The sequence below is a fragment of the Myotis daubentonii genome, chromosome 11 (genome assembly GCF_963259705.1).
Source record: "Myotis daubentonii chromosome 11, mMyoDau2.1, whole genome shotgun sequence".
NCBI classification, from domain to species: Eukaryota; Metazoa; Chordata; class Mammalia; order Chiroptera; family Vespertilionidae; genus Myotis; species Myotis daubentonii.
In genome coordinates, this window is record NC_081850.1 from 2,438,456 (window position 1) to 2,510,544 (window position 72,089).

The window sequence follows — 72,089 nt, forward strand, 5'->3', positions numbered from 1 at the left end:
GGCTTCCACAGCTCCTGTGACAGCTTCTGTGACTGAGCCCTCATTCAATCAGTCCTCTGCTTTCTCAGGAGTCCCTCCAGGAGAACCCATACCAACTCCACTTCCTGAACCTGCCCAACCATCTCCCTCCATTCTCCCCTCTAACTCAATGACAACCTTGGGTAATTTTCTGTCACCCTCACCACAGGGTCAAACTGGGCCTCCACAGCCAGTGCACCAGTCCTCACCTCAACCCAAAGACTTGTGCTCTTCGACCTTGACCAAATATGATTTACATAAAGGGTTTCTCGCCCTCCGTTCTACAAAGATCTCTTTGGGGGCAGACCCTGAAGCCAAACTTATAGATCCTAGTCATCTCTTATTTCTCAGCCCTGATGAGCATGACTCAGCACAGGAGTACATATATCCTAAGACCTGGGAAGGCAACATGAAGAAAAATCTTGCCCAGCTATTCTGGGGTCTCCCAAATCTGCACAGCGAGTCCTTGCCCTCTGCTATCCATGCCTCAGGTGCATATTCCATCTTCTTCAATAGCATCTCAAATTCATTCACAGACCAAGAATCCCCAGGACTTTCTGATTTACAATCTCCATCCTTGGCAGAGGTCCAACCTCAACCCTTGCCTCAAACCCTGCCTCAGTCCCAGCACTTACATCTCACTCAGATCCAAACCCAGGCCCACCTTCAATCCCCACTCCCAATCCTACCATCCAGTCCCATTACCCAGAATAAGGTCTGTGAAATGAATGTCCACATACCCAATAATGAATCAGAATGTCACACCTCATCTGAAATGGAACACCTGGAATGCAGTGTGTTGCTGAAAGAACAGGAAAGTTTGTGGGGTTTAACCTCTGTGGCTCAAAGCTCTAAGGCCCATGATGCAATCTCCATCGATCCTGTAGAGTTTCCTCTTAGCAGTGAATTTCAAGATAAATTTGAGCATCACCTTAGAAAGAGGCTCATCCAACACCACCAGGGCCAGCCCTGCATGATCAATGGGTCTCTGTCACTAATGAGGCCTCTGAGCAATTGCTCAGGCATACTTGAGTCAAAGAGCAGTTCTGGCCTCTCACGGATCTCTTTGCAGAAGGGCAAGAGAAGTGAAAATCCAAATGTTGGATTTAGCCAACAAGGGAACTTCTATGAGAGGAGCTCAGAAATGTTTCAAATAGAGGAGAATGAGGGGAAGGAGGAGGGACACAGCCAAGAGAATGATCCAAAAGTTCATCTGCTGAGTGATTCAAAGACCTCCTCACATAAACCCGTTGATATCCAAGGCATACTTGTGGAGGAAATCCAAAAAATTCTGAAAGCCAAACTGCCTCTTACAAACACCATTAGTGGCAAAAAAAGTCAGATACATTCTCTGATAGCCAATATTCAACCCCCGAAGTTGCCTGCAAGTCGAGCAGGGACCCCACAGGAGACAAATAATAACGGTGTGAACTCTAATGAAAGAGCAGAAATACGACAGGGCGCAAATAGGGAGAAATCAGAACCTGCTTCCAGTCCCAGCATGTCTAGGGAGATAGTCAGGGCTGAGAGGCTCAAAACTCTTCAACCCCAAACTAGTGGCGTCTTGACAACCAGCAAGCCAGGAATCTCCCAAAAGTAGAGAGACACACCACTGTGACCACTGAAAACCCACCATCTAAAATATCAGATCTAGCTCCTACCTTATCAGAACTTAGAAAGCAACTAATTGCTGAGATGAACTTGAAGAGGAGAGCAGCAAGCATAGCCAGGCCCAAGGCCAACCCCCGGACATGTCCAGTGACTCGGACATCTTGACTTACAAAGGCCCCCTGACTCCTGATAAGTGTGTGTCCAGTGTGGACACGGAGGTTCACCAGGTGCTGCATGTCCAATCGGAGGACAGCGGAGTCAGTCTGGAGAAGCAGCAGGAACCATGGCTTCCTAAGCAGGCATTAAGGTCCTGCCAGGATTAGAATTAGACACCAGCTGTAAAGAAAAATATCGTGTGCCCTCCCCCAGAGCCTACAGGCCCCAAATATGAGGAGCTTGGTGCAGTAGGTGCACGACTGAGAATTTCTCGACCTGGAGGGAAGAGATTTCCTTGTCAGGACACGGCTTTAGAGGGCATGCTTGGGAGCAAGACTTTCCACAGCCTAACACAGACGGCTACTTCGGATAGCCTTTTGCTACATCAAATGAAGAGACTTTTTCAAAGGCTTTGTCCTTCAATCCAATGTAAAATGGAAGAAACCACCCGGGAAAAGGGAAGGCACATATCATCTGCACAGAGTAGAGGCCCACTTCAAAGCAGAGCTCCCTTTCCCGGAACTACCCAAGTTGATAGACGCCGGCCTGCAGTAGTTACCACCTGCCCCCAAGAGCCCCTTCCCTCCGCAGCGCAGTCGGGGAAGCCTGTGCAGAAGGGAGCAGTGCAGGCCCAGGCAGAGCCAGTGCAGAGGCGTCATTTCCAGCGCAGGGCTCCCTCCTATGACGTGACAAATGCCATGTTTGGCCGCCACACATCTATCTCGGCTGGCCAGGGCTCTACCAATACTACACATACCAGAAATGAGGACAGACCCCCCCCAAAACGCTGTGGCATCAAAGGGTCAGCAAATATGTCAGAAGCACCCTCAATCTGTGCCCCTCAGGAGGACTCTGCCCCATCCTAGCCCCAACTGCAGGCCTCAACCTGCCAACGGGCCTCCTGCTGTTCTCACCACTGCTGGAGGCACTGCCTTCAAGATTTAGACACACAATGCTTCTCTATAATTTCCAGGGGCAAACATTTCCAACCCCCAAGTTATTCCCTCCTTGTGGGGGAATATTGACTTGCCTAATAAATGTTTCTGTAATAATAGTGATGTCTTCTCCGTGTCCTGAGTTGGGGGCAAGAGTTTCTCAGGGCTTGTGCTTAAGGAAAGAAAGGAGTAAGTTCAGCTCCTACTGATTGCTTCCTTTGGCTTCCAAAAGTGACCCTTTCCTGGAGCTCTTGTTAAGGACTAGATACCATGTGCCCTCCCCCTAAGCCCACTTCCTCCCTGATGAGGTTTGAGGAGATGGGCTCTGTCTCCTTCCTCACAGCTTAGCCTGAAGGAACATGGATAGCAGCCCACACCTTTCCATTCAGGGAATGCTGTGTATCCTTGAAGGCAGCAGGGAAGACAGGCCTTCCACATCTGAAGAAGATCAAGGACGGGTATATTTTTCAGAAAGTGTTAGTGAAGAAGAGACAGTGGCTTAATCATTATTTAGAAGTCAGTGATCAGAGGATCCCACAGGTGGGTGAACCCTGAATAGGAGTGTTTGGGGGGTATTGTTTTTCCCCTGACAAATGTGCACTCTCACCCACCCTTTCTACAGTGGTCTAGAGGGAAGGCAAATCCACTTGTACAGACTGAAACACAAAAATGGAATGAGCGTCCTCATGAGCACTTAAGATAGCTTTTCCAGTAAACCTTGTGAAGCCTGAGTGTAAATAGAAAAAAACCAAACCAAACAAAAACCAAACAGAGCCTCTTTTCACTACCACACTACCATCTTCCTTTCTAGAGTTATGCCATTGGCCATGCAATGTCCAAAGCTAGAGATCAGAGAAAAAATGCAGAACAAAAAGGAACTAAAGGTGGAATGGGGCCCAAGGCTGGGGCCACGAAGAGGTGAGCAGGCAGAGGAGGGTTGTAACATCCATCTGGACAGGCAGCCAATAATGCAGCCTCCCAGTTCCTACACCATCTCTTCTTGGGGTCCTGTACTGCCACGCCAGTGCAGTAATGGCCACACTGCAGACCTTACTACCAGGAACATCTCTGCCTCAGGAGTAATATAGCCTGACCTTTGACCCTTTGGCCTCATCCCCTATCCTTCCAGCATAAATGCCCATAGTTCACATTTTTTAATTCCAGGTCATTCATTTATCCACTCACTCCCTGGCAATCCACAAAGCTCTTGGCTTCCTCCCTTACTAAGGTAGACTTGATGGCTCATCTAGTGACTAACATTTCAAAAGCTCCACTACAATGGGCCCCCCTTCCAGTTCCCTTTAACCCTTCCTATAAATTTCAACTCTGTGTTTTTCTAGAAACGGCTTCCTATAAGTAACTGACCACTACTGGATTCGATCTCACAATGGGTTCTACTGGTTCCATGGAACTATCTGGAACTCATTCATTCTACAGATAATGCTCCAATGCTCACTGACATGTGAAGAAAACAAATGGAACTCAGTTCCCTCTTTCCTTTGTCTATTCTCTGTACAAAGCTCCTCAAATCCATGGCAAATGTCACTTTCCTCAAACTGAGGGCAACACCACTTGCTCAACAGATGTGCTGGACCACTGTTCAGAGAGCAGCAAGAAGCCATGAGATGGGGACTTTTCAGCAAAATATTAAAAACAACAACACTGTGTTTTCAAATATTTAGAATTTTTCCTGTTATGCATGCAAATGGCTTATATGCAGATCAGATACACTTGTTTACTCTTTCTTTCCAAAAATGCCATGAAAAGTAAAATATTAGATGAAAAGATGCTCAATGTCACTAGCCATCAGAAAAAAATGCAAATCACAAGCAGTGTGAGATAACAACAAACACACACACAAAAAGGCTAGAAGCAGTCTCGCTGAGAATGTCGAGAAGGCGGAACGCTCACACATAGCTGGCGGGAATGACAAATGGTACAGCCACTTTGACAAAGAGTCTGGCCCTTCCTCAAAATGTCAAACAGAGTTTCCATAGGACCCAGCAACTCCACCTCTAAGTACACACTCATGAGAAATGAAAACACATGTCCACACCAAACTTGTAAACACATGCTCACAGCTGTAGCATCCAGTATTCATAATACTCAAAAGGTGGACACAACCCACATGTCCATCAGCTGATGAATGGTAAATAAAATGCAGTATATCCATGCAATGTCATATCTTTTGGCAATACAAACTGTTAATACATGCTATAACCTGGATGAACCCTGAAAGCATTATGCTAAGTGAATAAAGCCAGTCACAAAGGATCACATGTGATTCCATTCATATGAAATGTTCAAAACAGACAAAACTAGAGAAATATAAACTACATTAGTGGTTGCTTAGGGCTGGGGGTGGGGGAAGAAAGGGGAAGAGAGATGACAACCAAAGATTGTAAGTTTTCTTTTTGAAGTCATGAAAATGTTTTAAAATTGACTGTGGGGATGTACATATCTGAAAATCCTAAAATCATAAAAATATACACTTTAAATGGGGGAATTGTATGGTATGCTAACTATATGTAAACAAAGGATTGAAAGAGAGTAAGTACTTGAGAAGGACAAATAGGGGAAAGGATAAGACAAAAGATGCCAACACATTTCCGGACTCAGAGAGGAAATGCAGGCAAGAAATGTAAGGAAATGACACGGCTTCATTTTAGCACTTTATAATCTAAGAACAGGAGCTGTAGTGGTTGTAACTATTCAAGGATTAGCTGGCATGGGGAGAGGAAGTAAATACCTATACAACATCAACAAAAACTACATTATTTAAAAAACTATACAGATGCCAATAGGAACTTCAGTAAAAACTTAGTAGGTTTTCAAAAACAATCATTAATGTTTAATAGAAGGAAACATCAGTGTGAGTAAAACAAACAAACAAACAAACAAAAAACCACACACACACACACACACAGCCCAAAATGTACTGCTAAATATAATCACAATCGTGCTCAGAAGTTATGCTAAAGAGAAGCCCACTCCCGAATCAAAATGTGTTTGGCCTGTGTTGTGGACTGTATTGTGACAATTGCTATGTAAACTAAAGAATTAAAAATGTTGTGGAACGAGAAGGAAGTTGGCAGAAGAAAGAGGGATCAGCAGGGCTAGATCCTGTATTGGTGAAGGGAACTGGATGCGGTGGTTCTCAACCTGTGGGTCGCAACCATGCGAAAACACACATAGCATACCAGAAATTTACATTATGATTCATCACAGTAGCAAAAGTACAGTTCTGAAGTAGCAACGAAAATAATTTTATGGTTGGGGGGTCACCACAACATGAGGAACTGTATTAAAGGGTTGCAGCATTAGAAAAGTTGAGGACCATTGATAGAGGCTAGCCAGGCTATTTGGGGCCTATAGCCTTAAAGGGATCTTGCCAGTAAAAAAGATTACTAAAGAATTGAGAGATGTTTGCCATTGGTGCATGGGTGGGTGTGCCATGGCCTCATCGCCCTCTCTGTCTTGCTTTCTGTTCATTGGTACAGTCTGATCTGCTCCCCCATGCTTTTGTAAAATTTCACTTTTCAAACTGAGGCCATCTCCACTTGCAGATGAGAATTGCTGGGACTCTCATGACAAAAACATTTGTGCTCAGATAAGACAACACTTCCCATCCTCCTGGTAACTTTGCAGGGCACTTTGTTCTTCTATTAGTGTTTTTTTTTTTTTTTTCCTTCTGAGGAAAAGTATCTGTGACCATGAATTGGAAGAATTAACATCAACATCATTAAATTGTCTATACTACCCAAAGAAGTCTATAGAATCAACACAATCCCCTTTAAAATACCAATGGCATATTTCATAAATCTATGAAAAATATTCCAAAAATTATATGGCACCAGAAAAGACCCCAAATAGCCTCAGCAATCTTTTAAAAGAAGAAAAAAGTTGGAGGGAGCACAATACTGGATATTAGACTATACCACAAAGCCATTATAGTCAAAACAGCCTGGTACTGGCATAGAAACAGACATATAGATCAATGGAACAGAACAGAGGGCCCAAAACTTCTCAAAACCACCATCACTGCAACTATGTTTGGTGATGGATTATTGCAGACCAATTAATTTTGTACACTGTTGGACAGAATAGTTAAGAACATAAAGAAATGAGAAAATATTTCCTTTAAAGACTTTTGCATGGTTAAAATTTATCCCATCTATAAATAAAGATCTCCAGAAAACACCTTTTGGTAGAGTATTACCACCTCCCACTCTGCATATATCATGTGCTTTTTCCCCTTCTTCTGCCCCAGCAGATATGTTAGCTGAACACATGATCTCTTAGCTAAAGACCCCAGTCTGAGGTTCCCAACCTCCTTTCCATATCAATATTACACATGCTGTAAGGTCTTGAAAACAAGATGAGAGAGCGATGTAAGTTAACAGAATGGTCCTTAAAAGAAATGGACATAGGCATACATTCTCTTCTCCGTGTTCCACTGGCCAGAATAAAGATGTGTGGTAAGCCATCTGATTCTCCACTTTTGGCTGAAGATAACACCTTGGGAGAGCACAAGTGTAAAAGAGAAGGACGGTGCCTCACCAAGTCCATTGTCACCAAATATGCTGCTCTGAAGGAGAGAAAAATGAAGTAAATAAACCTCGCTCTTGTTTAATCCAATTTTTTAAAGCAGTCTAGACTGAATTCTAAATAATATATTCAAACTAATCCTTACAACTCTAAAAGAAAGAAAAGTCCCAATATTGAAGTTTGGGACAGTTTCTCACTGGTTAGAGCGTCGGTCAGTGCACTGAAGGGCATGTCCCTGGGTTGCAGGTTCCACCCCAGGACCCTGTCAAGGAGTGTGTGGGAGGCAACCAATGAATGTGTCTCTTTCACATCTCTCTCTCTCTCTCTCTCTCTCTCTCTCTCTCTCTCTCTCTCTCTCTCTATATATATATATATATATATATATATATATGTAAATACACACACAAATATAGAGTTATATATATATATATATATATTCATTTACATATTGTTTTCACATATTCATCTCATTATATACTCTCTCCCTGCCCACACCGGGACATTCTGCAGAAACTCTGAGGCTCATGGAAAAAATCCTCTCACCTCCCATTTGTAACAAAAAACCATTTTAAAATTTAAAAGCACAAAAATTCCTCCCAGGTCGTCTTGTTTTTCATTGTTGAGAGCATTAGAATCCAGTAACCACTGAAATAAGTCATTGGAGTACTGAGGGTGTGGGGTGTCCTTTGTAACTCTGGAGAACTTAATATCTGGAAGCAGGTCCCAGAAGTGGCTGAAAACTTGCCATGCAGGGCCTCTGTGAGGCTTGTCCCATCACAGTCCAGCTCCAGGTATAGGAGACAACAGTCAGGCCAATTATGAGGACATTGATGTAAATACTCAAAACTGTCTTCCTCAAGTAGTCAGAATAGAATGCTTTGTGTTCAAAAATCAACACGCAAAAGAAAGAGACCCACATGCTAAGAAGAAAACACTTCCCCCTTCCCCCACCCCCGAATATGCTGACTTTCAGGAAAGGTAGGGAATATCTGATTTAGATACAAGCAAGATTATATATAGTTCCTGTATTAAATAAGAGGAGCCCAAAGTAATAAATGGGTAATAACACTAAGTCACAGTAACAGAAAGACTCTGGGATGAAAGCATATATAACCTGAGATGAATGAGGACGTGAAGGGGAAGAAATGAAAGAGCACATTCAGTGGCAGATGATAGTAATGCAGATTGATAAAGGGAGAGACAATCTACAAGGAATAGGCATTCTGCTTAGAAAGGGAGCAATAATGAAAGTCGAATAGAGAAAACTCCCAATTGGAGGAAAACACTTCAAATTCAAAACTGAGAGGGATCACACTAGCTAAGAAAGATCAGTGAATAGAGATGAATTCCAACATGATGTAATGAAATTTTACATTTTGAAGATTAAGAATACATACCCAGCCCTGGCTGAGTAGCTTAGTATGTTAGAGCATCGTTGTCCCAATACACCAAGGTTGTGGGTTCAATCCCTGGTCAGGGCACATACAAGAATCAACCAATGGATGCATAAATATATGGAACAACAAACCGATGTTTCTCCCTCTCTAAATAAATGAATAAAAAGAGTTTTCAAGAATACATACTGAAGTCACAAAATTTGAAAATCGGATACATACAGAGGGACATTCAAAATGATACCAGACAGTTTTTCACGAACAGATGAAAAACTATATTCAAGCAAACATAGATATATTGTTATCAAAGTAAAATTAGAGCACAAAAGTCTACACCAAGGAAAAAGTGTTGTTTTATATTGATAAACTCAGAATTAATAGTATAGTGATATTGAAACTTTAAGCAAGGGGAAATAAATAGAAATACAAGAGAAAGTAAAATTTTAAAATAACATCAGCTCATGGTAAGTCACATAGGTAAATATATATAGACTATCAGGATACTTAAATAATGTAGTATATCAAATTGTTTACTTGGAGAGAACATTTACGGACATATTCATGCATCATCCACAAAATGATTATTTAAGATTCCATGAACTATATTTAAAAACTTATCCTCAAATAGTTATCCATATTCTCATATCACAAGCAATGAAGATCTAGGTTAGGTTTTTTTTGGTTGTTGTTGTTGTTGTTAATCCTCACCCAAGGTTACTTTTTCTTTTGATTTTCAGAGAGCGCGGATGGGAGGGAGCGAAGTCCAGAATGTAAACTGAGGCGAGAAAGAAAGCTGCAGAGCAGGTCGAGGACGACAACCTGTGCTGTCACTCAGGGGACACTCAGGAGCACTCAGTGCTGGGTTTAATGCTCCATTGTCACCATTTTGTGATTCTTAATAATTTTACCTTAAAACTCAGCTTTGTAAGTCAAGTTTATGGAGACAATGGAGCATGCGCATGAGGGGATGTGTGCAATCTGAGTACCTGCTTTTCCCTTCACAAACAGCATTGGGGAAGCCCCATGGCACAGAATTTCCATGGACCCATGATGGTGGGAGTTCAGTGAGACTCAACATGAGTACTGGGAAGCTTGCTCTGTCTCCCACTAAGTAAGGGGGGTGCTGACAGCCCTGAGAGGCTCCATCCTTTTCATTTGAACCAGCTGCCTTTTGGGGACCCTGAAAACAGCTGTCTGCATGCGGCTCCGCCCAGGGATAGTAATAGGGATGGGAGTGAGAGAGCACTGAGGACTGTCCCTAGGAAACTGAAAACTTATGAGACTCCTAAACGAATGACTTATAGCCAATGATCCTCCTCAAATAGAAGCACGTTATTCTAGTCAAGATTCTGGAAAACACTCCTCCTTGTAGACAATATAACCAAGTGCAATCTGATATGTGGACCCGGACTTCTGTGTGGGGATGTACCTCACCTGAGAACTTGTCGTGGGGTGTATGGGGATCACACACTGACACACACCAACTCGGCCACCTCCATGTCTGCTTGAAATGTCCTGCGGAGAGCTTTATTACAGAACTTAGGGGTTGGATATATGTAACCTATGTGAAATGTATTCCTGGGGGGTGGGGGAGGGATGATATTTTAGACTTTATTATTCAATTATAACTTACTAAAACAAAATTTCTACTTAACATTCACAAAACTATGGAAGCCGAAAAGACCTTCAAGTTCTTTACCCAAAATTATGTAAGTTGGATTTGAGGACATATATGATCCTGAGTGTAAACATCTGGGCACAAGCAAAATTTCCAGGGAGTATTTCAGACTTGTAAGGTAGTGGACCTGGTGAGACCAAAGTCAAAGTGTCCAACATGAAAGGAGACCCAGCTAATATCTGGGTTACAGATGACACACGCAGAGCATTCATTACGGTAAATAAATATATGCTATGCTAAAAGGCAAATTGGAAAACAGGCTAGGAGAGTAGGGCAGAAGGACCTAGAGGCCCAGAAGAGATGGAGGGAATCTGCTGGGCTTGTTGGGGGGCGGGGCAGTGGACAGACCCTCTTGAAGGTGGACCCACCCCCACTCTCAGAAACCCTCTGTGACTCCACAGTGCTCTGTGATGCAGGCCTGGCTATAAAGCCAAGAGTCGGAGCTCTCAGAGCTCAGTTGCTTTAAGCAGCGTTGTTGTTCGGAAAATGGGACTCAGTCTATTTCTTTTTTTTTTTTTTATTGCTTAAAGTATTACAAAGGGTATTACATATGTATCCATTTTATCCCCCACCCTAGACAGTCCCCTAGCCTCCCCTATCACCCAGTGTCTTATGTCCATTGGTTATGCTTATATGCATGCATACAAGTCCTTTAGTTGATCTCTTACCCCCCTACCTCCTGCCCCCCAACCCTCCCCGGCCTTCCCGCTGCAGTTTGACAATCTGTTTGAGGCAGCTCTGCCTCTGTATCTATTATTGTTCAAAAGTTTATAATGGTCTCTATTGTCCATGAATGAGTGAGATCATGTGGTATTTTTCCTTTATTGACTGGCTTATTTCACTTAGCATAATGCTCTCCAGTTCCATCCATGACGTTGCAAATGGTAAGAGTTCCTTCCTTTTTACAGCAGCATAGTATTCCATCGTGTAGATGTACCACAGTTTTCTAATCCATTCTTCTACTGATGGGCACTTAGGCTGTTTCCAGATCTTAGATATGGTGAATTGTGCTGCTATGAACATAGGGGTGCATATATCCTTTCTGATTGGTGTTTCTGGTTTCTTGGGATATATCCCTAGAAGTGGGATCACAGGGTCAAATGGGAGTTCCATTTTCAGTTTTTTGAGGAAACTCCATACTGTCTTCCATAGTGGCTGCACCAGTCTGCATTCCCACCAGCAGTGCACAAGTGTTCCTTTTTCTCCACATCCTCTCCAGCACTTGTCGTTTGTTGATTTGTTGATGATAGCCAGTCTGACAGGTGTGAGATGGTACCTCATTGTTGTTTTGATTTGCATCTCTCGGATGATTAGTGACTTTGAGCATGTTTTCATATGTCTCTTGGCTTTCTGGATGTCCTCTTTTGAAAGGTGTCTATTTAGGTCCTTTGCCCATTTTTTGATTGGATTGTTTATCTTCCTTTTGTTAAGTTGTATGAGTTCCCTATAAATTTTGGAGAATAGGCCCTTATCAGATATGTCATTGGCAAAAATGTTTTCCCACACAGTGGGTTTTCTTGTTGATGGTTTCTTTTGCTGTGCAGAAGCTTTTTATTTTGATGTAGTCCCATTTGTTCATTTTTTCTTTAGTTTCAAGTGCCGTAGGAGCTGTATCAGTGAAGAAATTGCTTCGGCATATGTCTGAGATTTTGTTGCCTTTGGATTCTTCTAGAATTTTTATGGTTTCCCATCGTACATTTAAGTCCTTTATCCATTTTGAGTTTATTTTTGTGTATGGTGTAAGTTGGTGGTCTAGTTTCATTTTCTTGCATATATCTGTCCAATTTTCCCAACACCATTTATTGAAGAGACTATCTTGGCTCCATTGTATGTTCTTGCCTCCTTTGTCAAATATTAATTGAGCATATTGGTTCGGGCCGATTTCTGGGGTCTCTATTCTATTCCATTGATCTATATGCCTATTCTTGTGCCAGTACCAGGCAGTTTTGAGAACAGTGGCTTTGTAATACAACTTGATATCTGGTATTGAGATCCCACCTACTTTGTTCTTTTTCAGGATTGCTGCAGCTATTCGGGGTCTTTTTTTATTCCAGATGAATTTTTGGAAGGTTCGTTCTAGATCTATGAAGTATGCTTTTGGTACTTTAATGGGAAGTGCGTTGAATTTATAGATTGCTTTGGGTAGTATGGACATTTTAATGATGTTGATTCTACCAATCCATGAACACGGTATGTTCTTCCATCTGTTTATGTCTTCCTCTATGTCTTTTTTCAACGTCCTGTAGTTTTCTGAGTAGAGGTCTTTTACCTCTTTAGTTAAGTTTATTCCTAGGTAGCTTAATTTTTTTGGTGCAATGGTAAACGGGATTGTTTTTATAATCTCTCTTTCTGAAAGTTCACTATTGGTGTATAGAAATGCCTCAGATTTCTTGGGGTTAATTTTGTATCCTGCTACATTGCCAAATTCATGTATTAAGTCTAGTAGCTTTTTGATGGAATCTCTAGGGTTTTGTATGTATAATATCATGTCGTCTGCAAATAAGGTCAGTTTTACTTCCTCTTTTCCAATTTGGATGCTTTTATTTCTTCTTCTTGCAGGATTGCAATGGCTAACACTTCCAGTACTATGTTGAACAGGAGTGGTGAGAGGGGGCATCCCTGTCTTGTTCCTGTTCTTAGGGGAAATGGTGTTAGTTTTTGTCCGTTGAGTATGATGTTGGCTGTGGGCTTGTCATATATGGCTTTTATTATGTTGAGGTATGATCTTTCTACTCCCACCTTGCTGAGAGTTTTTATCAAAAATGGGTGTTGAATTTTGTCAAATGCTTTTTCTGCATCAATTGATATGACCATGTGGTTTTTTTCTTTCAATTTGTTTATGTGATGTATCACGTTTATTGATTTGCGGATATTGTACCATCCTTGCATCCCTGGGATAAATCCTACTTGGTCATGGTGTATGATCTTTCTGATGTACTGCTGGATCTGATTTGCTAAGATTTTGTTGAGGATTTTGGCATCTATGTTCATGAGGGATATTGGCCTGTAATTCTCTTTAATTGTGTTGTCTTTACCTGGTTTTGGTATTAGGGTGATGCTGGCTTAATAGAATGAGCTTGGAAGTGTTCCTTCCTCTTGAATTTTTTGTAGTAGTCTGAGGAGGATAGGTTTTAGTTCTTCCTTGAATGTTTGGTAAAACTCCCCTGTGAAGCCGTCTGGTCCTGGGCTTTTGTTTGCTGGAAGCTTTTTGATGACTGCTTCAATTTGTTCCATAGTTATTGGCCTGTTGAGATTTTTAGATTCTTCCTGATTGAGTTTTGGAATGTTGTATTTTTCTAGGAATTTGTCCATTTCCTCCATGTTGTCTAGTTTGTTGGAGTAGAGCTGTCCATAGTATTTTTTAACAATCATTTGTATTTCTGTGGGGTCTGTTGTTATTTCGCCTCTATCGTTTCTGATTTTATTTATTTGGGTCCTCTCTCTCTGCTTCTTGGTGAGTCTGGCTAGAGGTTTGTCAATCTTGTTTATCCTTTCATAGAACCAGCTCTTGGTTTCATTGATTTTCTGTATTGTTTTTTTGGTCTCTATGTCATTTATTTCTGCTCTAATCTTTATTATCTCCTTCCTTCTGCTCACTCTGGGGTTTTCTTGTTGCTCTCTTTCTAATTCTTTGAGTTGTAGAGTTAGATGATTTACTACCATTTTTTCTTGTTTTTTGAGCTAGGCCTGTAGAGCTATAAACTTCCCTCTCAGGACTGCTTTCAATGTGTCCCATAGGTTTTGGATTGTTGTGTTTTCGTTGTTATTAGTTTCCAGGATGTTTTTAATTTCTTCTTTGATCTCATTGGTAACCCAATCAATATTTAATAACATGCTATTCAGCTTCCAGGTGTTTGAGTATTTTGGGTTGTTTTTATTGTAGTTTATTTCTAGTATTATGCCATCGTGGTCTGCGAAGATGCTTTTTATGATTTCAATCTTCTTGAATTTGGGGATACTTTGCTTGTGACCCAATATGTGGTCTATTTTTGAAGATGTACCATGAGCACTTGAGAAGAACGTATATTACCTGGCTTTGGGGTGAAGTGTTCTGAAGATGTCTATTAAGTCCATCTGATCTAGTGAGTCATTTAGGATTGCTGTATCTTTGCTGATTGTTTGTCTATAGGACTTATCCAGTGCTGTCAATGGTGTATTAAAGTCCCCTACTATGATTGTATTGTTGTCGATCTCTCCTTTGATATCTTCCAGGAGTTTTTTTATGAATTTGGGTGCTCCTGCATTGGGTGCATATATGTTTACCAGGGTTATATCTTCTTGTTGTATTGATCCCTTTAGTATTATGAAGTGGCCTTCCTTATCTCTTGTTATGGCCTTCACTTTGAGGTCTATTTTGTCCGATATAAGTATTGCTACCCCAGCTTTCTTTTCCTTTCCATTTGCCTGAAAGATATTTTTCCATCCTTTCACTTTCAGTCTGTGTGAGTCCCTTCTAATGAGGTGGGTTTCCTGTAGACAGCAGATGTATGGGTCATGTTTTTTTATTTATTCAGCCACTCGATGTCTTTTGGTTGGAGCATTTAGTCCGTTTACGTTTAAAGTTATTATTGAAAGGTACTTGTTTGTAGCCATTTCTTTTTGTGTGTGTGTGTGGCTGTTTTCTTTCTGAGCTTTTTATTTCTTCTTTTTATACCAGTCCCTTTAGCATTCCTTGCATTGCTGGCTTGGTGGTGACAAACTCCCTTAGCCTTTTTTTGTCTGTGAAGCTTCTTATTTCCCCTTCAAGTTTGAATGATAGCCTTGCTGGATAGAGTATTCTTGGATTCAGTCCTTTGCTTTGCATCACTTTGTAAATTTCAGTCCATTCTTTTCTGGCCTGATGTGTTTCTGTTGAGAAATCATTTGACAGTCTAATGGGAGATCCCTTGTATGTAACTTTCCGTCTCTCTCTTGCAGCCTGTAAGATTCTCTCTTTGTCCTGAACATTTGCCATGGTGATTATGATGTGTCTTGGTGTGGGTCTTTTCGGGTTCACCTTGTTTGGGACTCTCTGGGCTTGTGTGACTTTTTTCTTCCCCACCTCAGGAAAGTTTTCTGATATTATTTCTTCGAGTAGGTTTTCTAATCCTTGTTCATCCTTCTGTTGTTCTGGTATCCTATTATTCGTATGTTGTTTCGTTTCATGTTGTCCCAAAGCTCCCTTAGGCTCTCCTCCTGTCTTTTAATTTTTTTCTCCAATTGCAGTACATTTTGGGTGTGTTTTGCTTCCTTGTCTTCTAATTCACTAATTCGGTCCTCCGCTTCTCCTAGTCTACTGTTGATACTTTCAATGGAGTTTTTCATTGCAGCTATATCACTCTTCATTTCTTCTTGGGTCTTACTTAAGTTGTTGATTTTTTCATCTGTTTCTTCTAGCTTCTTCCATACGTTATCGATTTTTTCATCTGTTTCTTCTTGCTTCTTGAAGAGGTTGTCAATTTTTTCCTCCATCCGGTTTATGCACTCTAGGACCCTTATTCTGAATTCTTTATCTGTCATGTTGCATGCCTCTGTATTACTTAGCTGCTTTTCTGGAGAGTCCTCCTTCTCTTTCCTTTGGGGGTTTCTTTGTCTACCCATGTTTGATCTCACTGACATATCTAGATGTTGAGTCGTTCAGTGGTTGCTCCCTGGGTGGCAGTGACTCCTTGGTCTGTGGTTGCTCTCCGGGCGGTTGCGGTAGCTGCTGCTGTTCAGTTGGCAGCAGCTCCTCTGGTGGGTGCTGTTCACAGCTTTGGTGGCTCTTCTGGCTGGTGGGGCGAGGTTTCACATACTGCTGCTGTTCCTCAGCAGAGGATGTGGTGCTCAGGAGGTTGCTGTTGCTTGGATCTGCTGCATTGATTTAAAGGCACAAAATACAACACAACAAGGCACCACGTACCAGGCACTATACACAAATATATTCACGATATTAATAACTCCAAATAAAGGTGACCACCTGAATTAAGAGAATTAGGGGATAAGGAAGAAGGAAGAGAAAAAGATAAAAGAAAAAAAAGAAAAGTAGGGACCAAAAAAAGGAGTGCAAAAATGAAATCGGAAAAAAGGAGGGGTGAAAATAAAAGCGAGAAAAGAAAAGAAAAAAAAAAGAGCGAAAAGAGAGAATGAAGTGGAAGAGGGGAAGAGACTTTTTATATGAGGAGAATACTCCTATAGAACAGCCATTAATCCCAACAAATTCCAGCAACAGCTCCCTGGATATGAATGCAAACTAGAAACAACCAATAATATAACAATGAAAATAGAATGGAGAACACTAATCCCAAAATAAAATAAAGAGAAAATAAAATGGCACTTTAAAAAATGTTAAAATGGTAGCAGTAATAATACTGGTTAAAAAATAAGAAGGTAGTAATTAAAAGGTAAAATCAGGTGATGGAAAAAGAAAAAAAAAAGAACAGAAAAAATAAATTAAAAAAAATTGATTTCTTAGTTAAAAAGTGAAAAAAGAAAAAAAAAATGCAGTAGTGAAGGTCCTTCGGTTCTTCTATTCTTCAGTGTGGCTCGCCTTAGACCTTCCAGGTATTCAGGAGAGTGTTGAGTTTCCCTGCGATATACTGTTCCTCTGTGTTGTGAACCACAGTCCTTATTTTAAAGCAGGTCGCATTTATTTCCCAGATTGCCTTATTTTGTGTTTAGCAAAGAGTCAGTTTGTGGGTCAGCCTCTGGGTGGCAGTGTTCTGGGGTTGGCCTCTGGGGCTATAGGGCCTCTCTTTCCAGTGGAAGTTCACTGCCCAGAGCTGACTGCGTAATAGTTAGTTACCGGCGCTATGTTGTTGCTGGGATTGAAAATCCCCCTATAGGCCAGACCCTGTTAACTCCCAGGGACTGATAAGGTTATTTTAATCCTTGGTCTGGTACAGGGTGGAATCTGGGTGTGGCTGTGCTCCTTGCCTGGGGGCCAGGGGGAGGAGCCTCACTCTCTGGAGAGAGTGGCTGCCCCAGTTTTGGGCTCAGGGGTGTCTCAGCACTCAATTCGCTGCCACCTCTCCCGGCTCCCCCTGTCTCCCCAGTCTCTCCCCAGATTCCACTCCTCCGCACACTCTCCCTCTCTTCAGCACGGGTGAGTGTCTGTATCTGAAATGTCCCATGAACAGGATTCAGTGAAAACAGACAAACAAATGCCGGCCGGGGAAATGGGGAAGGCTTGGTTTCTGTAAGCTTCTTCTCTTACCGGGACTGTATGGTCAGGTCAGCTCTTCAGGCTGCCCCCTTTAGGCTCAGTCCTCCGTGGTCACAGAACCCAGCTCTCAATTTCCCTGGCGGCGCCAGGAATCCTGCGGTTCTCCTTTCCCCCGTCAGGGGATGTGCCTTTCCCAGGGGACTCAGCTGTCTGCCACAAGGTCTCCCTCCGACTCTCTGGGCTCAGAGGTCTGGCAAACTTTCCTGCCCAAATCCCTGGTTTTTTTTACCTTTCCAGGGGAGTTCTGCTCTTCCCGGCTGCAAACCCTCTCACCAGCTGAGCAATTTCGCCAATTCGGTGTGGGTGTTACTAGTTTCAGCTGTTCATTCCATTTGCTCCTGGACACGACCTGGGACGCGTCTGCCTATATCGCCGCCATCTTGGTTCTCGACTCAGTCTATTTCTGAGTAGCCTTCTAGAGTTTTATCTGAGCTTCTTCTTCTCAGAACGTTTATATGGTAACCTCAACATCATTTCCATCTTGGTGTTGAGCTTGTTCCTCCTCTTCTTCATTTTTTCGTGGGAATTTCATCCATCCCAGCTTTCTGGAAAAATGACCATACCCCAAAGGTAAGGAACCCTGAGTGAGTGAGCCTCCAAAGAGTCCTTCAATGTTGTTGCCATTTCGATTCCCACATTTCTCAATGAGTTTGGCTGAGTCAGAGAGATACTGAAGATGGGACATCTGAGGAGAGAACAGAACATCGCTTCTCTAGGGGAAGAGACCAGGCAGGGCTAGGGGTTCAGGGAGGACTCAGCCTTCCATCTGAATCGCACAGACCATCGGGGTGCGGTGACAGGTTTCTGGCTCCAAACACAGGGACTCCCTAGTCCTGGATCCAGTTATGCAGAGACGTGGCAGTCTTTGTAGGACATCAGAGTTAACCAGCACTTCATCCTGAGTCATGCTGCCCTGGCAGGCATCACTTAACCAAGCCTTTGTGTTGGGCTGCTAAGCAGGGAGTGCTGAGCCTCTGAGAGCCTCTGAGTGAGCAGAGACTGCAGCCTGAGCACCATCAGGTTACTGAGTCCTATCTGATGGGACAGCGATGGACTGTAGGCCTCAGATTATATGCCGACCTTGAGCAGAAGACCTCTGAGTATACCAAGTGTGGACCCCATAAACAAAGCCCTTCTTTTGAGTTTTTACAAAAGGAAAAATTAAAAACATTTTAAAGCTTTAAAAATGGTAAAAGGAACACAAAGTTCTATTAGTTAAAATGTACTTGGTTGGCTCAGGGAGACATTATTCTTAGATAGCAAATGTCTGAGTTTCCGAGGGGGAGGAGGAAAGAAATGAGGCCTAATCACCCATTCATTCCTTTTTGTTCTCAGCATCGGGTCAGAGCCAAGAGGAGAAGGAAAGGTGGGACACGGAAAGGTAAGGTTCTGCCTATTCCACCTGAGCTCCCCAAGGGTGACCCTTCTCTCTCCTTCCCATGAGGTACCAGGTCCACGGTCTCTGTCACTTTGTAGATACAGCCCCTCTCATGAAACAGAGCCCTCAGAGGAGAGGCTCATGGAAAGACTGGACCTGAGATACTGCTCAGATTCCCTGCTCTGCTGCCCCTGGGTAAGAAGCAGTGAGGGACCTGGGCCATGGGTGTTGCCCAGTAGATGTCGAGAGTCAGAAGTTCTGTCCCCTGACTTTGAGAAAGTACTCTGGCTTCAGGATGATCAGAATCTTCTTTGTTGTGACCTTGGCCCCTCTGCTTCAGAGTGGTTTTGAGCATCAAACGCAATCCTATCTCATACTAGAGAAACATGGTAATTAACCATAAATTCGCTACCCTTCCCATTGGCTAATCAGCGAGATATGCAAATTAACTGCCAATCAAGATGGCGGCCGGCAGCCGGGCAGCTGAAGGGAACAGGAACAGGAGGCTTGCTTGCTCCAGTGACGGAGGAAGCCAAGGTTCCCCGCCTGCCGCTGCCGGCCTCTGAACTGCTCTCTAAGAGACAATGTTGCAATTATAGAACCCAAACAAATCCAGAGACCTGCTTTCAGCAGCCGAGGTCTCAGAGCTGGAGCAGAGCCTCAGCGCTAAAGCCAGCTCTCAGCTCCAGTGACAGCCATAGAAGGTAAATAAATCCCAGAATAAAAAAAAGAAAGAAAGAAAAAAAGGAGAGGTGGGGAGCTTCAGTTGCCCGCCAGCCTGAAAACGGCCCTCAGCCCCCGACCCAGAATGGCCAGGCACCCCAGTGGGGACCCCCACCCTGAAGAGGGTGTGACCAGCTGCAAACAGCCATCATCGCCTCATCCAGGCTGGCCAGGCACCCAAGTGGGACCCCCACCCTGATCCAGGACACCCTTCAGGGGAAATCAGCCGGCACCCACCCGTGCACCAGGTCTCTATCCTATATAGTAAAAGGGTAATATGCCTCCAGCACCGGGATCAGTGGAGCAGTGAGGCCTCCTGAACCCGAGATCAGCAGACCCGCGAGGCCTCTTGGCCCCTGGAGCAGCGTGACAGGGGGCAGCGCTCAAACCCCCTGATCTGCCCTGCTCTATGTGTGACAGGGGGCGGTGCCCCAACTTCCCTATCGGCCCTACTCTGTGCATGATAGTGGGGAGCTCCCCAATTCCCTGATCTGACCTGCTGTGTGTGTGAGAGGGGGCGGTACACCAACTCCCCTATGGGCCCTACTCTGTGCATGACACAGGGGAGCTCCCCAAACCCCTGATCTGCCCTGCTCTGTTGTGACAGGGGGCAGCGCCCCAACCCCCTGATTGGCCCTGCTCTGTGCGTGAAGGGGCGGCACCCCAACCCCCAATCGACCCTACCCAGAGCACGACTGGGGGTGGCATCGCAACCTCCCGATCCGCCCTGCTCTGTGCATGACAGGAGTTGCGCCCCAACTCCCCAATCGGTCCTGCTCTTAGCCCGACCAGGGGCTGCACCTAGGGAATGGGCCTGCCCTTTGCCACCAGGGAGCGGGCCTAATCCATCAGGTCGTTATCTACTGAGGGGTCCCTGACTGTGAGAGGGCACAAGTGGGGCTGAGGGACACCCCCCTCCCCCACACCAGTGCACAAATTTTTGTGTGCCGGGCCTCTAGTCATACATATAAAAGTACTTTATCAATTAAGCAACATACACATGGGGGGGGAGCGCATATTATTAATATTATCATTGACCATTTGATTTCATTTACTAATTCTTGAGGGTTTCACAGTCTATTATCCCAATGGTCTCCCATAAAGGGACCCCTGTGTAATGCCTATGTGTGTACCTACATTACATGTAACTCACTCCCCTGGTTCCCAGGTTCGAGATATCACAGCGAGGACGAAACAGGGAGCTGATTTCTTTCCTGAAAAGGTGACTAGTGTTTCCCCATTCTCCCTGGACTCTCTATACCATGTTCTGTGCAATTGCAGGGATTCAGTGGAGCCTTCCCTAGTCATGGGAAAGGTTGCCATGGGGGGGTGGGGGGGGATGTGAGTGAATGCTTGGGATGAGTGCAACTGAGTGCATTATGAAATCATAGATGTGGAGTAAGAAGGGGCAGCAGGCTTCAGGTGGCCCCACCCTCACCAGGACCTCCTTTCCTTGTTCTGGTCCTGGCTGCATCTTTTTACCTCCTGTTCTCTGCAGCACCATGGGACAGAATTATGACATCACCCGCTGTCGTCAACTTTTATGTCCAGACTCCTCCTGTGAGGTGTGTAACAATGCAGCCAGTGAAATCAATGGGCTTTGCTTAAAGGCTTTGGCAGCTGCTACTCCATCTGGGTCTCCTGTGGCTTCCACAGCTCCTGTGACAGCTTCTGTGACTGAGATATCATTCAATCAGTCCTCTGCTTTCTCAGGAGTCCCTCCAGGAGAACTCATACCAACTCCACTGCCTGAACCTTCCTAACCATCTCCCTCCATTCTCCCCTCAAACTCAATGACAACCTTGGGTAATTTTCTGTCACCCTCACCACCGGCTCAAACGCTGCCTCCACAGCCAGTGCACCATTCCTCACCTCAACCCAAAGACTTGTGCTCTTCGACCTTGACCCAATATGATTTACATCAAGGCTTTCTTGCCCCCCGTTCTACAAAGATCTCTTTTGGGGCAGACCCTGAAGCCCAACTTATAGATCCTAGTCATCTCTTATTTCTCAGCCCTGATGAGCATGACTCAGCAAAGGAGTACATATATCCTAAGACCTGGGAAGACAACATAAAGAAAAATCTTGCCCAGCTATTCTGGGGTCTCCCAAATCTGCACAGCGAGTCCTTGCCCTCTGCTATCCATGCCTCAGGTGCATATTCCATCTTCTTCAATAGCATCTCAAATTCATTCACAGACCAAGAATCCCCAGGACTTTCTGATTTACAATCTCCATCCTTGGCAGAGGTCCAACCTCAACCCTTGCCTCAAACCCTGCCTCAGTCCCAGCACTTACATCTCACTCAGATCCAAACCCAGGCCCACCTTCAATCCCCACTCCCAATCCTACCATCCAGTCCCATTACCCAGAATAAGGTCTGTGAAATGAATGTCCACATACCCAGTAATGAATCAGAATGTCACACCTCATCTGAAACGGAACACCTGGAATGCAGTGTGTTGCTGAAAGAACAGGAAAGTTTGTGGGGTTTAACCTCTGTGGCTCAAAGATCTAAGGCCCATGTTGCAATCTCCATCGATCCGGTAGAGTTTCCTCTCAGCAGTGAATTTCGAGATAAATTTGAGCATCACCTTAGAAAGAGGCTCATCCAACACCACCAGGGCCAGCCCTGCATGATCAATGGGTCTCTGTCACTAATGAGGCCTCTGAGCAATTGCTCAGGCATACTTGAGTCAAAGAGCAGTTCTGGACTCTCATGGATCTCCGTGGAAAAGGACCAGAGTAGTGAAAATCCAAATGTTGGATTGAGCCAACCAGGAAGCTTCTATGAGAGGAGCTCAGAAATGTTTCAAATAGAGGAGAATGAGGGGAAGGAGGAGGGACACAGCCAAGAGAATGATCCAAAAGTTCATCTGCTGAGTGATTCAAAGACGTCCTCACATAAACCCGTTGATATCCAACGCATACTCGTAGAGGAAATCCAAAAAATTTTGAAAGCCAAACTGCCTCTTACAAACACCATTAGTGGCAAAAAAAGTCAGATCCATTCTCTGATAGGCAACATTCAACCCCCGAAGCTGCCTGCAAGGCGAGCAGGGACCCCACAGGAGACAAATAATAACGGTGTGAACTCTAATGAAAGAGCAGAAATACGACAGGGCGCAAATAGGGAGAAATCAGAACCTGCTTCCAGGCCCAGCATGTCTAGGGAGATAGTCAGGGCTGAGAGGCTCAAAACTCTTCAACCCAAAACTAGGGGCGTCTGAACAAGCAGCAAGCCAGGAATCTCCCAAAAGATAGAGAGAGACACCACTGTGACCACTGAAAACCCACCATCTAAAATATCAGATCTAGCTCCTACCTTATCAGAACTTAGAAAGCAACTAATTGCTGAGATGAACTTGAAGTTGGAGAGCAGGAAGCAGAGCCAGGCCCAAGGCCAACCCCCGGACATGTCCAGTGACTCCGACACCTTGACTCACAAAGCCCCCCTGACTCCTGATAAGTGTGTGTCCAGTGTGGACACGGAGGTTCACCAGGTGCTGCATGTCCAATCGGAGGACAGCGGAGTCAGTCTGGAGAAGCAGCAGGAACCATGGCTTCCTAAGCAGGCATTAAGGTCCTGCCAGGATCACAATTCCCCACCAGCTGTAAAGAAAGATATCGTGTGCCCTCCGCCAGAGCCTACAGGACCCAAATCTGAGGAGTTTGGTGCAGGAGATGCACGACTGAGAATTTCCCGACCTGGAGGGAAGATATTTCCTTCTCAGGACATGGCTTTAGAGGACATGCTTGGGAGGAAGTCTTTCCACAGCCTAACACAGACGGCTCCTTCTGATAGCCTTTTGCTACATCCAATGAAGAACCTTTTTCAAAGGCTTTGTCCTTCAATCAAATGTAAAATGCAGGAAACCACCCAGGAAATGGGAAGGCACAGATCATCTGCACAGAGTAGAGGCCCACTTCAAAGCAGAGCTCCCTTTACTGGAACTACCCAAGTTGATAGACGCTGGCCTGCAGTAGTTACCACCAGCCCCCAGGAGCCCCTTCCCTCCGCAGCGCAGTCGGGGAAGCCCATGCAGAAGGGAGCAGTACAGGCCCAGGCAGAGCCAGCGCAGAGGCATCATTTCCAGCGCAGGGCTCCCTCCTATGACGTGACAAATGCCGTGTCTGGCCACCACACAGCTATCTTGGCTGGCCAGGGCTCTACCAATACTAGACATACCAGAAACGAGGACAGAACCCCCCAAAACGCTGTGGCATCAAAGGGGCAGCAAATATGCCAGAAGCACCCTCAATCTGTGCCCCTCAGGGGGACTCTGCCCCATCCAAGCCCCAACTGCAGGCCTCAACCTGCCAATGGGACTCCTGCTGTTTTCACCACTGCTGGAGGCGCTGCCTTCAGAGACCAGCCTCCACGATTTAGACACACAATGCTTCTCTATAATTTCCAGGGGCAAACATTTCCCACCCCCAAGTCATTCCCTCCTTGTGGGGAATACTGACTTTCCTAATAAATGTGTCTGTAATAACAGTGATGTCTTCTCCGTGTCCTGAGTTGGGGGCAAGGGTTTCTCAGGGCTTGTGCTTAAGGAAAGGAAGGAGTAAGTTCAGCTCCTACTGATTGCTTCCTTTGGCTTCCAAAAGTGACCCTTTCCTGGAGCTCTTGTTGAGAACTAGATACCATGTGCCCTCCCCCTAAGCCTACTTCCTCCCTGATGAGGTTTGAGGAGATGGGCTCTGTCTCCTTCCTCATAGCTTAGCCTGAGGGAACATGGAGAGCAGCCCACACCTTGCCCTTCAGGGAATGCTGTATGTCCTGGAAGGCAGCAGGGAAGACAGGCCTTCCACATCTGAAGAAGATCAAGGACGGGTATATTTTTCAGAAAGTGTTAGTGAAGAAGAGACAGTGGCTTAATCATTATTGAGAAGTCAGTGATCAGAGGATCCCACAGGTGGGTGAACCCTGAATAGGAGTGTTTGGGGGGTATTGTTTATCCCCTGACAAATGTGCACACACACCCACCCTTTCTACAGTGGTCTAGAGGGAAGGCAAATCCACTTGTACAGACTGAAACACAAAAATGGAATGAGCGTCCTCATGGACACTTCAGGTAGCTTTCCCAGTAAACCTTGTGAATTCTGAGTGTAAATAGAAAAAACCAAACCAAACAAAAACCAAACAGAGCCCCCTTTCACTACCACACTAGCATCTTCTTGTCTAGAGTTATGCCATTGGCCATGCAATGTCTGAAGCTAGAGATCAGAGAAAAAAATGCAGAACAAAAAGGAACTAAAGGTGGAACGGGGCCCAAGGCAGGGGACGTGAAGGGGTGAGCAGGCAGAGGAGGGCTGTAACATCCATGTGGACAAGCGGCCAATAACGCAGCCTCCCAGTTCCTACACCGGCTCTTCTTGGGGTCCTATACTGCCGCTCCAGTGCAGTCACTGCCACCCTGCAGACCTTATTACCAGGAACATCTCTGCCTCAGGATTCATATAGTCTGACCTTTGACCCTTTGGCCTCATCCCCTCTCCTTCCTGCATAGATGCCCATAGTTCACATTTTTCAATTCCAGGTCATTCATTTATCCACTCACTCCCTGTCAATCCACAAAGCTCTTGGCTTCCTCCCTTACTAAGGTAGACTTGATGGTTCATGTAGTGACTAACATTTAAAAAGCTCCACTACAATGGGCCCCCCTTCCAGTTCCCTTTAACCCTTCCTATAAATTTCAACTCTGTGTTTTTCTAGAAATGGCTTCCTATAAGTAACTGACCACTACTCGATTAGATCTAACAATGGTTTCTACTGGTTCCATGGAACTATCTGGAACTCATTCATTCCACAGATAATGCTCCGATGTTCACTGACATGTGACAAAACAAATGGAGCTCAGTTCCCTCTTTCCTTTGTCTATTCTCTCTACAAAGCTCCTCACATCCATGGCAAATCTCACTTTCCTCAAACTGAGGGCATCACCACTTGCTCAACAGATGTGCTGGACCACTGTTCAGAGAGGAGCAAGAAGCCATGAGATGGGGACTTTTCAGCAAAATATTAAAAACAACAACACTATGTTTTCAAATATTTAGAAGAATTTTTCCTGTTATGCATGAAAATGACTTCTATGCAGATCAGATACACTTGTTTACTCTTTCTTTCCAAAAATGCCATTAAAAGTAAAATATTAGATGAAAAGATGCTCAATATCACTAGCCATCAGAAAAAAATGCAAATCACAAGCACTGTGAGGTAACAACAGACACACACACACAAAAAGGCTAGAAGCAGTCTCGCTGAGAATGTCGAGAAGGCGGAACGCTCACACATAGCTGGCGGGAATGACAAATGGTACAGCCACTTTGACAAAGAGTCTGGCCCTTCCTCAAAATGTCAAACAGAGTTTCCATAGGACCCAGCAACTCCACCTCTAAGTACACACTCATGAGAAATGAAAACACATGTCCACACCAAACTTGTAAACACATGCTCACAGCAGTAGCATCCAGTATTCATAACACTCAAAAGGTGGACACAACCCACATGTCCATCAGCTGATGAATGGTAAATAAAATGCGGTATATCCATGCAATGTCATATCTTTTGGCAATACAAACTGTTAATACATGCTATAACATGGATGAACCCTGAAAGCATTATGCTAAGTGAATAAAGCCAGTCACAAAGGATCACATGTGATTCCATTCATATGAAATGTTCAAAACAGACAAAACTAGAGAAATATAAACTACATTAGTGGTTGCTTAGGGCTGGGGGTGGGGGAAGAAAGGGGAAGAGAGATGACAACTAAAGATTGTAAGTTTTCTTTTTGAAGTCATGAAAATGTTTTAAAATTGACTGTGGGGATGTACATATCTGAAAATCCTAAAATCATAAAATTAGACACTTTAAATGGGTGAATTGTATGGTATGCGAACTATATGTAAACAAAGGATGGAAAGAGAGTAAGTACTTGAGAAGGACAAATAGAGGAAAGGATAAGACAAAAGATGTCAACACATTTCCGGACTCAGAGAGGAAATGCAGGCAAGATGTAAGGAAATGACATGGCTTCATTTCAGCAGTTTATAATCTAAGAACAGGAGCTGTAGTGGTTGTAACTATTCAAGGATTAGCTGGCATGGGGAGAGGAAGTAAATACCTATACAACATCAACAAAAACTACATTATTTAAAAAACTATAGAGATGCCAATAGGAACTTCAGTAAAAACTTAGTAGGTTTTCCAAAACAATCCTTAATGTTTAATAGAAGGAAACATCAGTGTGAGTAAAACAAACAAACAAACAAAAAACCACACACATACACACACACACAGCCCAAAATGTACTGCTAAATATAATCACAATCGTGCTCAGAAGTTATGCTAAAGAGAAGCCCACTCCCGAATCAAAATGTGTTTGGTCCTGTGTTGTGGACTGTGTTGTGACAATTGCTATGTAAACTAAAGAATTAAAAATGTTGTGGAAAGAGAAGGAAGTTGGCAGAAGAAAGAGGGATCAGCAGGGCTAGATCCTGTATTGGTGAAGGGAACTAGATGCGGTGGTTCTCAACCTGTGCGTCGCAACCATTGGAAAACACACATAGCATACCAGATATTTACGTTATGATTCATAACAGTAGCAAAAGTACAGTTCTGAAGTAGCAACGAAAATAATTTTATGGTTGGGGGGTCACCACAACATGAGGAACTGTATTAAAGGGTTGCAGCATTAGAAAAGTTGAGGACCATTGATAGAGGCTAGCCAGGCTATTTGGGGCCTATAGCCTTAAAGGGATCTTGCCAGTAAAAAAGATTACTAAAGAATTGAGAGATGTTTGCCATTGGTGCATGGGTGTGCCATGGCCTCATCGCCCTCTCTGTCTTGCTTTCTGTTCATTGGTACAGTCTGATCTGCTCCCCCATGCTTTTGTAAAATTTCACTTTTCAAACTGAGGCCATCTCCACTTGCAGATGAGAATTGCTGGGACTCTCATGACGAAAATATTTGTACTCAGATAAGACAACACTTCCCATCCTCCTGGTAACTTTGCAGGGCACTTTGTTCTTCTATTAGTGTTTTTTTTTTTTTTCTTCTGAGGAAAAGTATCTGTGACCATGAATTGGAAGAATTAACATCAACATCATTAAATTGTCTATACTACCCAAAGAAGTCTATAGAATCAACACAATCCCCTTTAAAATACCAATGGCATATTTCATAAATGTAGAAAAAATATTCCAAAAATTATATGGTACCAGAAAAGACCTCAAATAGCCTCAGAAATCTTTAAAAAGAAGAAAAAAGTTGGAGGGAGCACAATACTGGATATTAGACTATACCACAATGCCATTATAGTCAAAACAGCCTGGTATTGGCATAGAAACAGACATAAAGATCAATGGAACAGAACAGAGGGCCCAAAACTTCTCAAAACCACCATCACTGCAACTGTGTTTGGTGATGGATTATTGCAGACCAAATAATTTTGTACACTGTTGGACAGAATAGTTAAGAACATAAAGAAATGAGAAAATATTTCCTTTAAAGACCTTTGCATGGTTAAAATTTATCCCATCTATAAATAAAGATCTCCAGAAAACACATTTTGGTAGAGTATTACCACCTCCCACTCTAGATATATATTGTGCTTTTTCCCCTTCTTCTACCCCAGCAGATATGTTAGCTGAACACATGATCTCTTAGCTAAGGACCCCAGTCTGAGGTTCCCAACCTCCTTTCCATTTAAATATTACACATGGTGTAAGGTCTTGAAAACAAGATGAGAGAGCGATGTAAGTTAATAGAACGGTCCTTAAAAGAAATGGACATAGGCATACATTCTCTTTTCCGTGTTCCACTGGCCAGAATAAAGATGTGTGGTAAGCCATCTGATTCTCCACTTTTGGCTGACGATAACACCTTGGGAGAGCACAAGTGTAAAAGAGAAGGATGGTGCCTCACCAAGTCCATTGTCACCAAATATGCTGCTCTGAAGGGAGAAAAATGAAGTAAATAAAACTCGCTCTTCTTTAAGCCAATTTTTTAAATCAGTCTAGACTGAATTCTAAATAAAATATTAAAACTAATCCTAACAACTCTAAAGGAAATAAAAGTCCCAATACTAAATTTGGGAGTTTCTCAGTGGTTTGAGCGTTGGTCAGTGCACTGAAGGGCGTGTCCCTGGGTTGCAGGTTCCACCCCAGGAACCTGTCAAGGAGTGTGCGGGAGGCAACCAATGAATGTGTCTCTTTCACATCTCTCTCCTCTCTCTCTCTCTCTCTCTCTCTCTCTCTCTCTCTCTCTCTAATTGTCTCTCTCTCCACATATATATATTTTCCACATATTCATCTCATTATATACTCTCTCCCTGCCCACACGGGGATATTCTGCAGAAACTGTGAGGCTCTTACAAAATATCCTCTCACCTCCCATTTGTTTGAAAAAAAAAAACCATTTTAAAATTAACAAAAACAAAAATTTCTCTAAGGTAGTATTGTTTTTCACTGTTGAGAGCATTAGAGTCCAGTAAGCACTGAAATTAGTCATTGGAGTACTGAGTGCGTGAGGTGTCCTTTGTAACTCTGGAGAACTTCATATCTGGAAGCAGGCCCCAGAAGTTGCTGAAAACTTGCCATGCTGGGCCTCTGTGAGGCTTGCCCCATAGGAGTCCAACTCCAGGCTTAGGAGACAACAGTCAGGCCAATTATGAGGACATTGATGTAAATCCTCAAAACTGTCTTCCCCCAGCAGTTAGAATAGAAGGCTTTGTGTTCAAAAATCAAAACACAAAAGAAAGAGACCCACATGCTAAGAAGAAAACACTTCTCCCTTCCCCCACCCCCAAATATGCGGACTTTCATGAAAGGTAGAGAGTATCTGATTTAGATACAAACAAGATTATAAATACTTCCTGTATTAAATAAGAGGAGCCAAAAGTAATTAGAGGGTAATGACACCAAATTACAGTAACAGAAAGACTCTGGGATGAAAGCATATATAACCTGAGATAAATGAAGACGTGAAGAGTAGAAATGAAAGAGAACATTCAGTGGCAGATGATATTTATACATATTGGAAATGGGAGAGACAATCTACAAGGAATAGGCATTCTGCTTAGAAAGGGACAATAATGAAAATCAAATAAACAAATCTCCCCATTTGAGGAAAACACAATTCTGTATATGAAATAACAAATCTGTCTGTGAAGTAACAATCCAGTCTATGAAGTCACAATTCATTCTATGAATTAAGAATCCTCTCTTTGAAGTCACAATTCTGTTTAAGATGTGACAATACATTCTATGAAGTAACAATCCTCCCTATGAAGTCAAAATCCAGTCTATGAAGTAACAATCCGCTCTATGAAGTCACAATACTTTTTATGATGTAACAATACAGTCTATGAAGTAACAATCCAGTCTATGAGGTAAAAGTCCTGTCTATGATGTAACAACCCTGTCTATGAAGTAACAATCCAGTCTATGAAGTATCAATACTGTTTATGAAGTCACAATCCGTCTATGAAGTAAGAATCCTCTCTATGAAGTCAAAATCCAGTCTATGAAGTAACAATCCTCTCTATGAAGTCACAATCCTGTCTATGATGTGACAATACATTTTATGAAGTAACAATCCTGTCTATGATGAAACAATCCTGTCTATGATGTAACAACCCTGTCTATGAATTTTCAATACAATCTATGAAGGAACAATGCTCTTTATGGAGTCAAAATCTTGTCTATGAAGTCACAATCCACTCTGTGAAGTAAGAATCCTCTCTATGGAGTCACAATCCTGGGTATGATGTAACAATACATTTTATGAGGTAACAATCCTGTCTACGAAGTAGGAATCCTGTTTATGAAGTAAGAAATATGTCTATGAAGTTATAATCTAGTCTATGGAATAACAATCCTATCTATGAAGTCACAATCCAGTCTATGAAGTAACAATCCTCTCTATGAAGTCACAAACCTGTCTTTTCAGTCACAATCCAGTCTATGAAGTAAGAATCCGCTCTATGAAGTCACAATCCTGTCTATGATGTAAAAATCAGTCTATGAAGTAACAATCCAGTCTATGAAGTTACAATCCTGTCTATGAAGTCACAATCCTGTCTATGAAGCTACAATCCTGTCTATGAAATAACAATCCTCTCTATGAGGTCAAAATGCTATGATATAACAATACAGTCTATGAAGTAACAATCCTGTTTATGAGGGAACACCCCTCTCTATGAAGTAAAAATCCAGTATATTAAGTAACAAACATGTCTATGAACAAACAATTTTGTCTATGATGTCACAATCCAGTCTATGAAGTAAAAATCCTCTCATGAATTAACAACCCTGTCTATGTTGTAACCATACAGTTTATGAAGTAACAAACATGTTTATGAGGTAACAACCCTCTGTATGAAATCACCATCCAGTCTATGGAGTAACAATAATGTCTGTGAACTAACAATTCTGTGAAATAACAAACCTGTCTATGAAGTAAGAGTCCTTTCTATGATGTAACAATCCTGTCTATGAAGTCACAATAAAGTCTGTGATGTAAGAATCCTCTTTGTGAAGTCAGAATACTGTCAATAATGTAACAATACATTCTATGAGGGAACAATCCTGTCTATGAAGTAACAATCATCCCTATGAGTTCAAAATCGAGGCTATGAAGTAAGAATCCTCACTATGAAGAAACAATCCTGTCTAGGATGTAACAATACATTCTATGAATTAAAAAGCCTGTCTATGAAGTAGCAATCCAGTCTATGAAGTAACAATCCTCTCTATGAAGAAACAATCCTGTCTAGGATGTAACAATACATTCTATGAAGTAAAAATTCTGTCTATGAAGTTGCAATCCAGTCTATGAAGTAACAATCCTCTATATATAGAAACAATCCTGTCTAGGATGTAACAATACCGGTTATGAAGTAACAATCCTGTGTATGAAATCACAAAACTCTCTATGAAGTAACATTCCTCTCTATGAATTAACAATCCTCTCTATGATGTCACAATCTGTCTATGATGTAACAATTCAGTCTATGAAGTATCACTCCTATGAATTAACAATCCTGTCTATGAAGTAACAAACCTGTCTATGAAGTAACAATCCTGTCTCTGATGTAACAATACTGTCTATGAAGCCACAAACCTGTGTATGAAGTAATAATCCCGACTATGAAGTAACGAACCTGTCTAGGAGAAAACAATACCCACTGATGTAACAATCCTACCTATGAAGCCACAGTCCTGTTGATGAGGTAACAAACCTATGAAGTAATCCAGTCTATGAAGTAACAATCCTGTCTATGATAAAACAAGCCTCTCTATTAAGTCACTATCCTGTTGATGAGGTAACAAACCTATAAAGTAATCCCGTCTATGAAGTAACTGTCCTTTCTATGATGTAACAATCCTGTCAATGAAGTCACAAACAGGTGTATGAAGTAACAAAACTGTCTATGACGTAACTGTCCTATGAAGTCACAACCCTGTCTAAGAAGTAACAATCCTATCTATGAAGAAACAATCCTGTCTATGAAGTCACAAACATGTCAATGAAAAAACTATCCCGATGGATGTAACAATCCTACCAATGAAGTCACAGTCCTGCTTATGAGGTATCAAACCACTCTGTGATGTAAAGATCCTGTATATGAAGTAACAAACCTGTCTATGAATTAACAATTCTGGCTAAGAAGTATCAATCCTCTCTATGAACTCACAATCCTGTCTATGGTGTAACAATCCTGTCAATGATTTAACAACCCTGTCTATGAAGTTTCAATCCAATCTATGAAGTAACAGTGCTTTTTATGGAGTCAAAATCTGGTCTATGAAGTCACAATCCAATCTGTGAAGTAAGAATCCTCTCTATAAGGTCAGAATCCTGTCTTTGATGTAACAACTATATTTTATGAGGTAACAATCCTGTCTATGAAGTAAGAATCCTGTTTATGAAGTAAGAAATATATGAACTAATAATATAGTCTATGAAATAACAATCCTATCTATGAAGTCAAAATCCAGTCTATGAAGTAACAATCCTCTCTATGAAGTCACATACCTGTCTTAAGTCACAATCCAGTCTATGAAGTAAGAATCCTCTCTATGAAATACAATCCCGTCTAAGATGTGACTATAAATTCTATGAAGTAACTGTCCTCAAAGGAAGTCAAAATCCAGTCTATGAAGTAACAATACTCTCTATGAAGTCATCATACTCTCTATGATGTAACAATACAGTCTATGAAGCTACAATCCAGTCTATGAAGTAACAATACTGTTTATGAAGTCACAATCCTCTCTATGAAGTAAGAATCCTCTCAATGAAGTGAGAATCCTGTCTATGATGGAACAATCCTCTATATGAAGTCACAATCCTGTGTACTAAGTCACAATACAATCTATGAAGTAAGAATACTCTCTATGAAGTCACAATCCTGTCTACGATGTGACAATACATTCTATGAAGTAACACTCCTGTCAATGAAGTTACAACTCTGTCTATGAATTAATAATACATTCTATGATGTAAGAATCCAGTCTATGATGTAAAAAACCTGTCTCTGAAGGAACAATCCAGTCTATGAAGTACCATTCCTGTCTATGAAGTAACAATCCTGTCTATGATGTAACAATACTGTCAATGAAGTCACAAACCTGGCTATGAAGTAACAGTCCTATGAAGTAATAATCTGGTCCAGAAAGTAACAAACCTGTCTAGGACATGACAATACCCACTGATGTAACAATCCTGCCTATGAAGTCACAATCCTGTTGATGAGGTAACAAACCTATGAAGGAACAATCCAGTCTATGAAGTAACAATCCTGTCTATGAAGTCACTATCCAGTCTATGAAGTAACAATCCTCTCTATGAAGTCACAATCCTATCAATGATGTAACAGTACAGTCTATGAAGTAACAATCCTGTCCATGATATAACAATCTCTATGAAGTAACAAGCCACTATATGAAAAAAACAATCCCTACTGATGTATCAATCCTGCCTATGAAGTATAAATTCTATTTATGAGGCAACAAACCTGTCTATATTGTAACAATCCAGTTTATGACGTAACAATCCTATCTATGAAGGGACAATCGTCTCGATGAAGTCACTATCCAATCTATGAGGTAACAATCCTCTCTATGAAGTGACAATCTGTCTATGAAGTAACAATCCAGTCTATGATGTAAGAATCCTCTCTATGAAGTCACAATCCGTCTATGATGTACGAATCAGTCTATGAAGTAACAATCTAATCTATGAAGTCACAATCCTGTCTATGAAGTCACAATCCTGTCTGTGAAATAATCCTATGAGGTCTCAATGCTATGATATAACAATACAGTCTATGAAGTAGCAATCCTGTTTATGAGATAACAACCCTCTCTATGAAATAACCATCCTCTATGAAATAACAATCCTGTCTGTGAAGTAACAATTGTATGAAATAACAAAACTCTCTGAAGTAAGAGTCCTTTCCATGATGTAACAATCCTGTCTATGAAGTCACAATCAAGTCTATGACGTAAGAATCCTCTCGGTGAAGTCAGAATACTGTCAATAATGTAAAAATACATTCTATGAGGGAACAATCCTGTCTATGAAGTAACAATCATCCCTATGAGGTCAAAATCCAGTCTGTGAAGTAAGAAAACTGTCTTTGAAGTAACAATCCTGTCTATGACGTAACAATACAGTCTATGAAGTAGCAATCCTGTCTATGAAGTAACAATCATGACTATGAAGTCAAAATCCTGTTTATGAGATAGCAAACCTGTTTATGAAGTAACAATACAGTCTATGAAGTAACAATCCTATTTATGAAATAACAATCCTCTCTATGAAGTCACAATCCTTCTATAATGTAACAATCTTGTCTATCAGGTAACAATCCTGTCTATGATGCAACAATCCTCTCTATGAAGTCACAATCCAATCTAAGAAGTAACAATCCTCTCTATGAAGTCACAATGCTGTCTATGATGTAACAATATAGTCTATGTAGTAACAATCCTGACTACGAGGCAACAATACTGTCTATGAAATAACAACCATGACTATGAAGTAACAATCCAGTCTATGAAGTAAGCAGGCTGTCAATGAAGAAACAATCCTATGAAGTAACTAAACTGTCTATGAAGTAACAATCCTGTCTATTAAGCAACAGACCTGTCTATGAAATAACAATCCCCACTGATGTAACAATCCAGGCTATGAATTCACAATCCTGTTTATGAGATAGCAAACCTGTCTATGAAGTAACAATCCAGTCTATGAAGTAACAATCCTTTTCAGGAAGTAACAATCCTCTCTATGAAGTGACTACCAAATCTATGAAGTAACCATCTTCTCTATGAAGTCACAATCATGTCTATGAGGTAACAATCCTGTCTATGATGTAACAACCCTGTCTATGAAGTAACAATCCAGTCTATGAAGTAAGAATCCTGTCTTTGAAGGACCAATCCTGTCTATTAAGTAACTAAAATATCTATGAAGTAACAATCCAGTCTATGATGTAACAATCCAATCTACGAAGTCACAATCCTGTCTATGAAGTCACAATCCTGTCTATGAAGTCACAATCCTGTCTATGAAGTAACAATCCTCTCTAAGAAGTCATAATCCTATGCTGTAACAATACAGTCTATAAAGTTACAATCCTGTCTATGAGGGAACAACGCTCTCTATGAAGTCACAATCCTGTCTCTGATGCAACAATACATTCTACGAAGTCACAATGCTGTCTATGATGTAACAATAGAGTCTATGAATTGGCAATCCTCTCTATGAAGTAAAATCCTGTCTATGAAGTCACAATAAAATCCATGAATTAACAATCCTCTTTATGCAGTCACAATCCTGTCTAGGATGTAACAATCAGTCTATGAAGTAACAATCCAGTCTATCAAGTAACAATCCTGTCAATGAGGTCACAATCCTGTCCGTGAAATCACAATACTGTCTATGAAGTAACAATGCTCTCTATGAAGTCAGAATCCTGATGTAACAATACAGATTATGAAGTAACAGTCCTCTTTATGAGGGAACAACACTATGAAGTAAAAATCCATTCTATGAAGTAACAAACATACATGAAGAAACGATTTTGTCTATGATGTCACAAACCAGTCTATGAAGTAAAAATCCTCTCATGAAGTAACAACCCTGTCTATGATGTAACAATACAGTCTATGAAGTAACAAACCTGTTTATGAGGTAACAACCCTCTCTAAGAAATAGCCATCCAGTCTATGAAGTAACAATCGTCTGTGAAGTAACAATTCTATGAAATAACAAACCTGTCTATAAAGTAAGAGTCCTTTCTATGATGTAATACTCCTGTCTATGAAGTCACAAAACTGTCTATGAATTAAAAATACTTCCAATGAAGTAACAATCCTGTCTATGAAGTAACGAACCTATGTACAAATAATCCCCAGTTATGTAACAATCCGGTCTATGAAGTCACAAAACTATGAATTAGCAATCCTGAATACGAGCTAACAATACTGTCTATGATTTAACAACACTATGAAGTAACAATCCAGTCTATGAAGTAAGAATCCTGTCTATGAAGTAACAATCCTCTGTATCAAGTAACTAAACAATCTATGAAGTAACAATCCTGTCCATGATATAACAATCCTCTCCATGAAGTAAAAAACCTCTCTATGAAAAAACAATCCCCACTATTGTAACAATCCTGCGTATGAAATTACAATACTATTTAAGAGGTAAAAACCTGTTTATATAGTAACAATCCAGTCTATGATGTAACAATACAGTCTATGAAGTAAGAAAACTGTCTTTGAAGTAACAATCCTGTCTATGACTTAACAACAAAGTCTATGAAGTAGCAATCCTGTCTATGAAGTAGCAATCCTGTCTATGAAGTAAAAATCCTGTCTATGAAGTAAAACTCTCTATGAAGTAACAATCCTGTCTATGATGTAACAATCATGCCTATGAAGTCACAATTCTGTTTATGAGATAGGAAAACTGTTTATGAAGCAACAATACAGTCTTTGAAGTAACAATCCTGTCTAGGAGATGACAATACCCACTGATGTAACAATCCTGCCTATGAAGTCACAATCCTGTTGATGAGGTAACAAACCTATGAAGGAACAATCCAGTCTATGAAGTAACAATCCTGTCTATGAAGTCACTATCCAGTCTATGAAGTAACAATCCTCTCTATGAAGTCACAATCCTATCAATGATGTAACAATACAGTCTATGAAGTAACAATCCTGTCTATGAAGTAACAAACCTGTCTATGAAGTAACAAACCTGTCTATGAAAAAACAATCCCCAGTGATGTAACAATCCTGCCTATGATCTCACAATCCTGTTTATGAGGTAAAAAACCTATGAAGTCACAATCCTTTCTATGAAGTAACAATCCTCCTTATGAAGTCACAAAACAGTCTATGATGTAACAATCCTCGTTATGAATTCACAATACTATGATGTAACAATACTTGTATGATGTGGCAATCCAGTCTGTGAAGTAACAATACTCTCTATGAAGTAACTAAACTGTCGTTGAAGTAATCCTGTCCATGATGTAACAATCTCTATGAAGTAACAAGCCACTATATGAAAAAACAATCCCCACTGATGTATCAATCCTGCCTATGAAGTGACAATTCTATTTATGAGGCAATAAACCTGTGTATATTGTAAAAATCCAGTTTATGATGTAACAATCCTGTCTATGAAGGGCCAATCATCTCTATGATGTCAAAATCCAATCTATGAGGTAACAATCCTCTCTATGAAGTGACAATCTGTCTATGATGTAACAATTCAGTCTACGAAGTAGCACTCCTCTCTATGAATTAACAATCCTGTCTATAGAGTAACATACCTGTATATTAAGTAACAGTCCTGTCTGTGATGTAACAATACTGTATATTAAGTCACAACCCTGCCTATGAAGTAACAGTCCTGTCTATGAAGTAAAAATCCTGTCCAGAAAGTAACAAACCTGTCTAGGAGATAACAATACCCACTGCTGTAACAATCCTGCCTATGAAGTCACAATCCTGTTGATGAGGTAACAAACCTATGAAGTAACAATCCTGTCTATGAAGTCACAATCCAGTCTATGAAGTAATAATCTTCTCTATGAAGTAACAATCTCGTCCAAGATGTAACAATGCAGGTTATAAAATTACAATCCTGTCTATGAAGTCACAGACCTGTATATGAAGTAACAATCCTGTATATGATGTAACAATACAGTCTATGAAGTAACAATCATGTCTATGATGTAACAACCCTCTCTATGAAGTAAGAATGCAGTCTATGAAGTAACAATGATGTTTATGAAGTCACAATACTGTCTATGAAGTCACAATCAAGTCTATGAAGTAAGAATCCTCTCTATGAAGTAACGATACTGTCAATCATGTAACAATACGTTCTATGAGGGAACAGTCCTTTCTATGAAGTCAAAATCCTGACTAAGATGTAACAATACAGTCTATGAAGTAAGAATCCTGTCTATGAAGTCACAAACCTTTCTATTAGGGAACAATTCTTTCAATGACGTAACAATACAGTCTATGAAGTAACAATCCTGTCTATGAGGTAACAATCCTTTCTATGATATTACAACCTTGTCTATGAAGTTTCAATCCAGTCTATGAAGTAACAATCCTGTTTATGAAGTCAAAATCATGTCTATGAAGTAAGAATCCTCTCTATGAAGTCAAAATCCTGTCTATGATGTAAAAATACACTCTATGAAGTAACAATCCTATCTATGAAGTAACAATCCTGTCTATGAAGTAAGAATCCTGTCAATGAAGTAACAATCCTATGAAGTAACTAAACTGTCTATGAAGTAACAATCCTGTCCATGATGTAACAATCCTATTAAGTTAGAGACCTGTCTATGGAATAACAATCCACAGTAGCGTAACAAACCAGGCTATGAAGTCACAATCCTGTTTATGAGACAGCAAAACTGTCTATATGGTAACAATCCAGTCTATGATGTAACAATCCTGTATATGAATTAACAAACCTTTCTATGAAGTAACAATCCAGACTTTGAAGTAACAATCCTGTATATGAATTAACAAATCTATGAAGTAACAATCCAGTCTATGAAGTAATAATCCACCCTATGATGTCAAAATCTAGTCTATATAGTAACAATCCTCTCTATGAAGTCACAAAACTCTCTATGATGTATCAATACAGTCTATGAAGTAACAATTCATTGAGTTAACAGTCCTGTCTATCATGTAACAACCCTGTCTATGAAGTAACAATCGACTCAATGAAAAAAAAAATCTTGTTTATGAAGTCACAATCCTGTCTATGATGTAACAATACACTCTATGAAGTAACAAACCTGTCTATAAAGTAACAGTCCTGTCTATAAAGTAACAATCCTTTCTAAGATGTAACAATGCTGTCTATGAAGTCACAATACAGTCTATGAAGTAATAATCCACTCTATGAAGTAAAAATCCCATCTAAGATGTAACATTGCAGGTTATGTAGTAAAAATCCTGTCTATGAAGTCACAGACCTGTCTATGAAGTAACAATCCTGTATATGATGTAACAATACAGTCTATGAAGTAAAAATCCTCTCGATGAGGTAAAAATCGTGTCTAAAAAGGACACATATGTAATACCCTTTGTAATACTTTAAGCAATAAAATAATAATAATAATAATAATAATAATAATAATAATAATAAATTATTTGGCAGGATATAGCAAACAAACAAACAAACAAAAAGAGTCTTGTCTTTCCTGACTGTGGATGCCAGATGTCATGGCTTGGCCATATAATCAGAATTGTGCTGTGCATATTCTTATACCTGGGTCCCTGAGGGCAGCTTAAAGATGGGCTTTTCACAATAAATCTGAATTTTCTAGCATATTTATTTATTGTCAGATGCTCATCTTGGTATAGCCGAGATTTCAGAGCATGGAAATACCAAGCATTTGCCAGGACTTTCCCTTGAATGTAACAGCTATTTACTGCCACCATGTGGAAGTCTTTAAGTTTATTTAGCATGGATATCTAACATGTTCTAACAGGTAGGTCCTTTGAGACCTACATTTTTAATTTCTAAAGAGATAAGGGAAAATTCAGTGGATTTTTCAATGAGAATCATCTGTGAGCCTTTGAGTCAGATCAATGATGTTAGATCATATATTAGATTATTGCTAATTCTGCATTATAGTATGTTATAAATGAATTTATGCTTAAGGTTATATTTGTTAGGCTATTATTAATTGTCTTGTTTCCTTATTTTATATTACTTAGTTACTTTTATATACTATAACATTGCAGGCTTAGCAACTCTACACTCCAATATTCTGCTTCTTGTTTTTCATGTAATAACTGATTTCTTGAAAATCTTTATCCAGTTCTATTTCCTCTAATATAATTTTAACTCTGGGTTTTTTTTTCCTATAAATACTAAACTGTTCAATCCTAAATTCCCTTTGCCACATCCTGTATATGTACAATCCTGTTGTGGGAGCAACAAAACTAGTTGAATCTAAGGTGCTCTATGACCATGGCTTTAATGTCTTGAAGGTTACTAGCCCTAACTGTAACTATAAACGCATACATACCCATGGACACAGACAATGGGATGGTGTGGGTTTGCGGGGGGGGGGGGGGGAGGGAGGAGAGGAGTGGGATGGAAGAGGTTAATAGGAAGAAAAGAGGACCTACTAGTATGTAATACTTCCAACAATAACGATTTTTTTTAAAAAAAGCTCATAGATTAAAGAGATAAGACCATTTAAGGCCTAATGCCATAAGTGTATGGGATCTGTTTATTCTAGGACTGAATTTTATAACTGCAATTAATTTAAGTTTATTTTGTCTGAGAATCCCCCTGTATCAGGCAGCCACAGATGCACATGAGAATCACTGGGAGCATTCTGGTGCTGGCATTGGTCAGTTCTGAACACTCCCCTGGAGATTCTAATATATATGTAGCACTGAGAAACACTGTTCTGTATCAAAAAGGTTTTTACATTATAAAAACACCTAAATATTTGATTGAAAATAATTGGGCTAGAAATATTGAATGATACAACATAAAGCTCAATATTTGGTTAATAAAAATCTATAAATATGATAAAATAAAATGAATTTTCTCCTTTTCCTTATAAGAAATTGGAGAAACCTCTTATGTAGACGTAGCTAAGAGAATTAATTCAGCTTAAATATGTTTCAGATTTATCTCATGATTATATTATTCAGCTTCTGCCACATCTCTTCATTGAGTTTCAGTACACTCCAGTGTCACACTTATTTGTAGTGGGAGGATTGCTTCAGTATATCAAGGCCCTCGTTTCTATTTAAAATGTTAGATTTCTGCAATAATTCCAAGTTCTTATTTTAACAAAGGGAGGGTTCATCTCCTCCTTTCATTTAACTGAGGCATCTTTGAGCATACCTTTGACTTACATTTCACATTTGTGCCCTTGGCCATTCATAGGGTGGGGCGGGGGTGGGTCCTATAATTCTCCCCTATGGAAGAGTTATAACTTCCAATTTTTTTTTGCTAAAAATGAATTTACTTCTCTGTCCCTACAGATAAAACATAGTTGGTATGACATTGTCTGTGTAACATAATTCTGAGTGACTCTTGGTTGCAGATATGTGAACTCTTACTAAACTATTTTATGGTTAGTCTAATGTATAAGCATTATTTTTTTCCATTTCTAATTGAATATTAATGTCAACTAGTGTATTTTTTGTCTTTTGAATAGATATATTTTTCTTTTAATTTACCTTCCCATCTATTTATGTCATTCCACTTTGTTCTTGATATTTCCAAAAAGTTCTGATAAATTAATTTACATAAAATATTAGAAGGTAAACAAAGCATTCCTCCTTCTAGAGATGTAATAGACTCTTACAGACCAATGAAACTTAGATTGTCTGAAGAATTTACCTCTGAGAGTAGAATGTACTTTAGAACGGCTGGCTAGTTGGAGCGGAGAGAGCAAATATTTTATGATGAGATTTTATTCCCCAAACTTCTTAGATCACTTTAGTTATTTATAAGGCTTGCCCTGCTCTAACTCAAAGTTGGATTCTCAAACATTTATAAATCAGCTAAAATATGACATTTGGTGAGAATTCATAACATACATCTATATATATATATATATATATATATATATATATATATATATATATGTAAAAATATAACTCAAAGAGTAGTACAGAGATATGGCTCAGGTTTATAGGGTTTAAGACACATAGATATGCCATCTGGAATTAGGGAAAGATTTTTAGGAGAATGTCAACCTAAAGTGGATTTTAAAAGACAAACAAGAAGAGGAGAAAGATTACCAAGTGGATGAATTAAAACAGCAAAAGCAGAAATGCCAATGTCTGAAAGACTTGCTGCCTTCCAGGAGAGACAAGTAGTTTGGCATTACTGAAATATAAAATGCAGAACAGAGAGTTGCTAGAGAGGCTGCTGCTTAGGAGTTTAATAAACACCACTGGCTGTATTAAATATCTTGACATATAACCTCTGTCCAAATTATTTTCAAATTGTGTCTTCTGGTGACCTCTCCAAAGACACCACCAAAATAGGGAGAGGTATTCTGGCTCCATGTGTTCTTTAACTAGACCAGCTCAGTGTCTATTTATTGATATTTATTTGCATCAATACGTAGTATTTTACTTAACCAAAGCCTTTTGTGAAACTAAAACAACAAATATTCAAACTTATGCCATATATAAGTAAAGAGCCTTTTTTTTAAAGAAAATAGGGAGGCTTAGTATTATTAGATTTAGCTTTTAACTAGATGTCTCTGTTAGCTCTTGTGGATTATGAATTCGGGGCCAAGACTAATGGCTAGGAAATCAATTAGCAGGTCAGGTCTAGAATATTAAATGACTTGTCTGAGTGGCCAAAATTACAACAAAAAAAGTTAAAATTAATTTGCTGATTAATTACTTGATTGTAGTATTGCTTTCCTTTGTTTTATAAAGGATATGCCCCTAGTGAAATCATAACTGAAGCAAGATAATTAATATACTTGTTAATATAGTATATATCTATTTTTACAGTTCTCCAATTATCAAACTCCCCTAACCAGTGGCCATACTAAGTGCTTGTTTTTTAAATTCTTTATTGTTGAAAAGTATCACATGTTTCCTTTTTCCCCCAATGACCTCTCCCTGCCAGCTCTGCCCCCAGCACATGTCCCCACCCCCCACTGTCTGTGTTCTTTGGTTATGCTTATATGCATGCATACAAGTCCTTTGGTTGATCTCTTACACCGTCCTCCCATCTTCTCCTGCCTTCCCTCTGAGGCTCAACGGTCTGTTTGATGCTTCTCTGTCTCTGGATCTATTTTTTTGTTTATCAGTTTATGTTGTTCACTATATTCCACAAGTGAGTGGGAGATCATGTGATATTTATCTTTCTTTGACTAGCTTATTTCACTTAGCATAATGCTCTCCAGGTCCATCCATGCTGTTGCAAATGTTAAGAGTTCTTTCCTTTTTACAGAAGCATAGTATTCCATTGTGTAGATGTACCACAGCTTCTTAATCCACTCATCTGCTGATGGGCACTTTGATCTAGTGATCCCACTTCTAGGAATATATACCAAGAAATCAGAAACACCAATCAGAAAGAATATGTGCACCCCTATGTTCATAGCAGCACAATTTACAATAGTTAAGATCTGGAAACAGCTTAAGTGCTTGTTTTTGATTCCTATATTACTTTTATGGAGTTGTCTGGGTGCCCTTTCCGAAAGGCTTGAGGTGGGGTCTCCTGGGACAACGGCAGAAACTGGGCACGTGTCTCCAAGACTTAGCTGGCCAGCCCTGTTCTTCACCTGGCCCAGGGGCTCCAAACAGGAACTGAGGATAAGCCCCCGTGCACACGTGGTTTTAAGCTTCTGTTTGTGTCAGGTTTGTTAATGTCCCATTGAACCAAGTCAAGTTACATAATCAAGCCCAGATTCAAAAGGTAGAGGAGATGATGCCACAGCTTTACAGGAAGAACAACGAAGTCATATTGCAGAGGGCATGCATTCAGAAATAAGAGGAAATTGTGGACAATTTCTTTCTTTCTTTTTAATTTAATTTTTTTTTGCATTCTGCCACAGAGTATGTTTTGTCCAAATATTTTATTTGCAATTACTTCTTTAAAAACTCTCAGATAATGTTTTCAATGTTTCTTGAGAGAACCTTAATATCCCTTGATATGTAGGCAGTAATATCATTAGTATGGAGGCACTGATATTCACAGACTATTTGTTCTGACTTCAAATGGCTTGCTTTGCATTTTGTTCAGTCTCTCCTATGGCTTGGCAGTGGCTGCCCTAAAATCAAGTACCATCAAGAGGAAGAGAAGAAAATTTATTCTTTTTGAAACTGAATACTGTTTATATTGAATGCACAACCTGGATTTATCAAACGCTATTCTCAAAACAATTGAAATAACTGTCTGAAATGATCAATTATTAGTATATTATCATAATTCTTGATTATTATTTTGATATCTGTACTCACAATAACAAGATTGCATTCATGCAATATTTAACAAAAACACATCTCAAACTAGATTTTTTACTAGGATCTTTGGGAAGATTCTTAAACACACCGTCTTCAAATTATACTGTTTTCTAAAACAAGAATCATCTAATTTCTTCTCCTAGAGCTTAGCCTAACATGAGTTCATGCATATATGTGTCAAGTGTTCATGGAATTAGCAACTCCTTGAATGTTGGATCTACAGAAAAGTCTTACATGTAACATAATCCAAAATCCTATTTTTTTAATGAAGAAACTAAGGCTTATGTAATTGTCTTATCCAAAGTCATGCAGACATTTATGCATGATGCACAACTCTAACTTGGCTTTATGTTTCCTTCTCCAGTGCCTTTTTCCTAAAGGACCCAGGAATTCTCTTTTTTTCTTAGTGGTATGTCTAGAGGTAATGTATGCATCAAGAATTATTAGTTGGTAGTATAGTACACACACACACACACACACACACACACACACACACACACACACACATTTAGTCTTTCAATAACCTACTGTATTTTATATACTCTGGTTTTCCAATAGAAGACGCTTCCAAGACATTTGGTGTTCATTTTTCTTGTAGCATATAAAATTAGTCCTTTCTTTTATTCCACTTATTTTAAGACATGTATTTAATCATATAATAAGTCCTGTAGGATTTTCTAAACACCTATGTATTCTTGGCTCTCTTAAGTATCTGTGTTTGCTAAATAACAACAAATCAGACTTTATGTACTCCAGATATTAATTTCTGTCTCAGGCAACAAACCTCAAAGTGTCTAGTTCAATTCTTATTGAATAGGAAAAGTGATAATTATGGGAAGTTAGTTTAAGAACATGTAGGTCACTCCTCTAGGTAGTCTATGATTCATTTTTGGATCAAGCTATACCATCTAAAAAGTTGGACCAGCTAGTGTTAGAGGCCTACAGAACTTCCTTCAATATTTTGCATTTTAGTGAGATGGTAGATTTCTTGGAACATTACTATAAGATGCTTTCTGTTGTATGTTGTCAGATGTTGCTAATTATCTCCTGTGTAGCATAGTGCCATTTTTTTTGATGACTTCTGTAAAGAAAAATTATATTAGAGCTAACTGCAAGAAAATATGATTTCTGTGAATGACTAATTAGAATCATGTAGCTAAATATGCTTCCCTTTTTCACTCTGACTTTCAAAAAAAGTTAGAGCAAACTATATGACTCAGTTCTATGACTTACAGAAGTCCTGAAGACCTGTTCAGCTGTGTGTTGTCCATCTCTTCCCAAGCTGTCCTACATTTCCTGATCTATATTTTTGTTTCCCCAAATTTGATGTCCTATTTTTAGTTTTAATTCCGATAGGCTGTTCAAGTTCACTATAGAACAAGGCAAAACTTGAAATTATGAAATGTATGAATACATACATACATACACAAATGTATTTGTTTTGAGTAATTCCTATAGCCAAAGTATTACCTTATGTCATTATGTTATTTCTTCTCAAGTTTTATATAATAGGTACTATTACTTTAGACAAGAAAAATGGAGTTTAAAAGAGTTCAGTGGCTGCTCAAGTTCAGATCAGTTTTTTTAAAGAAACCAACAATAAACTCAGGACTGCTAATTACAGTGCAATTCTCTTTTTGTTCTATCATGATGCTAATAAAATTTCCCATGAATTAGAGATAAAATCAGCTCCTGAGATTGAATGTTTTCACTAACACGAATCCTCTGCACACCACTTTGACTCGGTCTAGTCGATGGGTTTCTGCTTTCTCTGCAGAGAATTAGTTACATTTAAAAATGTGATAGGATAACATGTCATAGAATGTTCATATTATTCTGTAAGTAGTATGGCCAAAGTTGATTATATGGTTTATGTTTCTCAACCTGCCATTAAGAAATATATGACCAAACAGTTTATATTCCTAAAGAAAAGTACTAAATTATTTTGTGATTTTGTGCAACATACTGATTTATTAGTTAATCTCTAATCTTTTATAAGAAAATGATGGTTTGCTTAGTTTAGCCATCTAGTTCTTGCTGATTAATACTAATAATAATGGTGATGGTGATGATAATAATGGTAGTTACAGTTTCGTATGTGCCAATAATTTATCATGTATTTTCTCAATTAAAAATTCCACATCATCAGTAGACATGATGGTTACATAATGCTCTGAGGAACTCACAGAAGAGCAAAGGTTTGTGTTTGCATGTGTCTGACTCTAAGGTCCATATTCAATACATTACAACCACTGCTACCACCACTGCTACCACCACCACCAAGCATTACACCATGCTTACCCTAGGGCCTAGGCAGACACTGTCCTCAAAGATTTATGTACATTATGTACATTAATTTATTTAATTCTGAACATAATCTTAGATGTATCCTCACTTTACAGAAAAGGAAATATGGTTTCAGAGAGTTTAATTAACTTGTGTAAAATTCCAACTATTCAATCGCACAACCCATATTCTATCTCAAGCAATCTGATATCAGAAGATATGCACTTATCTACCATGTTAAATTCTCTCTCTATTGCAGTCATTGCTTCTATAGTTTGCTTATCAATTGTTGTGTTTGATTTCCAGAAATTTGCTTGTTCTCATTTCATGAGATGGAGCCCATCTAAATGCCACCTGATGTATTCATGCCTAAATTCATTATTGTTTATTGCCTAGTGGTCATGATGACTTTATTTGTAAATACTGTAAAAATCGAATGGTACAGAGGCCTGTAGAACTTGTAGAAGCTGTACAGCTTCGTCTATACGTTGTTAATAGAAAAGAGCTCTCTAACACAATGTGTGATTTATCGTGCTGAATTTAAAGTATGGTCATACTTCGTGTTTGGCAAAAGGTAGGTTTCCAACAAATTTTCAAGCTTCACATTTAAAAAAGTGCCTCCTAGGCAGCAAGTGCACAAAACACTGTTGGAAGTTGACTGGCTGTCATTTAAATGCCCTAAGTTTAATGCGAAGGAAGCCATAGATTAATGTGATAACCATGGGCAAAAAACCTCCAATATGGCCTTGGTAAAATTTCAGATGATTAATACATTATTAAAAATTTTGTGGCTTTATAAGCAAACTTTCTTTATGTAAATTATAATTTGGGACATTAAAATTTGTTATCTAATTCCTATTTTTTGGTAACATCTGATCTCATTTTCTTTCTTGATTACAAAGACTTTAAGTCATAGAGGAAAAGGTAATAATTGATTTAAAAGTTGAGCAAAAATCCAAAATATAAAAATGCTTATTACAAAATTTGTTTACAATAATAAACAAATATTGAAAAAAATGCTTGTAAGGAAATTAGCTAAAATATAAAATGAGCTCTTTTTCAAGATGGTAGTAATAGAGTTTTCTTTTTGTTCTTTTCTGGTCTATTAACTTTATTTACAATAAATACGTATTGTATTTATAATCATAAAAGAGTTAATGTTCACTATTTTAGAAGAAATGTGTATTTCATAGGCTAAGTTATACAATTGCAAGCCAAGAGCCCACATAGCATTTCTAGAACCAGATCCTTTAATATTGTGAATAAAGTTAAAAATTTATCTTGATTTCACACAGGAATATAATCATATAACCCCCTCTGTACTAATTTTTAATCAATATGTATGAGAAGATATTTTAAACATAACATATACAGGGGACAATAAACACCGTACACCCACTTCCAAGTTATAATACACGTGAATGTTTTGCCATGTTTATCTTTTATTTACCATGGAATCTTGCAGATAGAAATGATGCCTCCTGCTTCCAACCCCTACCTATTTGCCTCCTTATGTCTTGGTTCCTCAGGGATTACAAAAGGCACACTGAACTTTCACAATCTATTTAGAATCAAAATGGTGCCACTTCAACTGGTATGTAGATACTTAGCACCAAGTAAATTTCCTTAATTTCTCTTCATAATGCTTTATTTTATATGTTACATCTACATATCTGGAAAACCATTGCAGATAAACCTATATATTTTGCTTTCAACTGTCAAATGTATTTTAAAGAACTCAAAAGGAAAACAGTTTATTAAATGTATTTAGTTTTGTTTTTATTCTATTGCTCTTCATTTCTCATTTTCCAAATGTCCTTCCGGTACCAGTTCCCTACTATCTAAAGATTTTCCTCTGTGCAGTAGCTACAAACTACCTTAGTTGTCCTTCATCTGAGAATGTTATTTCAATTCCTGAAGGGTATTTCACTGGATATAGAATGATGGCATGACAGCCCTATCTATCCTCAAGGAAGTTAGATTCTCAGATGGGTAAAGAATAGCCTTTTCTACCTAACCTCCCATGTTAAAATCTGTGATTTGCAGCAAATATTTCCATGTGTACTTCAAGTGACCGATTTGTAAATGGCAGCAGTAATGTATTTCCAAAGTCCCTTTTAGGTCTTAATGAGAGGCCTTACATGCTTAACAATAACAATTAATACACAGTCCTTTGACTCCCCACCCTTTGGGGAGTCCTGTTACAACTATGTCACTGCTATGCTTCTGGACCAAATGGAGCATATCTTTGTAAAGGCTGGAAGAGTGGCTGATTATGAATCTCAAGAGCCCTTGTTCAAATTTGGCTTCTTTGAAGTGCAGGACATACAGACACGGCAGACACAGTTATTGGATGGAGACCATGCTGAGTGATTAAGTCTCTGCTTGCTGTGGCTAACCCATTTGGCAGGCACAACAGTCTTCTTTTCCTTCATAAGCCTAAATTTGTCCCATATGGAAACTAAACAGTAGACCTCTATCAACACAAAAAAATCATTCGATCATGCTTCTTGACAACTAAAAAAAAAAAAAATCACAGAAGTGTGTGAATCAATTTAGTATATGAGATTTCAGTTAGAATCATTGAGTACTTATTTGTTTTCAGAATATGTTTAAAATAATTCAACATTGAGGAAGAATGAGTACTCCAGATAATAGTACCTAATGTTTCTTTTTATAATGAATATTTTCAAAACCCGATATATCTTATTCAGTCTTACGCATTTATGTATGGAAGTTAGGAAAGTCATCTTCCACAGTGAGGCAAAAATTACTTTTTTGAAATACAAATCTAATCATACTTATCCCTTGTAGCGCTAATAAGGTATGCTAGATAAAATCTGTGTTTCTTGTATGGTATGTAATCTTTCTATTGAAAGATCAGCATTGCCATTGATGAGTATATTAGAAATAGATAATATCAGGCTCTTACCCCAAAATTTTCTAATCATGATGTTCATGGAAACTCAGGTAACTCACACCCACATTAACATGTGAGAAACACTGTCATATAGAAATCCTTATAACCTTTACCTAATCTGACACTTCTTGTCTGATATCCAATATACTTTTTTCATGTTTCTTAGCCAAACCTAAGAGTTCTAAAGCTCAGCTCACTAATCCAATCTTTCTCGGAACTGTCCTTTTTTCTGGCCTATGACTTCTTATTTACTCCTTTATCATTTGACATTCTCCTACGCCTCGTGCCAAGCTCAAATGTCACCTCGCCTTCCTCTGAAAGAACTACTTTCTTCAGTTTCTGTATGGCTCTGGCACTCCTATACCTCAGTGGTTGCCATAGTATTGTGCACATGCACGAGGGAGGCAGGATGGCTTGGTGTTTGAGTGGAGCTTTGGTGTCAGCGAGTCTTGAGTTTGAATAGCAACACTTATTAGCCATGACTGGGGAAGTCACTAAGCTCTGTAAGTTTTAGCTTTTTTATCTACAATATGTGAATAGTAATAGAACAAATCTCATTGGGTTGATTTGTAAATTTGATTATGAATACAGGGTATATACAGTGCATATCACATAATGGGAACTGAATAAACTCTCATGCACATGGTGACTGAATTTATGTGACTATATCTCTACACTAGACACTGTAAACTGTGAGTTCTTTCAGTGCAAATGCTGTATGTTAGCCTGTTGGGGAGCACAAGAGACTTGGTTGGAAAGTTTGTAAGGAGGACATTCTGATAAAGGTAAGTGTGTGGAAGGCCACCTGCCCTGTTTATCAGAATTCCGACTTAGATGAGATGTAGGGGAGAGTTGAAGGCGGCGCCCCTAATTATTCCTTGGCCTTTCCAACCAAATCTGTGCATATGCAGACACTGGGGTGTTTACTGGAATCCTTATGCTTAATCCCTGGATGCCCTTGCCTAGAGGACAATGTACATGCATCTGTCCTCCCAAGATTACCCACCCTACTGATTGTATCTAAAGACAAAAACTGCAATAAGAGGCTAATGAGGCAGGCATCCCGGGCTGTTCTGGCTGCTAGAGCCAGGAGCCCCTTAGACGTCTCTTTCACAGTGAAACTGTGTCGGAGTAATCTGTTCATCAGTCCTTCAGGGGCTGCTGGTCAGCCCCAGTACTAGCCATTCTGTTAACCATTCTCGCCCTGTTCCTAGTACATAGTAAACATTTTATTTTTTTATTATTATTATTTTTATTATTAGTTAAGGTATTACAAATGTGTCCTCATCCCCCCCATTAACCCCCAACCTCCCCCCCACACACAAACTCATGCTCCCATCCCCCTGTTGTCCATGTCCATTGGTTTGGCTTATATACATGTATACAAGTCCTTCTGTTTATCTCTTCCCCTTACCCCCGCCCTCCCCTACTTTCCTTCTGGGGATTGATAGCCTGATCACTGTTTCTCAGTCTTTGGGTCTGTCCCTTTTCATCAGTCTATGTTGTTCTCTATAATCGACAAATGAGTGAGATCATGTGGTATTTATCTTTCTCTGACTGGCTTATTTCACTTAGCATAATGCTCTCCAGTTCCATCCATGCTGTTGCAAAAGGCAAGAGTTCCTTTTTTTTTACCGCAGCATAGTATTCCATTGTGTATATGTACCACAGTTTTCTAATCCATTCATCTGCTGATGGGCACCTAGGCTGTTTCCAAATCTTAGCTATGGTGAATTGTGCTGCTATGAACATAGGGGTGCATATATCCTTTCTGATTGGCGTTTCTGGTTTCTTGGGATATATTCCTAGTAGTGGGATCACTGGGTCAAATGGGAGTTCCATTTTTAGTCTTCTGAGGTAGCTCCATACTGTTCTCCACAGTGGCTGCACCAGTCTGCATTCCCACCACCAGTGCAGAAAGGTTCCTTTTTCTCCACATCCTCTCCAACACTTGTTGTTTGTTGATTTGTTGATGATAGCCATTCGGACAGGTGTGAGATGATAACACATTGTCGTTTTGATTTGCATCTCTCGTATAATTAGTGATTTTGAGCAGGTTTTCATATGTCTTTCGGCCTTCTGTATGTCCTCTTTCGAAAAGTGTCTATCTAGGTCTGTTGCCCATTTTTTTATTGGATTGCTTATCTTCCTTTTGTTAAGTTTCATGAGATCCCTGTAAATGTTGGAAATTAAACCCTTATCAGTGGTATCATTGGTAAATATGTTCTCCCATGTAGTGGGTCTTCTTGTTGTTTTGTTGATGGTTTCCTTTGCTGTGCAAAAGCTTTTTATTTTGATGTAGTCCCATTTGTTTATTTTCTCTTTAGTTTCCATTACCCTAGGAGCATTATCAGAGAAGAAATTTCTTCGGCATATGTTTGCGATTTCACGGCCTGTGGATTCCTCTAGTATTTTTATGGTTTCCCGTCTTATGTTTAAGTCTTTTATCCATTTTGAGTTTATTTTTGTATATGGTGTGAGTTGGTGATCTAGTTTCATCCTTTTGCATGTATCTGTCCAATTTTCCCAACACCATTTATTGAAAAGACTGTCTTGACTCCATTGTATGCTCTTGCCTCCTTTGTCGAATATTAATTGGGCATAGTGGTTTGGGTCGATTTCTGGGGTCTCTATTCTATTCCATTGATCTATATGTCTGTTCTTGTGCCAGTACCAAGCTGTTTTAAGAAAAGTGGCTTTGTAATACAGTTTGATATCTAGTATTGAGATCCCACCTACTTTGTTCTTTTTCAGGATTGCTGCAGCTATTCGGGGTCTTTTTTTATTCCAGATGAATTTTTGGAACGTTCGTTCTAGATTTGTGAAATATGCTGTTGGTAATTTAATGGGGATTGCATTGAATCTATAGATTGCTTCGGGTAGTATGGACATTTTGATGATGTTGATTCTACCAATCCATGAACACGATATATTCTTCCATCTGTTTATGTCTTCCTCTATCTCTTTTTTCAGTGTCCTGTAGTTTTCAGCATATAAGTCTTTTACCTCCTTAGTTAAGTTTATTCCTAGGTATTTTAATTTTTTTGGTGCAATGGTAAATGGGATTGCTTCTGTAGTTTCACTTTCTGTAAGTTCACTATTGGTGTAAAGAAATGCCATGGATTTCTTAGCATTAATTTTGTATCCTGCTACATTGCCGAATTCATTTATTAAGTCTAATAATTTTTTGATGGAGTCTTTAGAGTTCTCTATGTACAGTATCATGTCATCTGCAAATAAGGACAGTTTTACTTCTTCTTTTCCAATCTGGATGCCTTTTATTTCTTCTTCGTGTCTGATCGCAACGGCTAGTACTTCCAGTACTATGTTGAACAGGAGTGGTGAGAGGGGGCATCCCTGTCTTGTTCCTGTTTTTAGGGGGAATGGTTTTAGTTTTTGCCCATTGATTATGATGTTGGCTGTGGTTTTGTCATATATGGCTTTTATTATGTTGAGGTATGATCCCTCAATTCCTATCTTGCTGAGAGTTTTTATCAAGAAAGGGTGTTGGATTTTGTCAAATGCTTTTTCCGCATCAATTGATATGACTATGTGTTTTTTTTCTCTCAATTTGTTTATGTGATGTATCACGTTTACTGATTTGCGGATATTGTACCATCCTTGCATCCCTGGGATAAATCCTACTTGGTCATGGTGTATGAACTTTTTGATGTACTGCTGGATCCAATTTGCTAGGATTTTGTTGAGGATTTTGGCATCTATGTTCATGAGGGATATTGGCCTATAATTCTCTTTCATTGTATTGTCTTTATCTGGTTTTGGGATTAGGGTGATGTTGGCTTCATAGAATGAGCTGGGAAGTGTTCCTTCCTCTAGGATCTTTTGACATAGTCTGAGGAGGATAGGTTTTAGGTCTTCCTTGAATGTTTGGTAAAACTCCCCTGTGAAGCCATCTGGCCCGGGGCTTTTGTTTGCTGGAAGCTTTTTGATTACTGCTTCGATTTCCTCCATAGTTATTGGCCTGTTGAGATTTTTAGATTCTTCCTGGTTAAGTTTTGGAAGGTTGTATTTATCTAGGAATATGTCCATTTCCTCCAGGTTGTCTAGTGTGTTGGAGTAGAGTTGTTCATAGTATTTTCTAACAATCCTTTGTATTTCTATGGGGTCTGTTGTTATTTCTCCTCTTTCATTTCTGATTTTGTTTATTTGGGTCCTCTCTCTTTGTTTCTTGGTGAGCCTGGCTAGGGGTGTATCAATCTTGTTTATCCTTTCAAAGAACCGGCTCTTGGTTTTGTTGATCTTTTGTATTGTTTTTTTTTTTTTTTTTTTTTTTGGTCTCTATGTCGTTTATCTCCACTCTGATCTTTGTTATTTCCTTCCTTCTGCTTACAGTGGGCCTTTTTTGTTGCTCTCTTTCTAACTCTTCGAGTTGTAGAGTTAGGTCATTTATTCTCATTGTTTCTTGTTTCTTGCAGTAGGCTTGTAGAGCTATGAACTTCCCTCTCAAGACTGCTTTTGCTGTGTCCCATAGGTTTTGGATTGTTGTGTTTTCATTGTCATTTGTTGCCATGATGTTTTTATTTCTTCTTTGATCTCACTGGTAACCCAGTCATTGTTTAATAGCATGCTATTTAGTCTGCATGTGTTTGATTTTTTTGGATTGTTTTTGTTGTAGTTGATTTCCAGTTTTATGCCTTTGTGGTATGAGAAGATGCTTGATATGATTTCAATTTTCTTGAATTTGAAGAGACTTTGTCTGTGACCCAATATATGGTCTATCTTTGAAGATGACAAATGTGCACCTGAGGAGAATGTATATTCTGTGGCTTTGGGGTGAAATGTTCTGAAGATGTCAATTAATTCCATCTGATCTAGTGAGTCATTTAGGATTGATGTTTCTTTGCTGAGTTTCTGTTTAGAGGATTTGTCCAGTGGAGATAATGGGGTGTTAAGGTCCCCTACTATGATTTTATTGTTGTCAATCTCTCCCTTGATCTCCTCCAGAAGATTTCTTACGTATTTGGGTGCTCCTATATTGGGTGCATATATATTTACCAGAGTTATTTCTTCTTGTTGGACTGCTCCCTTTAGTATTATGAAGTGGCCTTCTTGGTCTCTTTTTATGTCCTTCACTTTGAGATCTAATTTGTCAGATATAAGTATTGCTACCCCAGCTTTTTTTTTCACTTCCATTGGCCTGAAAAACCTTTTTCCATCCCTTCACCATCAGTCTGTGTGCGTCTTTTTTTCTGAGGTGGGTTTCCTGTAGACAGCAGATATATGGGTCATGTTTTCTTATCCACTCATTTACCCTATGCCTTTTGACTGGGGAATTTAATCCATTTACATTTAAAGTTATTATTGATAGAAACTTGTTAGTCGCCATTTTTGTTCTTTACCGCTGCATTCCTTCTTTGTTTCCTATTTTTTTCTATTTACAGCAGACCCTTTAGCATTTCTTGCATTGCTGGCTTGGTTGTAATAAGCTCCCGTAGACCATTTCTGTCTGTGAAGCTCCTGATTTGACCCTCAATTTTGATTGATAGCCTCGCTGGGTACAGTATTCTTGGATTCAGACCCTTCCTTTGCATGACTTTGTATATTTCATTCCAGTCCCTTCTTGCCTGATGTGTTTCTGTTGAGAAATCAGTCACTAGTCTGATGGGGGATCCTTTGTAGGTAACTTTCTGTCTCTCTCTGGCTGCTTTTAAGATTCTTGCTTTGTCGTTGGTGTTTGCCAATTTAATTATTATGTGCCTTGGTGTTGGTCTTTTCGGGTTCATTTTCTTTGGGACTCTGTGAGCTTCTTGGATTTGTGTGAGTTTTTTCCTCCCTATATCAGGGAAATTTTCTGTTACTATTTTTTTCAAACAGGTTTTCTATTCCTTGCTCAGTTTCCTCTCCTTCTGGCACCCCTATTATTCGGATGTTGTTTCGTTTAGCATTGTCCCAGAGTTCTCTTAGGCTCTCCTCCTGCTTTTTAATTTTTTTTTCTAGAAGCTGTTCTGTTTGGGTATTTTTTTCTACCTTGTCTTCTAGCTCGCTGATGTGGTCCTCTGCTTCTTCTAGTCTACTGTTGATGCTTTCTATTGAGTTCTTTATGGCAGTGATGTCATTTTTCATTTCTTCTTGGTTTCTCTTCATTTCCTCTTGGTTCTTCTTCATTTCCTCTTGGTTCCTACACATATTGTTAAATTGATCTTCCATTCTTTTCATCCATCTTATGGCCATTACTCTGAATTCTTTCTCTGACAGGTTGCTTGCCTCCATTGCCTCCATTTCGTTTACTTCCTTTTCTGATGATGCCTGTTTTTCTTTCATATTTTGGTTTGTTCTTTGTTTCACCATGATTTCTCTTCTCAAGGTGTTTGGTTATGTAGTTCTCTCTCTGCTGCGCTGATTCAAAGGCACAAAATACAACACAACAAGGCACAACGTACAAGGCACCAAACTAAATGCATTCATGATATTAATAACCCCAAATAAAGGTGACCCCCCGAGCGAAGGGAATTAGGGGATAAAGAAGAAAAAAGAGAAAAAGATTAAAGAGAAAAAAAGAAAACAAAAAGGAGTGCCGAAATGAGATTGGGAAAAGGGAGAGAAGAAAAAAAAAAAACAAAAAGACAAAAAAAAAAAGTAAGAGAATGAAATAGAGGTGGGGAAGAGGCTATTTATAAGGGGAGAAAACTCCAAGAGAACCACAACCAATCTCAATGAACTCCAGCAGCAGATCCCTGGAGACTAATGCAAACTACAAACAACCACCAATATCAAGCAAGGCAAGGGAAAACAGAAGCACAAAAATAACCAGATAAAGAAAAAGTAAGCAAAACAGAAAAATGAAAATGAAAAACAAAACAATTTCCCACACAAGCATAAAAACCCCCAATATACTCAAAATCAAGCAAACACTAGCAAAACGAGAGAGAGAGAGAGAGAGAGAGAAAATAGATAGTGAAGAAAGATAAGAGAGAGGTGTATATGGATTTAGAGCGAGGGATTGGAAATTAGATATGTAAGTAGGGTGAAATTTAGACAGTGGGTAGAAAGAAGGAATAGGGAAAATCCAAAGCAGGAATAGGGTAAGAGAAACAGGACGACAAAAGGGGAAAAGTGAGGAAGAGAGTTTTGGCTTAAGGGTAAATGTGAGATAGAGAGAAATGATGCTAAAGGAACGATGAAAATAGAGTGTAGAACACTAATCCCAAAATAAAATAAAGAAAAATAAAAAATAAAAAATAGACACTTGAAAAAATGGTAAAAGGATAGCAATAATACTGGTTAAAAAATGTAGTAATTAAAAAGGTAAAATCAAGTGATGAAAAAAATAATAAAATAGGTTCTTAATGAAATGGTGAAAAAAGAATTTTTAAAAAAATATATATAAAAATATTCGGAAGTGAAGGTGCTTCAGATCTTCCACTCTTCTTTTTGGCATGCCTCAGTCCTGCCAGGCATTCAGGGGAGTGTTGAACTTCCCTGCGATACACTGTCCCTCCTTTCCCTGAGAAGAAGCAGTGCTTGTCTGAGTTCACGCAGTCACGCTGCTTGCGATCCCTTGTTTCCAGGTTAGTAGCTGGTCTCTGGGTGCCGGCAACAACCACCCAAGATGGCGCAGTCTCCGCTGCTTAGCTGGCGCACCACGAGAGGCTTCAGCCGCAGTCTCCAACCGTACTTTTTTTCCTGGGGGTTCTCGGTCTTTCCTAGCTGCAGACAGTCTCTCAGCTGAAAATCCTCTGCCTATTCGGGCTGCATGTTACCCGTTTCAGCTGCTCACCCTTATCTGCTCCAGGACAAGGCACCGGACACGTCCGTTTATACCTCCGCCATTTTCCCTCTCTCCTAGTAAACATTTTAAAAGTGAGGAAAATGAGGAACCAGTGACTTGCTCAGAAATATACCAAAAAGTTATGAATAGCATCAAAACTAGAACCCATGTCAACATATTTCTAGTGTGGAAGTCCTAGGTACACACTCTCATACACAGTGCACAGATTCACATGCATGCAGACACATGCATACATGTGTACTAACATACCCATACACAGTTAGAAAATTGTAATGCAGACACTTTTAAATTGTCTCGAGGAAAACAGACAGTAAAATTTTTGGATTAACTGGAAGAATAGCTGCAGATAGAAATATGTATGTCCACAAGAAACAATAAAAAGTGGAAGGTCAAGTAATATGTAGAAAAATTCATAATTTGCTGAGCTCTTGCAAAATAACTAGATCTAGTCGGAAATGGAAATCATTGGTTAAAATCAGATTTTTCTGATAAGCTCCCCTGATCCTCCCGCCTTGACTGAGACAAGTAAAGGAGACTCTATTCTTTCCATTACCATAATTATTTGTTTGGTATTGTTACTACACTGCATATTAGAGAAGTATCAGTCAAAGAGTTTAACACATTGTTTGCGGGTAGTTTTTATCACGCGCTAGCAGGTGGTGTGGGCCATTTTTGCTAATTTTTTGTGCAAATGGCAACGTTCAGTAAAATTACGATAACTTTAGTTTTACATATTTTTTTTCAATGAAACTTTTTGTGATTTACTATAAAATGTATACTGAATTATTTTTCTTAAATTTTAAACAGACAAATACTGGAAAACTCACTGGAAATTGAAATAAAAGTAATAAAATATGTAAAAAGTCCGATTTATTGAAAATATTTTGAAAAAAAAGTACAATATGTAAAAAAAGAATGTAAAAAAAGAAAGAATGAAGTTTTAGTAGTTGTTTTTTTGTGTGATAATCGTTAAAACATTTTCCCCTGTGAAGGGGAATCTCACAATGTTTACACATGTCACTTGTTTCACTTTGTTTTTTGTGTGCTGCGCAAACCCGAAATTGCTTTTGAGCAATTTTTTTTTTTGCCGGTACTGATAATTTTCGTAGTCACATGTTTATGCATATCCATGGATAATCTTGTGGGAGGTCTCTTCTTGAAGTTTTTTTTGTAGTAGATGTGGATGGTCCAGGGTCTGATGGGTCCAGATGGTCAGTGGTTTGATCCAATATTCCAGTAGAATCAGAAAGCCAATACAGTTTTGCGGGATGTTTGGAATCGTTCAATATTTTGATAGCGATATCTGTTTGACTCATCAACTAAATATTGAAAGAAATCATTTTTTTATAAATGATTCAACCGCACCAATCAGAGATTCTGGAGCAGCATTTGTAGTAACTCCAGGACGACCCATAAAATCTTCAAGAACTGGAGGTTCGTCAGTCGAGGACCATTCGTCTTCACTTTCATCAGAACTTGAAGATATAGTTCTGCGAGTAAAATTTGTAGGTAGGGGGATATCTTCACTGTCGCTTTCATTGTCACTTTCCAATTCTGAATGATCTTCGATATCGCTATCACACGAAAGATCCGATAATCTATCAACACACAATTCTTCATCACTTTCGTCATCAAATTGGCTCATGTCTCTCGAAATAATGTCACTTTGATCAAAATTACAAAGATCTTGTGAAGTGTGTCCCCTTTCCGATTGTTAGAATCGCACTGAATGCGTGGCGAGGCAGTGAATTGTGTGAAGGGAGGACTCTACGCTGTTGAATAGATTACCGTTATACCTGGAAGTGCATACATAATTCACCATTGTATGTGTTAGAGACCCAAATTTTGTCCTTTGGAATTCGTATATCTGCATGTTAGCATCCCTCTAGAGCAATAAAGAAGTATAAAAATAAACGTATTTATACGTTACCCTCATTCTACCACTAGTCTATAAAAAACGTATTAATACGTGTCCTGCACTCTACTACCAGTCAACGTAAAACATATAAATACGTTTCCCGCATACAATGTGTTAAGCATAAATGATGTTTCAAGCAGCTGATTATAGTTGAATCTTAGCTCTTTTTTCTCAGTGCAATATTTTAGTACTACAATTCAAAACCAAGAGAATAAGTATGGCTTACATTTATTAAATGTTTTTACTGCAGGCCAAAAGTGGTTTGGGTTCCACTGATTTTTCGGGGCCATAATTAATATATGTTTTTTTTTTTTGTCTTTAAAAACCTGAGCACATACTGAAAATTCAGATTCTAGGACCATGGACTTTCAATTAATCTCACCAATCCTGTATATCCTCTTTTCCAGAGTGAGAAATCTGAGGACCCAGCAACATAAGATATTTATATTAGTCTACCTTACACACACAACAGTCTTAGAATAATAATAATGCCACCACCTTTTATATAATTACTGAGAAGAGATTAAGAATTCTTATTCAGCCCTAACCGGTTTGGCTCAGTGGATAGAGCGTCGGCCTGCGGACTCAAGGGTCCCGGGTTCGATTCCAGTCAAGGGCATGTACCTTGGTTGTGGGCACATCCCCAGTAGGGGGTGTGCAGGAGGCAGCTGATCAACGTTTCTCTCTCATCAATGTTTCTAACTCTCTATGCCTCTCCCTTCCTCTCTGTAAAAAATCAATAAAATATATTTTTAAAAAAAGAATTCTTATTCTACACTCAATTCCTGGCCCTGGTTGGAGCACATGCAGGAGGCAAGCAATCGATGTGTCTCTTTCACATTGATGTTTCTCTCTTTGTCTTCTCCTCCCTTCCACTCTCTCTAAAAATTAATGGAAAAATATCTTCTGATGAGGATTAATAAAACAAAACAAACAAAAAAGAATTCTTATTTTAGCCTCCGGCCAGGTAGCTCAGCAGTTAGAATTCCAAGCATGCCAACATTGCTCTTATTCTAGTAGTGACCACACACATTAAACAGAGGGAACAGATTATGTCACCATCCCTTCCAAAACCCTCTTGGGACTTTTTAAAATAATCAAAATAAAGTGCTCTATTACCATGACTTTAAGGCAGTACTTTCCCTGGCTCTTGCGTAATTCACTGACATCATCACTTAATATATTCTTATTCCCTCTAACCTAGACATCCTAGTCTTGCTGACTCAAGCACATCAATCTAGTTTCCACCCCAGTGCCTTTGCACTTATCTAATTCCTCTTCCTTGTGTGTTCTTTCCCTGGATCTTTACATGTTACATTTGTTCACTTCTGGGCTGAGCATAATAATGCACTCACCCCAAAAGGTATCCATGTTCTAATCCCTGGGCCCTGTGACTATGTCACCACACATGGAAAAAGGGACTTTGAACATTTATTAACAACTAGAGGCCCAGTGCACGAATTTGTGCACCATTGGGGTCCCTTGGCCTGGCCTGTAGGATCAGGCTGAAACTGGCTCTCTGACATCCCCCAAGGGGTTCTGGATTGCAAGAGGGTTCAGGCCAGGCCGAGGGACCCCACTGGTGCACAATCAGGGCCAGGGAGGGATGCGGAAAGTTGGCCAGCCGGGGACGGACCATGGGCGGGCTCCAGGCCATGTTTGGCCCATCTCACTCAGTCCCGATCGGCTGGACCCCAGCAGCAAGCTAACCTACCGGTGAGTGTGTCTGCCCCCTGGTGGTCAGTGCACGTCATAGTGAGTGGTTGAGTGGCCTCAGCATATCATTAGCATATCACACTTTGATTGGTTGAACAGATGAATGGACACTTAGCATATTAGGCTTTTATTATATAGGATAATGACTGAGATGGAGATTCATCAGAGAAACATATGATGATAGAAAAAGGTCAGAGATATGCGATATGATAAAACATGATCTGCTGTTGGCTTTGAAGATGGAAGAAAAAAATACGGGTGGCCCTTAGTATCTAGAAAATGCAAGGAAACAAACCCTACTCTAGACACCATAATTTTAGCCTAATATGACCCATGCCAGATTTCTGACCTACAGAACTACAGGGGAATAAGAATGTATTGTTTTAAGCCATTAAATTTGTGTCAATTTGTTATAACAACAATAGAAAACTAACACAACTTTATTTAGGTCTCTGAATAATATCACCTCCTTATGTAGGACTTTTGTAACATATATATCTACAATAATTCCTATTCCTTTACTTCCTGTCAATTTGTTCTGTTTAATTTGCTTCTTAACAACTAGCACCACCTGAGATATTACCTGCATGTTTTTCTCTCTCCAACAACAGAAGATAAACTCAATGAAGGCAGTGACTTTGTTGAATATTTTAGATGCCACCCACTACCTAATGTACTGCATATGCTAAATGGCACTCAGAAACCATTCATTCACTCATTTATTGATGAATGAATGAACTTTAATTCTCTTAGGATGAATGTAAGGTGCTCTAAAGGTTTATGACAAGGGGAACCACCTAGTCGGATGGTTCCAGAAAAGTATCTTGGAATCAGTAAATTTTAAACTGATTAGGTATTTTAATTACATATAATTATACCAATGTCAATGTTAAATGAAAAAGGAAAAGATACAAAAATACTCTTCATTCAGACAAGCACTGTTGTTTTTTCTTGAAATTTACACCAAAGGTATTAAAAGTTCTACGTGTTTATCAGATGAAAAGAAGTAAAACAAAGGCTGTTAGAGCAAGACTGAAAATATAAGCTGATTTGAACTACCTGGTTAACAGTTTTCTGGGACCGTTGTCAGCAGCTTAACAACCTGTTTCCCCAGGAAGGTGTTTGCATCGCTGGGACATGCGTGCGGAGTTGTTATTGTTGCAGGTTTCCTTCCATCACAGTGCCCGAGTTCATGTTACTGATGGGCTAAATGCTGGGCTTGCATATGAGCAACTGTTGACTTCCCTCGTCCGCCTCCTCATTGCCACTACTCTTGTTCTTTTCCCATTGTCTATTTACTAAAATTTCTATACTCCATTTTAAGTAGTTGCTTGTTAATTCTGCCAGAAGGGAGCTTGCTGTCTATTTTTACCATGTGTGACAGTCATTAGCAAAAGGAACTGATTTGTATTGACTTAATACTGCTTTGTTTATCATGTGCTTGGTGACTTAGGTTCTCTGATGGCACCATGTGGCTGTTCTTGTGTCGGTGATATTTTTATTCACACACAAAACAAAAACTCATTTTAAAAAGCACCAACTAAATTCTCTCAAAAGTGTATCACATGTAATCATTTCAAAGTCATTTTGGTTATTGTATTGTTTTATAATCATGATGCAGTTACTTGGCTGTTTTCACAGCAAGTTTTTTTTAAATAACTATTTATTTGACCACTTTTGTAATATCTGAAAATACGTTTTTATCTTTAAACTGTCAGTTGCTGGAAAAGTTGACAGTGTATTTTATTTTAGTAGATGGACAGGCTCTGATATGTACACACAGGAGAACATCTTGAGTGTCAAGCTAATTCTCAGACTTGAACAAATACACATTTCAAGAAAATGAAATCTAAATTTAAAGAATTTATAGAAGGAAAAAAAGTGTCCTATATGAGGTATTCTGATACTATTCTTCACACATTAGAAGTAAAGTAATCCCATTAAAACATAACTAGGTCACATAATTGGTCAGTCATATGATAAGTCTATATTTGACTATTACTTAATTAAACTATTTATTTTGAGGTAATTGTAGATCCACACACAAGTGTAAGAAATAATTCAGAAAGCCCTGGCCCCAATAGCTCAGTTGGTTAGAGCTTTGTCCTGCTACAGTAAGGTTGTGGGTTCAATCCCCAGTCAGGATACATATAAGAATCAACCAATAAATAAATGGAACAACAAGCCAATAGCAAATCAATGTTTCTCTCCTCTCTCTCTCTCTCTCTCTCTCTCTCTCTTTGCCTTAGCTCACCTATCATCTCTCTCAAATACATATTAAACAAATTTAAAAGAAAGAATACAGAGATATTTCAAGTATTCTTTAGTCAGTTTTTCCAATGATATCTACAGTACAATATTACAATCAGGAAATTGAAATTTATATAATCCATCAATTTTATTGAGATGTTGCCATCTTTATATGTATTCATGCTTGTGTCTGTGTATAGTTCTATGCAATTTTATCACATATTCAGGTTTGTGTTTCTCCCTCCCTCTTCAAAACACAAATAGTTTCATCGTTGCAAGAATCCCTCCTGCTACTCTTTTACAGCCAAGACCACCTCCCTTCTCCAACTTTAGGCCCTATCTGATCCCTGGACTCGCTAATCTGTTCTCCATCTAAACAATTTTGTCATTCAAGAATGTTATAAAAATAAAGTAACACAGATATGACTTATTGCAGTCTTTTTCTCTCTATATAATTCTCTTAAGGTTCATCTAAGTTGTTGTTTATGGTAATAGTTTGTTCCTTTTATTGATATTTAGTATTCCATGGTATGGATATGCCACAGTTTATTGAACAATTCACCTACAGAAAGACATCTGAGCTGTTTTCAGTTGGTGCCTATTGTGAACGTAATTGTTATAAAATTTTTTTAGGTAAACTAGTTTTCATTTATGGTAGTGAACTGTTTAATTGTATAAGAAATGCCAAATTGTTTTCCAGAGTGGTCTTACTCTCACATATTGCAGTCCCACAAAAAGTAGTATAGAAGTGATCCAGATTCTTTAAATCCTCTCCAACATTTTAAAAAAATTGTAGCCATTTAGATGGGTATGACACTGTGGTTTTATTTTTCATGTGGCTCATGGTAATCTCTTTATGTGCTTATTTGCCATCTGTATAACTTTTTCAATGAAATGTCTGTGCATAGCTTTCGTCCATTTTATATTTGGAGTGTTGTTTTACGGTTGCATTTTGAGAGTTCTTTATATATTCTAGGCACCGGTCCTCTTTTGAACATGTTGTTTGCAAATGTTTTCTCTCAGTCTATAGCTTATTCTTTTCAGCCTCTTCACAGGGTTTTTGGAGAAAACATTTTAAATTTTGATGAGATCCAATTTATGATTTTTTCCATTTATGGGTATGGTTTTGGTAACAAGTTTCAAAATCTCTTTTCCTTTTCCTAGATCAAAAGTTTTATCATTTTATGTTTTATATTTAAATCTGTGACTCATTCTGAGCTAATTTTGAATAAGTTGTGAGAATTAGATCAAGGATTTTTTTTTTCTTTCCTTTTCTTTCTTTCCTTTTCTCTAACTTTGTTCTTCTCTTTCAATGTTATATAAGCTATTCTAGGACTTTCACCTCTCTGCATAAACTAGGATCAGTTTATTGATATGCATAAAATAATTTACTGCAATTATATTGGGATTGCATTGAATCTATAGATCAATTTAGGAAGAACAGACATCTTAACAATATTGAGTCTTCCTATCTATAAACATGAAATATCTCTCCATTTATTTAGATCCTTGATTTCATTCCAGAGTTTGTAGTTTTGCTCATATAGAGCTTGTGCATATTTTGTTAGGTTTATTCCCAAGCATTTCATTTTGGGGGATTCTAATGCAATTTACATTGTGTTTTTCATTTCAGATTCTACATTTTAGTGGTTGGTATATAGAAAAGCAATTGACCTTTGTATATATTGTATCCTGCAAATTTGCTTTTTATTCCAGGAGGGTGTTTTTTTTTGTGTGTGTGAGGGGGGTCAATTTGGGGGATTTTATACATAGATAATCATACCATCTTTGAACAAAGACAGTTTAAATTCTTTACTAGAGTCCCGATGCATGAAATTCGTACAAGGGCCTTGGCCCAGCCCGTGCCCACTGCCACTGCCGTGGCCAGGGCCCTCTGCTGCCTCTGCCTTGGCCCCACCCGCTGCGGCTTTGTCAAGAAGGAAGGATGTCCAAAAGGATGCCCGGTCTAACTAGCATATTATGCTTTTATTATTATAGATTCCCAATTTGTATACCTTTTATTTCCTTTATTGCCTTATTGAATTATCAAGGGCTTTTTTTTTTTTTTTTTTTTTTGCTTCTAGTATGATGTTGAAAAGTAATTATGAGAAGGGACATCTTTACCTTATACTTGTATGAAAGCTTGTTTCTCATTTTATAATGTTAGCTATGGGTGTGTTGTTTTAATTGTCATCAAGTTGAGAAAATGTCCCTCAATTACTAGTTGGCTGAGAGATTTTACGTGGATGGATGTTAGCCCTGTTATCTTTACAGATTATTTTTTGTCTCCTAAGTGCTGTTCCTGGAACTTCTGTAACCTATTTTTTAAATTTTATTTTTATTTTTTTTTTTTTAAGGCATAAAAAGAATTTATTTGAGCAAAAGGAGCTGCAGCTCAGGAGACATAGATTTGGATAGCAATGTAAATTGTGTTTCACTGAAACAAGGGGGAGGCTGCCTTTTATACCAGAGTTCCTGCTCAGGTTCTCAATTAGATTCATTTTATGTAAAATGAGGTATTCTAATTGTACAGTTCTGATTGGATTCTATAGGTCTCAGCTGGTTGGTTGAGGCAGCTTAAGCAAGCAGGGCATAGTGTAGGAAGCCTACAGTTCAGTTTGAGGTTCTTCTAGGTGTACAGAGTATGTGAAGAGCCCGTTAGCAAATGGGCAGTAGGCTTTTATTATTCATAAAATTTGGGCTCTCAGTTGATCATGGGGAGTACATCTCAGCAGAATAATTTCTTCTTGGTGTTTACATCAAATGAGTCTTTCTTCTCTGGGTCCACTGAAGAAACCCCAAATGATTCAAGTTTTTATTGCATAGAACAGGTATGCTATTAAAAATATTTAATGAATGGCACAGCTTTGGTACTAATCAGAATAGATGCAGTGACCAATCGGAATGGATGCCATGTGTATTTACTGGCAAATTGTTAAACTGAGAACTGGTGGAATTGACTTGTCTTCATATAGCCTTCCCAAGAATTCAGATAAAAGGGCCTTAGATAGAAGGTGATGGAAACCCAGACTGTCCTGTTCTCCACTGTCTAAATTTTATTTTTTAATTGCAATTGATACCCAATATTATATTAGTTTCAGGGGTACAGCATTGTGTTTAGAGAATTATTTAATTTTGGGGGTGATTTCCTCCCACCCTGATAATTCAAGTATCCATCTGACACCTTACATAGTTATTACAATACTAGAAGCCCGGTGCATGAAATTCGTGCATGGGTAGGGTCCCTAGGCCTGGCTGGCGATCAGGGCCAATCTGTGGGGCGACAGGTACAGCAATCGGGGCCCCCGCTGGCACCTGCCTTGGCTGGCCTGGGGCCTGTGGGCTGAGGGAAGCTCCTGCATTAAGCATCTGCCCCTTGGTGGTCAGTGCACATCATAGTGACCAGTCGTTCCACCGTTCGGTCCATTTGTATACTGGGCTTTTATTATGTAGGATGCAATCTATTTTTAAAACAGGAGCAGAGTAATGCTGGTAAAACTAACATCAAATGCTATCATTCAATACCCCCAACAAGTTTCCATCTCAGATTAAAACCCAAAAAACTTATAAAGCCCTAACAAGTCCTGGGTGATTCAGTCCTTTCTCCCTGTCTGGTAAGACTTTGGTCTTATCTCACTTTATTCTCTTTTTAGTACATTCTAATATAACATCACTTATATGCTGCCTCTTCTTCAGATAACCCAACCATTCTGTTCAGTCAGGGTGTTTGCTCTCAGTCTTCCCTATGCCTGTGTTCCCTTCCACTGAATACCCACTTGGCTTACTCCCTCATTGGCTTCAGATTTTGTTGTTTTGTCTTTTAGCAAATACTCATTTTAAATGCAAGGACTGATGGTCAAATCTGCAAAATTCCTATAATCCATAATATTCAAAAGTCAACTTCTCACTGAAGCACTTTTGACCGTCCTCTTGATCTTTGCATGCTGTGTCTCGTATTTACTTTTTCTCCTTAACAATCTCCCTTACCTAAGGTATCACACGTGCCAGTCATCTATTGCCACAACAGTGCTGCATAACAGAGAAACACAAAGTCTCGATGGCACATAATAATGAATATTTATTTTTACTCATGACTGTGGGTAGCCTGGATGGTTCTGCTGATTAGCCCTGAATTCAGCTGTCATGCCTGGGCTCAGCTATCATCTGGGGTCTACTGTTGGCTCTAAAAGGCTGAGAATTATTCTATTTTATTAGATGCTTTATTTAAAATGCCTGTAATTTTCCTGGCATACTACAGGAACTGAATAATTACTTGTTGAAATGGATGAATGGAAACCCCTGTGATCAACTGCCCTATATAACACCTTAACAGAGACTGTAAGGTCTTACCATTAATTAAAAAAAAAATCCCATACCTAAAACAAAGCTAAACATATAAAGGGGATATAGCAAATGTGTTTAGGATTAAAAGATGAATAATGAATGACAATAGGTCCTAGATAAGAAATTAAAAGGGAAATTTCCTTCTAATGATATTAGCTTGTGATTTTAGATGGATTTTTTTAAAGTATTTTCCTCTGATTCAAATAACTGTTTTGGAAATAGTGTTTCCAATACATAATGGAGCTCATGGAATCTAAAATAGCTTTGGCAGTCTTCAGGTGCATATGGCATATAAAGATAAGAAAACAGCATCTGCATAAAGCTGTGAGGGAAAACTATGAGCATTAGATGTGCTCTGTGCACTTAATTGGGGATATTAATTGTAATTGTAGAAATTAAATTATAATTTGGGTTTCAGGATTGTCCCTCAAGTTTCATTATGGTTAGCATAACTTGCCCATAATTGTTGCTACCAACATGGCATTGCCAGACTGCCTGATGAAAGCGCTATAGGCTTGGTTTAAAACTAGGTTTCTTAGAGACAAATGTCCTAGAGAGGTACCATTATTTTTATTCTAAAATACCCTGAAGATATTTTTAATATTACTTAATTACTCCTTGATTTTCATGTTAAGGAAACTAGTTTAAGAAAAGCATGGTATATATGTTGATAAATCTATCTATCTATGGTACTTTGATAAAATAATTATACATTTTAATAAATATTTCACTTTTATACATACATACTTACACATGTATAAATACCATGCTTTAATAAAATATTTATTTTAAAATATAAAATGTCATTTAAATGTATAACTTAAATAATTAAAATACTTGAGAAATATTACATCAAATTCTGAAGCTAATAGATGTGCCTATTCTAATTCCCATGCCATTTTAAATGTACTTGTAAATCTAGACTTGCATTACATGAAAAAACATTTGACTGTCCCTTAAACATTTTAAAAAGGGGCTTAATTTTCCTTTACTTTGAATGTTTTCTTGATTTTCTACATCTCCCCTTGCAAGGCCTCCATTTCAGCCTCGTGAAAAGGTTTGCGATACAACTTATCTATTTCTTCTTACATCCAGTCAGGTTTCCTACCATAATGAAGAAAATAAATTAAACCAAACGTTTAGTATTGGGAGATGTTATATTTTATTCTCCATACTATTTGCATTAATTCCCATGTAAAAGCTGATATATTAAGTTTTGTAAGTCAACATCCTATATTATTCAAGGGGAATTTATAAATTGTCTCAATACTTCACAAAATCAGTGCCAAGATGGGGGGAAATACCACCTGACATATAGACTGAAAACACCACGTGACTCCACAATTTTTATGCACTGCTGTATAAATATCTCTCAGTGAGGGACTAAACAATTGGCCATGTGAAGAGTGCCATGGCATTTAGAAGTCAGTTTTCAGTGACCACCAGTGTTTGCATTAAAGTTGCAAAAAGAGCTTAAGAACTGAAGGAAGAAAGAGATGAATTCATCTGACTACACTGTGACAATGGCATAAACATGCAACCTGTTATTCAGACCCAGAGCTACGTTCCCTGTTCATGAGCTAGAGATTTCAAGACAAAGCAGAAAGAGATGTATTAAAGATTAGACTTGCAAATCTCAGAATACATAGTGTCAGTCTTGGGATGCTAAAACATCCATTTAGAATAAACTCACAGAGGAACTGTGGCGTGTTACAAAGTGGAATCATGACTATGCAATCAGCAAGTGGTTCTGGAGCCCCCAGCACCATCTCTGTCGATTATCGCAGTCACTTTCCATGGTGGCAGCTTGGCACTTTGACAGTGATTATACCTTTACCTGATGTACTGCAGATAGTATGCTTCAGTTGTTTACAAATAGAATCATATCTTACCCTTTCACGGGAAGAACAGTGTTTTAAGTAAGGAAAATATTCCTCATTATAAATCTTCCGTGCAAGTCACTCATGTATGATCAGACTGGAATACCATACGAAGCCACTACCACATGAGAAAAGCAACATCTTAAACCCCTGTTTGTATGACTCCCTAAAAGTGAAGTAATATGGAGCCTTTATAAGTTAACCAAAAACAAACTGCATGAAGGATTACTTTACAACATAGCACCCAGGCTAGTCACAAGAGAAAATGATTTTCAAATATGAAGCAAATTCTAAGACAGAGGTATTGGTGCTAATCAAGACAAGATGATCTGGTTGAAGTACAGTTTGGCTTGTTCTTTTGCCATACCCAAAATTGGCTGTTAACTTGTTTGTAGGTGTCAACTTGGTCTAAAATTTTAACCTCAAGTGGTTTCCTTTAGGTGGTACTTTTCTTCAATGTTTAGTTGCTGAAATTTTAGGCAAAGGTATCAGGGAAACTAAATCCTATAATTCTCAAGTTTGCCACTTAATTTTATCTATGTATCTGCATAAAGAAAAACTCAATATTTAGGGCTGCTATGGAGTTTGAAAACGTATTCAAATACCTCTAAATGTCTAGGTTTTTGAAATATATAGAGATAACACAGTTGAATGAATGTTAGCTTTAACTACCTGTAATTTTCTACTTACATAAAGTTTTATAGATTTAACACTTTGTTTATCCATTAATTTAAGATGTTTGGAAATTCATAGCTATGAAATATTTAATGAAAATGAACCATTGAAATCATATATTTTAAATCACTTTACTCTCACTACTTTCCGGTACAAACATTTTCAGATAAGAATCAAATTTGCTACAGGTCACACATCTAGGGTCAAAACCAGATCTTCAAATCGGAACTCTGGTTGCACAATCAAGTGTTATTTTTACCCAACCCGTCTTTTTCATGTTTAATGTAATGGTATAAAGGAATGATTGCTAAAGAGGAAGGGAGATAAAAAGAGGGAAAGTAAGTTATGGAACTGTGTCTTGCTGGTAAAACTAAAGCCTTAGATCTTGACACCTAATTGTGGAATGTTCTTATCTTGAAAAGTCCCCTCACCACAATGGAATATTTCTCCCAGACAAGATGAACTAAACCCTGGAACAGGACACTAAACAAAACCTTAGGAAAAAAAGAACAGAATTCAGAGCTTCTAAAAATAACTACTAGCATGTCAGCTCATCTTTTTCTGTAACACAATCTCCACTAGGTTGTAGAAGAGTCATAGCACACAAAATAACCACTCACAAAATAGTGCTCATTTTGGAGGAATGGTTTATTGTCCAATGAGAAGAGAAGGAAAATTACCAGGACTGCTTCAGATAAAAGAGAAAATGAAAGCTGCCTCACCAACCTGGGTAATATAAAGAAGTCTACTTCACAGGTATATAAAAAAGGAAAAAAAATAGAAAGAATATAGCATGCAAAAAGTAGACCAAGTGCATACCTCTGAAGAAAATATCCATGAATTTAGTGTTACTACTAATCACTTAACAACCTAGAACAATTTAGTAGGAATGTGTAATAATATTTATTTCAAACATGATATTAAAAAGTGTATTTATTGGCAGTGTCCTTTGCTGTGTCAAAGCTATTTCCTTTGATATAATCCCATTCATTTTTGTTTGCCGTTACTTTGCATGCCTTTGAGGTCAAATTCATAAAATCTTCTCTAAGACCCAGATCCATAAGTTTAGTATCTATGTTTTCTTCTAAGTAATTTATTGTTTCAGATCTTATATTTAGGCCTCTGATCCGTTTGAATTAATTTTGTACATGGGACAAACTTGCAAACAACATATCTGATGGTTAATATAAAAAATACATAAATAACTCATGCAATTCAACACCCAACAATCCAATTAAAAAATGCAGACACTTCTCCGAAGAAAACATACAAACGGTCAACAGATATATGAAAAGGTGCTCAACATCTCTAGCTATCAGGGAAATGCAAATCAAAACTGCAATGACATGCCATCTCACACATGTTAGAATGGCTGTTGTCAATGACACAAGTAATAACAAGTGTTGAAGAGGTGGTAGAGAAAAAGGAACCCTCATTCAATGCTGGCGGGAATGTAAACTGGCACAGTCATTATAAAAAGCAGTATGGCCCTAGCCGGTTTGGCTCAGTGGATAGAGTGTTGGCCTGTGGACTGAAGGGTCCCGGGTTCGATTCCGGTCAAGGGCATGTACCTTGGTTGCGGGCACATCCCCAGTAGGGCGTGTGCAGGAGGCAGCTGATCAATGTTTCTCTCTCATCGATGTTTCTAACTCTCTATCCCTTCTCCCTTCCTCTCTGTAAAAAATCAATAAAATATATTTTTAAATAAAGCAGTATGAATGTTCCTCAAAAGATTGGGAATAGAGTTACCATATGAGCCTTCTTCTGGTTATCTACTTGAAAATTTTAAAAACATTTGTTTGCCAAGCTATATGTACCCCTATGTTCATTGCAGCATTGCCCAAGGTGGCCAAGATATGGAAGTCACCAAAGTGTCCTTCGATAAATGACTGGGTAAAAAAGATGTGGTACATATATATAATGGAATACTACTCAGCCATAAGAAATGACGAAATACTGCCATTTGTGACAACATGGATAGACCTTGTGAATATCATGCTAAGCAAAATAAATCAGTCAGAAAAAGTTAAGAACCATATGATTTCACTTCTACGTGGGATATAAAACTGAATAGCAAATGAACAAACAAGAAAGAAAAACCTCATAGATGCAGACAACAGTATGCTGGTTATCAGAGGAAAGGGTGGTAGGAGGATAGTAAAGGGAAAAGGGGGACAAATATAAAGAT